Source organism: Lolium perenne, chromosome 2 (assembly GCF_019359855.2).
Source record: "Lolium perenne isolate Kyuss_39 chromosome 2, Kyuss_2.0, whole genome shotgun sequence".
Classification (NCBI taxonomy): Eukaryota; Viridiplantae; Streptophyta; class Magnoliopsida; order Poales; family Poaceae; genus Lolium; species Lolium perenne.
This window is the reverse complement of record NC_067245.2, coordinates 63231370-63303458: the sequence shown is the minus strand read 5'-3', so window position 1 is coordinate 63303458 and position 72089 is coordinate 63231370. Positions and strand designations below refer to the sequence as shown.

General features: G+C 44.4%; 2 protein-coding genes and 1 long non-coding RNA gene across 7 annotated transcripts; 1 reads left to right on the top strand and 2 right to left on the bottom strand.

Annotated features, from left to right (window-relative positions):
* Positions 1–13198: 13198 nt before the first annotated feature.
* On the bottom strand, positions 13199–25096 carry LOC127332791 (uncharacterized). Of its 5 annotated transcripts, none has more exons than XR_007870713.2 (6): positions 24957–25096; positions 17032–24866; positions 16583–16944; positions 16421–16483; positions 14671–15818; positions 13199–14410 (listed from the first exon to the last, which is right to left on the bottom strand). It is a non-coding gene; the product is annotated as an uncharacterized lncRNA (long non-coding RNA). The 5 variants fall into 5 exon arrangements; XR_007870715.2 differs by having other exon boundaries at positions 13199–13834; XR_007870711.2 differs by having other exon boundaries at positions 13199–15818.
* A 9011-nt stretch (positions 25097–34107) lies between these two features.
* Positions 34108–39859, top strand: LOC127332790 (probable mitochondrial saccharopine dehydrogenase-like oxidoreductase At5g39410). The gene is made up of 2 exons (XM_051359130.2): positions 34108–34861; positions 38857–39859. Exons 1-2 carry the CDS (start codon positions 34187–34189, stop codon positions 39544–39546), a joined length of 1365 nt encoding a protein of 454 aa, XP_051215090.1. The 5' UTR covers positions 34108–34186; the 3' UTR covers positions 39547–39859.
* Positions 39860–57503: 17644 nt separating this feature from the next.
* On the bottom strand, positions 57504–61576 carry LOC127332789 (probable LRR receptor-like serine/threonine-protein kinase At1g74360). The gene is made up of 2 exons (XM_051359129.2): positions 61084–61576; positions 57504–60977 (listed from the first exon to the last, which is right to left on the bottom strand). The coding sequence occupies exons 1-2, from the start codon at positions 61127–61129 to the stop codon at positions 57679–57681; spliced, it is 3345 nt and encodes a 1114-aa protein (XP_051215089.1). The 5' UTR covers positions 61130–61576; the 3' UTR covers positions 57504–57678.
* Positions 61577–72089: the final 10513 nt, after the last annotated feature.

Genomic DNA, 72089 nt, shown 5'->3' with positions numbered 1-72089 from the left:
TACAGAGAAAACAGCCCAGATTCGTGACAGATAGAAATCTGTTTCTGCGCAGAAATCCAAATCTAGTATCAACCTTCGATTAGAGGCTTCACTTGGCACAACAAAACACAAAACTAAGATAAGGAGAGGTTGCTACAGTAGTAAACAACTTCCAAGACACAAATATAAAACAAAGTACTGTAGCAAAATAACACATGGGTTATCTCCCAAGAAGTTGCTTTCTTTATAGCCATTAAGATGGGCTCAGCAGTTTTGATGATGCACTCGCAAGAAATAGTATTGGAAGCAAAAGAGAGCATCAAAAGGCAAATCCATAACACATTTAAGTCTAACATGCTTCCTATGCAGAGGAATCTTGTAAATAAACAAGTTCATGAAAAGCAAAGTAACAAGCATAGGAAGATAGAACAAGTGTAACTTCAAAATTTTAAGCACATAGAGAGGTGTTTTAGCACCATGAAAATTTCTACAACCATATTTTCCTCTCTCATAATAATTTTCAGTAGCTTCATGAACAAACTCAACAATATAACTATCACATGCAGCATACTTTTCACGATTTCCAAACACATAATTTTTATCAAGTTCAAGAATAGTGGAATTAAAACTTTCAAACTTACTTTTATTAATAATATAACAAGGTAGTTGATCAATCTCTAGAGATATGGGAAACATAGAATAAGTCAAGGACTCTCCAATCCCATTTTCATTAGTAGTACAATTAATAGTATCAAGTAACATAGGACCATCATCTAGAGCTTTATCATAAACATTTGCTAAGCAAAATTCTTTAGTACCATGCATTTCGACATCAGGCACAAACAAAGCATTATCATAAGATTTATCAAAGTAGCATGGATTATCATAAATAACAGTAGCATAATTATTCTCACAAGTTTTACTCATAGGTACTATTTCAAGAGAATCCACAGGAACATAACATTCAACCTCTTTCGGTAAGCATGGAGGACAATCAAATAGTGTAAGAGATGAAGAGGTACTCTCATTAGAAGGTTGGCATGGGTAGCTAATCCATTCTTCCTCCTTTTGTTCGTCGCTCTCCTCTTCTTTTTCATCCAATGAGCTTTCAGGTTCATCAATTTCCTCCTCTTTTTCATCCAATGAGCTTTTAGGTTCATCAGTTTCTTCTTCCACAGGTTCCTGCAAATTGTGAGTGCATTCTTGTGCATTAATGTGTCTCTCTTTATAATCAAGGATATAAGGATTCCTATTGTAGCATTCTATGCAAGAATTAAGGATAGTAGAGACATAATCTTTAAGGTCCTTACAAATAGCACAAGTTTCATAATTCTCAACCATGAAGGATTCTATCTCGGAGGCTCCCATAAATAAGACAAATTGTTCTACCTCTTCGAACCCATAATGAATATAGCAATTCCGATTATAGCTCTTAATAAAATATTCCTCACTAAAGCCACATTGAAATTTAAGATGTTTAGTATCCTGTTGAGAGCAACAGTTTATATCATGGCGTCTAAGCAAGATTCTAGCAATTGTATTCAATTTTTCTATCATAGCACTCATTATTTTACCAGTTCTTGATTCTCTATAACAATTATAACATTCCATAAGCTCCAAGTAGGTTGTTGGTTCTCCCATGACAGCAGTTTTTAATTTTTTGGTTTTTCAAATTTTTATGGATTTTTGGGTATATGAGGAAAATAAAACAAAACTGAAATAAACTAGACAAAAGTAAACTAAGCAAAGTAATACTAGACAGAAATAAACTAAGCACAAGTAAACTAGGAAAAAGTAAACTAAGCAAAACAAAATAAAATAAAACAGAGAGAGAGGTAGAGTGTACTCCCCAGGTGAACTTATGAGTAGAGCTATGCCTCCCCGGCAACGGCGCCAGAAAACAGTCTTGATAACCCACAAGTATAGGGGATCGCGATAGTCTTCGAGGGAAGTAAAACCCAAATTTATTGATTCGACACAAGGGGAGGTAAAGAATACTTATAAGCCTTAACAACTGAGTTGTCAATTCAGCTGCACCTGGAAAAGCACTAGCAACAGGGGTGATGTGAAAGTAGCAGTAATATGAGAGCAATAGTAACAGTAACACAGCAGCAGTAATAGCAATATGAGAGCGATGGCACCAGAAGATAGTTGATACTACTTCCAATGACATGTAGAACGAGTATATGATGATGAGAGATGGACCGGGGTTCCCAGCGATCTACACTAGTGGTAACTCTCCAATAAGTGACAAGTGTTGGGTGAACAAATTACAGTTGGGCAATTGATAGGAATCAAAGCATTAAGAAAGAACATCAAGATTATTAATTATGTAGGCATGTTTTCCGTATATAGTCGTACGTGCTCGCAATGAGAAACTTGCACAACATCTTTTGTCCTACCAGCCGGTGGCAGCCGGGCCTCAAGGGAAACTACTGGATATTAAGGTACTCCTTTTAATAGAGTACAGGAGCAAAGCATTAACACTTGGTGAAAACATGTGATCCTCACATCACTACCATCCCCTCCGGTTGTCCCGATTCTTGTCACTTCGGGGCCTTTGGTTCCGGACAGTGACATGTGCATACAACTTGTAGATACAATCTAAGCAATACATATAGAGCTCAAATCTAAGATCATGCCACTCGGGCCCTAGTGACAAGCATTAAGAATAACAAGATTGCAGCAACAATAACTTCACAAACTTTATAGATAGACTAATCATAATGTATCATCCATCGGATCCCAACAAACACAACACCGATTACATCAGATGGATCTCAATCATGTAAGGCAGCTCATGAGACCATTGTATTGAAGTACATGGGGGAGAGTATACCGACATAGCTACTGCTAGAACCCGTAGTCCATGGGGGAACTACTCACGGAGCATGATGGAGGCGGTGGCGTCGATGGAGATGGCTTCCGGGGGCACTTCCCCGTTCTAGCAGGGTGCCGGAACAGAGTTCTGTCCCCCGAATTGGAGTTTCGCGACGGTGGCGGCGCCCACAGAGTCTTTTACGGAGTTTCGTCAATTGGTACGGTGTTTTTAGGTCGAAAGGGATTTTATAGGCGAAGAGGCGGCGCAGGGGGCACACAGGGTGCCACACCCTAGGCCGGCGCGGCCGGAGGTCACGCCCGCGCCGCCATGTGGTGTGGTGGCCCCCTGGCCCCTCTCAGGCTCTTCTTCGGTGTTCTGGAGCCTTGAGAAAAATAGGAGGTTTGGTGTTGATTTCGTCCAATTCCGAGAGTATTGCCGAACAGCCTTTACGGAACCAAAAACAGCGAAAACAGGAGCGCTTTGTGGCATCTTGTTAATAGGTTAGTTCCGGAAAATGCATGAAATCATCATAAAGTGCAAGCAAAACATGTAAGTATTGTCATAAAACAAGCATGGAACGACAGAAATTATGGATACGTCGGGGACGTATCAGTTAGTACATGAGGTGTTTGAAGAGAAAATTAAAAAACCTATGGAACTTTATATGCACGCTAATGGCAATGTTATTAGTATGAATGCTTTGAACACCATTGTTGCTAATGCTATGGAACATTCTAAGCTTGGGGAAGCTGGTTTTGAGGAGCATGATATTTTTAGTCCCCCAAGCATTGAGGAGAAAATTAATTATGATTACAATATGCCTCCTATATATGATGATTATGGTGATGAGAATAATGATAGCTATCTTATTGAATTTGCTCCCACTACAATTAATAGTAATGACTATGCTTATGTGGAGAGTAATAATTTTATGCATGTAGCTCATGATAGGAATGTTTCATGTGATAGTTATATTGTTGAGTTTGTTCATGATGCTACTGAAAGTAATTATGAGAGAGGGAAACATGGTTATATGCATCTTAATAATATTAAGTTTCCCCTCTTTATGTTGAGAATCTTTAAGTTGCGCTTGTGTTGCCTTTCTATGCTTGTTGCATTACGCTTACATGACTTGTTTATTTACAAGATTCCTTTTCATAGGAAGTGGGTTAGACTTAAAAGTGTTTCTTATTTGCTTTTGATGCTTTCTTTTGCTTCAACTCTTATTTCTTGCGCGAGCATCATTAAAATTACTGAGCTCATCTTAATGGCTATAAAAAAAGCACTTCCTGGGAGATAACCCATGTTTTTATTTTGCTACTATTTTGTTGTGTCTTGGAAGTTGTTACTACTGTAGCAACCTCTCCTTATCTTTATTTTATTGCATTGTTGTGCCAAGTAAAGTCTTTGATAGTAATGTTGATACTAGATTTGGATTACTGCGCAGAAACAGATTTTTTGCTGTCACGAAATTTAGCAGCCCCGTCTGTAGGTAACTCAGAAAATTCTGCCAATTTACGTGCGTGATCCTCAGATATGTACGCAACTTTCATTCAATTTGAGCTTTTTCATCTGAGCAAGTTAAGTGCCCCAGAAAAATTCGTCTTTACAGACTATTCTGTTTTGACAGATTCTGTCTTTTATTTCGCATTGCCTGTTTTGCTATGTTTGATGGATTTCTTTGTTCCATTAACTTTCAGTAGCTTTGTGCAATGTCCAGAAGTGTTAAGAATGATTATGTCACCTCTGAATATATGAATTTTCAATTACGCACTAACCCTCTAATGAGTTTGTTTCGAGTTTGGTGTGGAGGAAGTTTTCAAGGGTCAATAGAGGAGGATGATACAATATGATCAAGAAGAGTGAAAAGTATAAGCTTGGGGATGCCTCCGTGGTTCATCCCTGCATACTTCAAGAAGACTCAAGCATCTAAGCTTGGGGATGTCCAAGGCATCCCCTTCTTCATCGACAACTTATCAGGTCACCTCTAGTGAAACTATATTTTTATTCAGTCACATCTTATGTGCTTTACTTGGAGCGTCTGTTTGCTTTTGCTTTTGTTTTTGTTTGAATAAAATCGGATCCTAGCATTCTTTGTATGGGAGAGATACACGCTCCGCTGTTGCATATGAACACATGTGTTCTTAGCTTTACTTTTAATGTTCATGGCGAAGGTGGAAACTGCTTCGTTCATTGTTATATGGTTGGAAACAGAAAATGCTTCATGTGGTAATTGGTATAATGTCTTGAATAATTTGATACTTGGCAATTGTTGTGCTCATATAGATCATGTTTAAGCTCTTGCATCATGTACTTTGCACCTATTAATGAAGAACTACATAGAGCTTGTTAAAATTTGGTTTGCATGATTGGTCTCTCTGAGTCTAGATATTTTCTGGTTAAGGTGTTTGAACAACAAGGAAGATAGTGTAGAGTCTTATAATGCTTGCAATATGTTCTTATGTAAGTTTTGTTGTACCGGTTTATACTTGAGTTTGCTTCAAACAACCTTGCTAGCCTAAGCCTTGTATTGAGAGGGATTACTTCTCGTGCATCCAAATCTTTGAGCCAAAAACTATGCCATTTGTGTCCACCATACCTACCTACTACATGGTATTTCTCTGCCATTCCAAAGTACATTACTTGAGTGCTACCTTTAAAATTTCATTCCTTGTCTTTGCAATATATAGCTCATGGGAAAATAGCCTTAAAAACTATTGTGGTAAAGAATATGTAGCTTATGTATCTTATTTCTTACAAGTTGCTTGTTGAGCGGTAACCATGTTTCTGGGGACGCCATCAACTTTTACACCTTTGTTGGATATCATGTGAGTTGCTATGCATGTTCGTCTTGTCTGAAGTAAGGACGATTTTCATGATCAAATGGTTTGAGTATGCATATTGTTAGAGAAGAACATTGGGCCGCTAACTAAAGCCATGAATCATGGTGGAAGTTTCAGTTTGGACACAAATCCTCAATCTCTTATGAGAATATTATCTGTTGTTGAATGCTTACGCATTAAAGAGGAGTCCATTATCTGTTTTCTATGTTGTCCCGGTATGGATGTCCTTGTTGAGATCTATCAAAAACGAGAAATCAAATGCGATCTATCTCCTTGGACCTTTGTATAGGCGGTATAGAGGTACCCCTTTGTGACACTTGGTTGAAACATATGTTATGCAATGATAATCCGTGTTAATCCAAGCTAATTAGGAGAAGGTGCGAGCACTATTGGTATTCTATGCATGAGGCTTGCAACTTATAGGATGTCTTATACATAACACATATGATTTATTACTACCGTTGACAAAATTGTTTCTATGTTTTCAAAATGAAAAGCTCTAGCACAAAAATAGTAATCCATGCTTCCCTCTGCGAAGGGCCATTCTTTTACTTTATGTTGAGTCAGTTTACCTACTTCTTTCTATCTTAGAAGCAAACACTTGTGTCAACTGTGTGCATTGATTCTTACATGTTTACCTATTGCACTTGTTATATTGCTTTATGTTGACAATTATCCATGAGATATACATGTTGAAGTTGAAAGCAACCACTGAAACTTATATCTTCCTTTGTGTTGCTTCAAAACTTTCTACTAAGAATTTATTGATTTATGAGTTAACTCTTATGCAAGTCTTATTGATGCTTGTCTTGAAAGTACTATTCATGAAAAAGTCTTTGCTATATGATTCAGTTGTTTAATCATTGTCTTTACCATTGCTTCGAATCACTGCATTCATCTCATATGCTTTACAATAGTATTGATCAAGATTATGATAGCATGTCACTTCAGCAATTATCCTTGTTATCGTTTACCTACTCGAGGACGAGTAGGAACTAAGCTTGGGGATGCTTGATACGTCTCAAACGTATCTATAATTTCTTATGTTCCATGCTACTTTTATGATGATACTCACATGTTTTATACACATTTTATGTCATTATTATGCATTTTCCGGCACTAACCTATTGACGAGATGCCGAAGAGCCAGTTGCTATTTTCTGCTGTTTTTGGTTTCAGAAATCCTGCAAAGGAAATATTCTCGGAATTGGACGAAATCAACGCCCAGGGTCTTATTTTTCCACGAAGCTTCCGGAAGACCGAAGAGGATACGAAGTGGGGCCACGAGGTGGCCAGACCATAAGGCGGCGCGGCCAGGGAGGGGCCCGCGCCACCCTATGTTGTGGGCCCCTCGTCAGCCCTCCGACTCTGCCCTTCCACATACTTATAGCCTTCGTCGCGAAAACCCCTGTACCGAGAGCCACGATACGAAAAACCTTCCAGAGACGCCGCCGCCGCCAATCCCATCACGGGGGATTCAGGAGATCGCCTCCGGTACCCTGCCGGAGAGGGGAATCATCTCCCGGAGGACTCTTCATCACCATGATCGCCTCCGGATTTATGTGTGAGTAGTTCACCCCTGGACTATGGGTCCATAGCAGTAGCTAGATTGTTGTCTTCTCCTCACTGTGCTATCATGTTAGATCTTGTGAGCTGCCTATCATGATCAAGATCATCTATTTGTAATGCTACATGTTGTGTTTGTTGGGATCCGATGAATATGGAATACTATGTCAAGTTGATTATCAATCTATCATATATGTGTTGTTTATGTTCTTGCATGCTCTCCGTTGCTAGTAGAGGCTCTGGCCAAGTTGATACTTGTAACTCCAAGAGGGAGTATTTATGCTCGATAGTGGGTTCATGCCTCCATTGAATCTGGGACAGTGACAGAAAGTTCTAAGGTTGTGGATGTGCTGTTGCCACTAGGGATAAAACATCAATTCTTTGTCTAAGGATATTTGTGTTGATTACATTACGCACCATACTTAATGCAATTGTCTGTTGTTTGCAACTTAATACTGGAAGGGGTGCGGATGCTAACCTGAAGGTGGACTTTTTAGGCATAGATGCATGCTGGATAGCGGTCTATGTATTTTATCGTAATGCCCTGATTAAATCTCATAGTAGTCATCGTGATATGTATGTGCATTGTTATGCCCTCTCTATTTGTCAATTGCCCAACTGTAATTTGTTCACCCAACATGCTATTTATCTTATGGGAGAGACACCACTAGTGAACTGTGGACCCCGGTCCATTCTTTTACATCTGAAATACAATCCACTGCAAACTCTGTTCTTTACTGTTCTTCGCAAACAAACATCATTTTCCACACCATACGTTTAATTCTTTGTTTACAGCAAGCCGGTGAGATTGACAACCTCACTGTTACGTTGGGGCAAAGTAGTTTGATTGTGTTGTGCAGGTTCCACGTTGGCGCCGGAATCTCTGGTGTTGCGCCGCACTACACTCCGTCACCAACAACCTTCACGTGTTCCTTGACTCCTACTGGTTCGATAACCTTGGTTTCATACTGAGGGAAAACTCGCTGCTGTACGCATCACACCTTCCTCTTGGGGTTCCCAACGGACGTGTGTTAACTACACGCAAGCAGGGCGCCGCTGCTGCGCCCTCTGGTCAGCGGTGGCGACGCCGGTTCCTTCTTGACGGTCGAAGGAGACGCCCACTCCTGCTTGACGGTGGCCGGCGTCGACCCGCCGGACCTGGACGCCGACCGCGAGCCAGACGAGGAGGAGGATGGCGCCATCCTCCTCGGCATCCAGGAACTACCGTGCCGGCGCGACACGGTAGCCGCCACCGGCGGCGGCATCCCCAGGACGGGGGAGTTCCCGTCCTCGATGTGCGCAAGCACATTCTCAAGGGTGCGGCCAGGCGCGCTCCACCATCGGCGGCGGTCGGCGGCGTTATTCCTTGCCGGAGGAGGAGGAGGGCCGTCGTACGCCCGGAGTTCGCGTTCATACCTGCGCCGAAAGAACGCGATCCACGATTCGTGGTTGTCGGGGAAGAAACGCGGATCCACGCGCTTCTCGTCACTGAGAGTGACGAGTACCTCGTTGATCACCGTTTCGAGTAAGGCCCCACCCGTTGGCGGCGGCGGGATCAGCACGCCGCCTGCGCTCAGCCTCCATCCCCCCGGTGCGCGGAAGTCCGGCGGCGCTGGGTAGCCCGCCGCGTGGAGGAGCCGTCCCTCCCATTGGTGGAGAGAGCGGCGGCCGAAGCCGTTGTTGGCCTCACCGTCGTTCGCCATTGCTACCTCTTTCGAGTTCGGGGAAGATTTGGTGGAATGCGGGAGAGGTGAATGCGGGGCATACGCGGTAGTTCGGCGATAAATAGAGGTAGGCGCGCGTGATACCGAGGCGACGGCATTAACCTCGCCGCGTGGAAGCTACGCGTCCGGCGAATACTGACCGGCGGCAGGCTTTTACAGCGCGCGGAAGACGATGCGATGAGGACGACGATCGGTGTCTCTCGCCGACAAGTTGGGGCCACCAGACGCGCGGGAAGTTTCCTCGACGTTTCGCGTGCTTTTGTTTCGTCCGGAGTCCCCGACCGCTCCCCGGGGGGCCGGGGATGGCATGGGATCGCCGGATGAATTTAGGCCAAATCCGAACGAAATCGAGGAACCGGGGGCGCGACTGGGCCGAATAACGCCGTCCGGATTGAAAAAAACATCGCTCGGGGGCCTAGTCGGGGAGACGAGTGGAGATGCTCTAAGTCTTTACCTAGAGATGTCGCGCTACAATTTTGTTTAGTTAAAAGAGAGAAGATCGTCTTCACTTAGCATATCTATATTTGTTTAGACAACATCAATCTGCACTAGGTGTACATGTCTTCTATAGGCATTTTCTTAGTTGGTTGAGGCACCTTGCATTGTGCGAGGACTCGAGAAAAATAAGGTAAGCCTTAGGGTGTGTTTGGTAGCCCGGGTGAGCTCAGATATTCCCAATCCAACCTAGCTGAAGTGCCTATTTGTTGTTTGTTAGTCCGGTTCGGTCCAACTCAGCACTGCTGAGCTCATACCAAAATAGCCTCTCAGCCAGGCCGAGATGAGAAGCTCAAATCGAGCTTCACAGGTCGACCAGGCTGAGCTCGCCCCGCAAAAGACTGTAGCTGGCCGCTGCCCCACGCCCCGCACCCCCCAGACCCCCACCCGCTCTCCTCATTTCCCCCCAATCCTCCTCTCGCTTCCCTGGCCGCTACGTTTCTCCTCCCGGGGCGCCACCGCCTGCAACCTCTGCCTCCACGCCTGGACGCGCCGGCGACCTCCACGGGGACGAGGCACTGCCTGGGCGCGCCATGGAAACGACGCGCAGCCTGCGAGTGCGACCAGCCACGGAGTCCTCCGCCGCGCTGGAGATCTCCCTCAGCCCGACGCGCTGGAGATCTCCCTCAGCCCGACGCGCCAGAACTCCGACTCGGCCCGTGCCATGGCCGCCTGCGAGCTCGACCAACCTCCCCCGCGCTGGAGATCCCCTCCGGCCCGATTCGCCCGAGCTCTCTTTCGGCCCGAGCCATGGCCAGCTGGACGCGCCCGAACTCTAGCAGCCCGCGCCTGACGGTTGTCGTTGCAGCTGCGCGTGGAGGAGCGCCAGGAGGACGAGGCAGCGAGCTGCTGCCGGACTTCACGCGGGCGGCGACGAGCTGCTGCTGGCCGGAGCTCCGTCGCCTCGCCGGAGCTGAGCTACCTCGCCGGAGCTGAGGGAGCTGGTCTAGGGACCCGATTGCTTTTTCTTTTATTTTTAGAGGAACCTGATTGCTTTTTAGTTTGTACTAGCCAAGATCGGTGCGGCGGCACGCCGCGCCAGTATAGTGGCTGACTGATGGAAATTTTGGTGCAAAAACTTGATACATTGCTTTAATTATAATATATAAACCCGATTACCTAAATCAAATGGGCTAGTAAATACCCGTGGGTCTCTACAATGCTGAAATATGTGGTTTTATGGTGTTGGCCCATGTAAAATTGAGTGGGCCACAATTTATTCATATTTAGATATTGTGTCATTGTGTTTCTATTCATCGAACGAATATTAACTATTTTTTTAGATAAAAGAAATATATTAATATCAAAAGATATCAATTACACCCAGCCTTTGCAACAACGCCCCACCCTAGTGGCAGTACGGATGCACACAGCCAAAAAAGAGTAAAGAAAATTAAGAAATAAAAGTCCCGCTACAGCCTTCCAGACCTAGCAACATCAATACAACCACCACCGTGATAACACAGACACTCCAAAAGCGACGCCTCCAAGAAGGGAATAGTGCACCCGTGCCGCCGTCGCCCGACCAAAGGTCTTAGATTTTCATCCTGAAAATAGTACCCACTCTCAAAACAATGCCTCCAACAAGATCATTGCCAGGCACAACCAGTTAAGGCCAGACCTTGGGTTTTTACCCTGAGATGTAAGACTTTGAACTTCACCCGTGCTGCCGCCCCCACATGCATACCACTGCTGTGGAGCCCGGAACGCCAAGCAAATCCCTCAGCATCACAGAGACTCGAACCTCCTTTAGCTAGTCCACCAATCCGGCCTTCATGATATTCCTTCTTCTGACTTCACCATGGACCAAGTAGTCACCTGATGTCAACACAGAATAGAGTTTCGCGCCGCTCTCTCCGGAACCAAACGGTCGGAATAAAAACGTGGGTGCGCGCGACCGAATACCACCCGATCCAGCAAACTCCAGGCAAAAGATGCATTGTTTCATTCGCCGGTGGAGCTTTCCGGAACTCATCTCTCCAGCCATATCAAGGCAAACGGACCTCCGATAGATCTTCATCTTCGCTTGCGAGAAACCCGAGGGCCGCCACCAAAAACAAAGCAAGACCAGCAGCCCCACGCCGCCAGTCCCTCCTGCCGGATCACCAGGGAAGAGGACGGTGGCGCGGATCATGTGTACCACCTCCGAACCATCACCGGGGGCGGAGGCCGCCAACGCTCCACCGAATCCTCGAAGGCTACCAACAGAGAGCATCAGGCCCCGGCCAAGTAGCCATGCCGCCCGGCTTCCTCCACCGACGCTTCATCACCTCCCATGGAACGCCGTCGCAGAAACCCTCTCCTCCCCCTCGTCGTTTGACGGAAGAGGCGCCGCCACCACCGTCGGGGTCGGGGTTGTGCCCGGGGCCGAGGCCAGCAGCAGCGGCGGCTAAGGGGCGGCGGTCCGTGGGCGGCTGCTCGTGGCGGGGCAGGCGGGTCCTCCGCCACCGCCCAGGAGGGGGGCGGGAGAGGAGGAGGGCGGCGGCTAGGTCATGAGAGGAGGAGGGGCAGCTAGTACTTTCTGCTAGTATATATTAACACCTGAGATATAAAATACATCATTTAACTATAAATACATCATTTAAATAGCAGCTTTTATTTCCTTGTATGTAATTCCTTACTAAAACAAGTTTAGACAAAGAGATAACATGAAATGTAAATCACACTAAATAATGGACACGATACAAAGTAGAGAGGATGGAGTGTATTAGGGGGCCATGAGTGTCTCTACCCTGATCTACTGTTTTTTATTACTCCTTTCGTCGTCCGACGAAAAATAATAATGCATTCCTTGTTTTTCTTTGCGGAGTGTGGGCCTGCAAAGGCTGCTTGGTTTTTTTTTGGTGGAGGAGTTTTGTGCCATTGCCGGACTATGTGACTATATTTGCAGAGAAGGCTGCCGAGAATGATTGCATGGAATTAATCTGTGCAATTGTTTTAACGGGCAATTGTCTTTGCATTGCAAAGTAGTGGTATTCTTCTGACGTAATTAGTTAGTGGCTTTGAACAGCGTGTGACGTGCAGAGGTTGAGTTATAAGTATGCATTGAGGAGAATATTCATCAGGAAGGATTCTAGCGATATGGACAAATAGTGCCAGAAGACTGGCAGTAAGATCTATAGATGACGCTGCAGAATATAATTTTCATACAGCGGATTTTGCCATGCTTGTGCAGGGTCTTGACGGTGGCGGCGTTGCATCGCTGTGTCTGCTTATTTTTGGTAGAATTTAAAGATCCTTGGACCAAATTGATATAGAGCACCAAATAGTGGTTAATAGTCACTTAATCAGTTATGGGCCCTTGGTTACACAACACCGAATAGTTTATCCATCATGGAGATAAAGCTATTCTATTATGGACATGCACCACAGCATATACTTCTTAGTTTTTCTTAACCTGCATGCTCTTTAGAAATTCTCCATGGCAGATCTGACAACAGACAATCCAATCCATGAGGCAACTGTCAGAGGAGCGGTAAATTAGATGCCCATTGTCAATCAAAATGAAGCTTGCCGCTCACAGTGTGTAATTATTGACACACAGGAACGATCATGTGGCATAAAAACTTTATTTGAATTATTACTACCATTATGCTGAAGAATTGAACATATCAGAAGATATGAAAAATCTATACACTATCAGTAACTTTATCCTTTCCATGTGTTTTCATCAAAAGGATATCAGTCAATCGAATCCATGAGACAACTGTCAAAGGAGCAGTAAATTAGGTGTCCATTGTCAATCAAAATGAAGCTTGCCACTCGCAGTGTGTAATTGATAATTGTGTAACCATACTGAAAACTCTATATTGGTCTTTGTTTTTTTGAAGTGGACATTTAGATAGAAACCAAAACTAAACTCACTTGATAACATTCTTACACCAAGAACTGTGAATACATTAACTTTCTAGCGAATTTGTTACTCCTTCTGTAAGTGGCCATATTACAACTTGAAACTCTTAAACAATGATGGTAGCAACGACCCATACAACCTTTTAAAGGCGCTTTGAAATTCCTCAACTCCATTCATGCATATTGGTAGTACCGTGAATACCTAGTTAAGAAACTTGCAAGAGTCACTTGTATAAATGAGTATAAAGTACATAGTGGTTGATAAGCATTAGCAAGTTATCCTCAATAATAAACGGTATCATTTACAAACTCCACTACTTAAGAAAATCAAAATGACAAATACGAAAATAAGATAAATTGGAAACCAGAAGGACGGCAAATATATCAAAATGTACCCAACAGAACAAAAATACATGAATGTGCCTCCAGGAAAATTTCTTGAAGCTTGGTACGCGCCCATCATTTAGTTCAGGTGAACTGAGCACATTAGTAGTGTTCATGTATAATTCTTGGTTCTACCATAGGCCATCAAAAGATCACTGCATACATACCACCTATTTGATTTACCATGTGTTATATCCTCACCATATTTAAAGAAGTTCATCTGAAATCTGAAAATTTTACTGAAAAAATAGACATTTTCTACCATCACATGTCATTAAAATCAACCTCTACTTCATGTATTGAGCAGTTAAATGACAAATTATATTATTACAGTGAATAATCCTAAGAAAGCAAGTGGCATACCAGGAATACCAAAAGGGCAGGATAAGAATATATATGAGAAATTAGGGAGAGTACGATGTTAGATCAAAAACCTATATACATAGTTTATGGGACATATGTCATTATCACTTTATGTTGCACCCGACAGGTATGGTGCCCATAAAACATGAGACTGTACAGCTGAAAGAGATGAACCAATATTGCAGTATGCTCAAAGAAAAGAAAAAAGGCATTCACAAGAGTTGAACCAATATTGCAGTATGATCACATGAAAAGAGGCACTCACCAGGATATTAGTCAGCAATTCAGGATTAATTCCATTATTATGTTAAATGAACAAACTCAATCCACTAAATCTGACCATCTAAATGTTTTTCTTGATGTGATTTCCATTTAAGGACAACCTAAATCCAGGAACGAATACAATATGTTGAGGCATGTCAAAAGTATAATAAGAAAGATAGTCAATGACCATCCTGGAAGCGTCGAGACTTTGATGACAAGTTGACAACAGTATGTAGAAGAACTTGTAAAGAAATTTGGAAGAAAAATAAACCTATCAGTACATTTGGAAAAATATCTGCAGAGCTGTTGAAAAAGGTTTAAATTCCTGGACTGGAGAAGTTTGTTGAGTGACCATAAATGAATGAGATAACTTATGCACCTTAGTTTAAGATGTAATCAGCATCTATTTCATTATCTCTCTGGAAACAATGTAGAGACGCCCTCCACCAACCGCTCCATTCTTCAGTGTTGCGACCTGCAGGCTACACACATCTGCCTGAGACCAAGAGCCGGAGCAAGAGACTATGAAAGGAGAATAGAACTGCAGGTAGCAACAAATTTTTCAAAACACCAATCTATTTTGCCAGCATTTTTTCCGATGGATCAAATACTGTGAATATACTACATAAAATGCTCACTATATTAGTATTTTGGTACTCAGCATACATGAATATCGGCGTGAGAGCAAACAGAACGTACCATCTATCTATGATAAAGTGCAATACAAAGCATAGAAAAGTCCAGAGATCAGGCATCAGTAAATGAATATGCATGGATAGAGCTTTCAAAGCTGTCAAAAGAACTTGTCGTAGGAGAGAACAATATATGGCAGCACAGTAGGCTAGAAGAAACTAAGTACCCATCTTTTTCATATGTTCCAGGAGAAAAAGTGATTGAACTCGTCTTCAATCTCTAGTTTGCTTAGTGCTAAAAGCTGACTAACAATACCAAAAAATACCACATGCCTCTTGCAATGCTGAAGATTGACCATACACCTGCAGCTTGTGGTAAAGCTTCTCCCCCTTGTGTAATACAATACAGTGCACGGATATAACAACTTGGGGTAATGATTATGCATTAATATAAAACCACCGGCATCAAAACTGTAGTAATTTATATAACAACATGTTATGTGTGTGCTCTTGAGAGCCCACACACCTATATTGTGTCAAAACCAGATAGAGGTTAAAGTTAGCGGCCGGTAAATCCAACCGGTGAGTATTTGGGGTGCGTGGCTGAAATCTTTATACCTGTTGACTACGGTCATAGCAACAAACAAAGAAGGTATTGTACATGAAAGCATCATTAGTTGTTTTGAGGGGAAGAAAGCAGGTATAAAAGAAATTGGACTGAATGCACTGTATAATGGGTTCCTGATAGAAATTGAACAGTCTGATACTATATAGGTCTTGCCGTCTTGGGCATGTCGACAACAAAAAAATTAATCGTCAAGATTGATCCTTCTTTCCGTTGATCCCTGAATTGGTCGATGCAGTTTTGTGGCACACAATCCTCCGTTATGTCTCCCTGCAATGTTATTGAAGGCAGGGATTGTATTAGAGGAAGGATATGGACAGTTCTACCGACACAAGATGGTATAGCAAGCAAAGGGAAGGAAATGTAGGGACATTTATAGAATGCAGCGTGCAGACCCCTTAACAAATTCTCTTTACATGAGGTTGTATAGAATATTTTGTTCAGAGAACAAACAAAGAGACTGATATATAACTTTTTTAGAGAGAAAAAAAACAAGAGAGTGATATATAACTGTTGATTTGAGTCTATTTAAAAAGAGCAATACGTATGGGAGGGCACATGGCATTGAGCTCGTCTTTGGGGCAGTGCATGCATTGTTATGTACACCAGTGGGCATGCCACTTAGAATACGAAGGGGAAGAACAAAATAGAATATACATCTGGCCTAGGAGTTTTCATTGCTGCGAACGAAACTTGTCTGAATCTATATTCATTATTTAATACAGTTAGCTGGACTAAATAACATTAGGAGAATCCCTGACTGGGGGAACCATCTCATTTATGCACTGTTGTATAGAAATTAACTAACGTAAAAAAATGTACTCAAAATCAAGCCTGAAGCAGATCGTGAAGAGGACGAACACGGGAAGTACCTCACGGCCGATGACAGCAAAATCAAGCTCGTACAAATCTCCTCTTGTGTGCAGATTCCGCAGCTGCAATACGTGCGCTTGCCAAAAGCAAATCAGTAACCAGAATAAGGACACATAAGAACAGAACTGAGAAAGAAGACCGATGGCAAGATGAAATCAAACCTCGAACAGATCGTGAAGAGGATGGACCAGCCTCACTCGCCATCATAGAGGTAGCTGGAAGGCCAGGAATCTAGTGTTGGGAATCATTGGAAGAAGGCTTCCCACCGGCATGAACGCGCACACCCGGAGAAGTGTCCAGCACAAAACAAGAAGCAGTGGTCCGCGCTGAACCAGCCGTGCCAGGAGGAACAGTAGCAGAAAACCAAGGCAAACCAGTAGCAGCCGAGGCTGGTCGCCGGGGAGATCAGCGACCCGACGTTCACGCCTCCCGCGCCCGCGCCAGGAGACCACCCCTATACTCGCGCGGATCTTATCGAGGGTCACAATCTTGGTCGTCTTCGTCTCCTGCCATGTTGACTTTCCTGACAACGGCCGGTGGCGACGGAATCAGATTCTAGATCGACGAATTGCTGCTGAGAGGAAGAAATAAGTAGGGTACAGGTAACAACCCGTAGGTTCCCTCGCCGATTTGATCGACATTCTTGAAGCAGTCGACGCCGCGGGAGGGAGGACAGCGATGTAGGCGTGGGGGCGTCGCGGGCAGCGGCGGCGCGTGCAATCACCACCACGGGAACGTCCACCAGCTGCACCTCCACCACCACGAAGCCGAGACGGAGGAGGAGAAGCCATGGCCGACGCAGGGAGCGCTCCCAGTGGTCGCGCTGCCGTTCGCCGTCGGTCTCCGCGGCCGGTGGCTGGTGGCACCACCAGGACATGGATAGGCCTTCCGCATCATTCACCAGCACGCATGCGCCACCATCGTCATAGGACGCCGCGCCACGCCCCTCCACCCCACGGGCCACGCCGCCCTCGTGGATGCCGGAGACGACCAAGAAGAGAGGCGATCTGATTGGGGATTTCGGGAGTTATCGAGAGAGGACACGTGGGGAGAATAGCTAAACGGTGCTATAGGCAGCTATAGGCACCCAAATAGAAGACCACGATAGTGCAACATCGGAATCGAAGAACGTGAAAAAGGATCACCGGAAATTTCCTAGAGGCACCAAAACTACACACAGAAGAAACCCTTCGGAAATCAATTAACCCAAACAACACACGTGTCAACAGGACGTTCACTCAGAGCATGCCTCAAAATTATGAGAAAAATGAAGTAGGTTGCCCTATAATATATAGTATTATATAGGGATCCGGTTGTGTCTCATTTTTGTAGGCAAGGGTCAGTTGTGCAAATTTTATAATTCTCACTACATACAACCCACCAAACAACAGACCCACTCAGCATGTCTCAGCTCGCCAGGGCTACCAAACACACTGAAAAAATCTGAGTCCAACTAAGCTAGGGTCAGCTTGTATGAGTGTAGATAGCTATTCTCTGTTGACCTAGGCTACCAAACACACCCTTAGTGTTGCTTCAAGAGCATTGAGCCTTCACGCCTCTTCAACGAAAATTAGCTTTATTTGAAAAGTGAACTTTAGGATAGATCTTAGTCTTCATGTGTCTCATTACTTTTATACCTTAGCTCTTTACTTATGCATTTAAATTGTGATATATGTGTTTGAAGTTATTTATCTTGCTATCATATAGTTGTTTATCTTGTTTAGCATAAGTTGTTGGTGCACATAGCTGTGTCTAGCTTATTTAGGTTTTGTGTTTGATAAATTAGACGCTATTTTTATTTCCACATTTGTTCAGGAAAACTCGTAATTGGTTTAAACTGCCTATGCCCCTTTAAGCAACATCTAGGTCCTTTCGGTGCGAAAATAAGATCGGCGATGAATTAGTTATACCATTTGATTCATGTTTATTTCTTCTTCGAGAGTTAGTACCAAGTAGGAAATGATGTGGATTGTAACACTTTTGCCGCTTGATGTGAAAGAAATCTTAGAATCCAACACATAACATCAGATTGCTTATATTTCCTAGAATGGCACCCTGGTAAGCAGATTATGCTCTTGGTTACGAGTTTTTATATGATAGCTTTCGGTAACCCATGCTTCATCAATATGTGGGTGCTTTAAGCACCAGACCAGACAACGTTTGGACAACATGGGTTATGATTTGGAAGGCGAACATTCCACTAAAGGTACCTATTTTATGAAAATGGAAGGGACCTTTTTTTTTTGAATGAATCGCTAGTTCAGGGAACTCTCTCTCATTTTGATATTTTCCTGGAATGATTATGTAGCTCTCTAGATAGTCATTCACGCGCAAGTAGATACCACACACTCTAATTTTAAGTGTTAACTGATAACATAAATTATCGTCATAAAAATCATAAAATAAACATATATCACAAATGAAGCATCGTATCACCTACCATTCAATTCAAATCCAGTAGACACATCAACATCCAAGTTAGCTCATGCATTCTAAAGGCTTCTACAAAGATTTTTAGGGGAAACATGGACAAATATAGGTAGAAAGTGTAGATATATCATAGTCTAACAATTCAAAGTTAAACTTAAAAACAAAGCAACATTGTATTACTACATGGTATGGGATATTGAAATACTAAAACAAGATCACGATCCTACCCGCTTCTATCTACATAATAGTTTTTAAAAAAAGTACGCACAAATTTATTTCATACACTTAAAATTAAATAATAACACATCACATGTTGATTTTTAACCGTCATTTCAGGACACGAGCAAAAAAATGATAATTTAAATACGATTAGCATGCGGGTTTTCCACTCCATAAAGACTAGGTTGTGATGCAATAACATAGACACCATATCATGATATAATTATATATATGTACCTCAATAAAGTGTACATGCTTAACCTCAAATATGAAATTAAATTTTGTGCAATGCATAGAAAAGTTTGTGTTGATATTTGTGATTAATTGTTATGTATAATAGTATCATATGTATTCGTTATATTTTTAGTATTATGAATTTGTAAAGTGGCTTGTGTGCCATGAGTAGGTGTAGTAAACATGAGGCTCACTTGAAATACTAAGGCCATAGGTGTACAATGAACGAAAAAATCGTAAGAGAAAAGTCCATTTGTCCACAACAAGGAAGATGCGAAGGATTTACCTCTTTTTTATACGAATGTAGGACACTATCCCCGTGCAACATATTCCGGTTATCATCAACATCATAGTCCAGAAGAAGGGATATCATAATTGTGTGTCGATCATCGACATTGTGTCTCATTGTTGCATTCTATTGGTGGCCCCAATAGTTGTGGCGACGAGGAATAACACGAATAGTTAATGACGGTAGTACTCTGCTCTCGGTACTTTTCGCTTGGTCTTCATGGCTTTGTAGATTGTGAACCAAAATATTTGTATCATGTATCAACATGATGTACCATGCATTGGTGTTGGATGAACATGAAGATGCCCCCCCCCCCCCCATTTGCTTGCATCAACATTCTTTCCATATTAAGTTATTAACATGAAGATGAGAAGTTGCACAAGATGTCTACATGACCCTTCATTGGTCGCCTCAATCAAGCAAGTTTTGCAAACAAACAAAAATCAAAGCATCAACCAAATTTATTGACCTTTCAATTTTGAGATTTATTGATCCTTATACGAGAATACCCACATCAACCAATTATATAAAAAATGTAAGAAAAACAATACATAGTAAAAAAACCATAAGAAACACAATACATGGAATGGTCCATGTAGTCTTATTAAGATAACAATATCACATAAGAATGAAATGTACATGTAATTAACTAATGGCTCATGCTAGTCGCATCATAGTGTAGTAATAGTACCAATATTAATAATAGCACTAGAAGTAGTAGAGATAGTGATGATGATGATAATAATGTATAACTAAGTATTTATTTTTACCAATTATAACTACTATATTAATCCTCAACAGCTTCGCTTTTTCTCAGAGTTTTGGACTTTTTTTGGGATTAACCTGTAGCTGACACGTATATAGTTTTCTGGTTGATTTCCAATGTGATTTTCCTGTGTGCATATCTGGTGTTTTCTTGCATTTTTTGTTGTTCCTTTCCTTTGGTGTGTGCTGCATTTTCTTTGGCCCGGGACATAGCATTATTGTTTTATGGTGGGGCCTAGACGTGTGGTGGTGGGCTCTGGCACCGCTTTATTTTGTCTCCCCGCCTGCCTTCCCTTAATAGCACTCCAAGTCCCCAATCGGCTCACGTTTTGTAGATTTTTTATTCTCCTCTGTCCACCTCAACACGATGGCTTCAAGATGGACGAGATCCTCCACGACGCAGCCGCCGAGCACACGTCTGGCGGCGATGGCGAGGAGAGAGCTCCTCCACGGCACAGCCGCCGACCTCGCGTATGGCGACGATGGCGAGGAGATGCTCCGCCTCGACGTTCACCTCCTGTCCGCGCCGATCCCGCCACCCATATCCTCTCTTTCGCCTCCATTGACCACCACAATCCCGTGCCTCCGAATCCCACTTCATCACTGGATTTCTAGGACAAGGACGAGTTGGAGGGGATTCCCATCCCAGAGCTCCAAAATCTGATGCGTCCTCCACCACGTCAGATCCCTCTATCGCGGACGCAGCCCAGGCGGCGCCGGCCCTGCCAAGGAGCCCGGCCGAGCTCCTTCGTGCGTTTTCCATCAAGATCGTTTGCATCAGCTTTGATTCAAGTCGAGCACACTTTGGATTGGCGGATGCCGACGATGATGACCAAAATCGACCAGCAGGTTAGTGCTCTCCAGCAATATTATTTTCCCCTTCTATTCATCTGCTCCTTAGTCTATGTGGGTATGCAGGTTTGTGAGCTCTAATTGTTTTATGGTTCCATACATTTTTTAGTTTTATTACATGATTTGCCAATAACCATTGTGCTCTCTGGTTATGCGCAGATGGATGCGGAGTAATACTGATGCCTGGACACGATCTAGAGAATGGCGACCAAGTTCAGCGGCCTGATACAGCCATCGGGCAGCAGCGGCGGCTGCTCTGGTCGTGCACCGCACCTTGAGGCCACGGATCACCGGCGAGATCATGGTGTCAGCGACAAATTGCCTACTCACCATACCACCATGGGGAACCCTTTGTGGTTTCTGCCGTGAAGATGGAGCTGGAAGTGGCTATCAAGTCACCCATCTTCAAGGTAATAATTAGTCGATTTGATTTGCCCACAAAGAGTTGTTTGTTGATTATCATTATCATGTGTTTCCATTCATATTGTCATATAGGGATGAAGTCACGAAGGTATTGAGTGATCTGCTTGTGTGTTTTGCGATTTTGGAAGATCTGGCTGCAATCCAAGTATTGCACCATAGTTCAATCTTTATGCCCATTCTTTTTCTCTGTGTTCACCGTTGATTAAAAATTTTATGATGTAGACTCATACCATTTTTCCTACTCACTCTGGTTCGCTGGGATGTAGTTATGATTCTGGCAAACTTTTGTCTATAATTTTCCTATTTTGCATTTATTTATGTCTTGGTATGTACTTAAGCCAGGTGTCATGTTGTTCTTGCTTCTTTTGTTTCTTTCTACATAAAATTTTATTAGAATTGTCTAAATATTGGATCTGTTGATGCAAGAACAATGGAGAGAAATTGTTTAGGATCGATGAACTTGAACGGGACAGTGTGCTATTGCAACTGGAGGAGGATTGCCTCAACGTTCACAGGAATAAAGTGGAACAGACTAGAAAGAAAAAAGGCAAACCTACTTCAAGCCATATCTTTGAGTGAAGGTCATATAATAAAACATTTCTACTATGTTATAGCGTGAATCCTTTGCTAGGGTCTGCAAATCTGTTTTTGCTATTTCTGATAGAATGTCATTTCAAATGCATGTTTTGCAATGAGAAGATGATGAACCTGAATGTATTAGAGAGATGTACTATAAAAAGGAAGAAGAAAATAAATGATAATTAGTAAACCAGAGAGTTGGGGCTTACTAATTACTCCCTCCGTCCGGATATAATTGACGCGAAGGCTAGCTAGCTAGAGGAGAATGTATGCATGCGGGCGCGTCAATTAAAGAAGTCCAGAGGTAGTAGTTTGGTAAGAACTCAAGATATTTCTCATCCTCTGCATCTTTCTAATCCAAAACACTATGTCCATGATTACATACACACATGCACATTCTTTTCGATAAAAAACATTGAAAACTAAAAGACAGTTCTTTGTCATGATCTGCAGCTTCACAGTATTCTTGATGGGATTAATTTTAGGTCTTAGACCCGAAGTATTACTTATGAGTTCCTTCTGTTACAAGGTATGCTAGCTCTTAATTTATATTTCAGACTTCCCTAATTTTCTTTTCATGAGAAATTTTGAGGCATTGTTGTCCATATTTGTGATACCTAGATAGTTGCCTAAATATTTATGTACCTTGTTATATAATCTTCATGATGAAACCTTTAATAGTTTCGTAGTTTTCGCTTCCATTGGTTTCAGCGTATTTTCTATGTGGGTACCGACATAATTTATAGAAATTTCCTTTCCTTTTTCTTTTAAATTATAAAGTGCAATTGATTGCGCAAGATGGAGCCTTATAGAAGAACGGCAAGATATGGTCTCATAGAAGAACAGAGCACTCACAGTATTTCATACTAGCATTTAGATTTACACAAATATGATAAGGTTTTCGTGGGTTCAATTTTGTAAGACTATAGTTGATGCTAGAATAAGATGTGGAAGATGGAGAAAGTTCAGACCACACATGAAATTCCTGAAAATAAGATGGAAGAAGTGAGCGTTCACTGCAATTTATTTGGTACTATCTGTTGTGTCTATGTTCTAATATTTTTCACGATATACCTCGCAAAGACTATTTCTGTGTTTTTCTTTGTTGCTATGCATCTACATCGTGTTATCTCGCTCATGGTAAATAAATGTCGTGTAGTTTGATATTTATCTCGGAAAGCTATATGCGAGCGGCAAATATTCCACTTTTTCTTTGTCTATTGCAATAGTTTAAAGTTGATCTATGCTCGAATTGAAATCGACGGAAGGTATGTTCATCATACATCTTAAGATTATTTTTAATACATATGAAAAATAGATGATTGGTTGATCTTTCTACATATTTTTCACCTTTTGTTTCCCGCATTTTACGTGTTTAACATCCCTGATTTATTTAGTTTACCCATCAGACAAATACACTTTATCTATAGTATGCTATAAAAGTAACAATGAAGGAAAAACTGTATTGTTCTTTTATTGTATAATTTGGTTTGCTAGATAGTGATTTGTCACCAATTGGGTGGCCACTAATTTAGAGTTTAGAATCTCATGTCTGCACTATTTGCTAACCTTACTGAGCAGCATCATGAACATATTTTTACTGAAAAACCGGACATCGTACAACTATGTTTCCAGTTCATAATTTAACACATAATTTTGGTTAGTGTGAGTAGCCTAGATGTATTGTTCTGAGTATGGCATAGGTAGACAGTTCTCTATCTCAGAAAATATGCTTGAAGATCACCCCTGTTTTTTTGTCTAATTTTTATACAGAGTTTTAGTTGCTTCACACAGAAACAAATATCAAGAACGCTTCTGATTATGGGAGCTGCACACAGAAACACGCATCAAGAGCACTTTATTTTACTGCTAATCCGAACATGTACAACTTTGCTTTTAGGTCTTACATTACCATGTAGTTATCATTTGTTTGATCATTGTAAATGTACTGGTTCTGAATATGGCGTAAATAAGTAGACCTCAAAGTAAGATTTGAAGGTCACACTGTTCTTTTTTGTCTATGGAATGACAACGGCTGGTGCATGTGTAACAGATTGGCACTAATATATGTCAATAATATTTTTTCTAAGCCAAACGAAGAAAAGGGATTAACGGGAAAAGGAGAAGAGGTCACCTGTAGTGATGTTTTTTTCTGCTGAAAACTTTGGCTCTTTGTCTCGGGGAAGACCTCATAGCATGGCAATGGCATACGGCAACACTCACTCTCAAATGGCATATTGCTGATAATGAGTTAGGACGCCAAGCTGGTAGTCAAATACTCGAAGTAGGTGGAGAAAATCTGCTCCTTTTTTGTACATGCCGCGTGCTTACCCAACGCTGCTTAAACTCTGATTCACAGTGCTTGCATCGGCGCTTCAGACTCCTCCAAATCGTCGATCAGCGGTGGCGGCCTCCAAAATTTGGGAGGAGGAGCAGGAGAAACTTTGTGAGGAGGAGCAGGAGCTAGACGTCAGGCCAAAAAGAGAAAGGGAATCCCATTGTTCTGCTTGCTCCGGCTGTGGTCTGATGAGACAACGAGTACACCAGCGCCCATTCCGACCCGGTGTCATCAGCGACAGCGTGGTGCACCGCCGTCTGCCAGAGCATGAAGCTCCTGCATCCACTGAAGTTAATCCTCTAATCAGCCTTGAGAGCTGGAAAGAATAAAGACCAAATTTGGTGACAGGCTTGCCAAGAAACAGAGTAACTAATGTATATTATGATTATTCAAGAATGAAACATACCGTCCTGATTTGACATGATGGTGTAGAGGAAGAAGTTGGCAGCGTATATGCCAAGCAGTGGCATGCGCCCCGGTAGCAGCGGAACGTGGCGCGGACGATCCCATCGACCAAGAACTTTGCGGGCTTGCGCTCCCGAGGAGGGTGACCGCCAACAGCACTCGCGCCGGGCCGCCAATCCCTGCCGCCGGCTTGTGCGGGACTCTACTTCCTCAGCTCGCCCAGCTCGAGGTTCCACAGCTCTGACCCAAAGGGGACGGAGGAGCGGTGAGATCTGTCGACAGGAGAGCTGAAGGGCCAGAGGGACAGGAGCACAACCAGAGGACTCGCCAGACGGCTCAGCTTCCATCGGCTGCTTCAATTCTTGCTTAGCTCGAGTTCATACAGAGCAATTGGGGAAGAATACGGAAGCGGAAAGAGGACACGGAGATGTGTATAATACAGAGGAGAAGGATACGGACGGAATTGTATTTTTACTGATTTTTTTTTCTTTTGGAGAAAATGCCAAAGCTGGGGCGCGGGAGGGACTGTCCTAGGATGGTTCCAGGCGTGAGGGTCAGAAACGCGTCCTCATTTACAATTTTTTGATGCACTAAGGAATTTGCTCTTGAACTTGCAAAAGTAAAATAGAAACGTCTCCTCCTTTACCAAATTGATTTTCAGCAATAGCTAATTAAAAAGAAATATTTCTGCATAAAAACATATATGCTAAACGGAACATAATAGGGGATGCTCTGAGTTAAATTAGTGTGTAAGGGTATTTAGACATGTTTCTTTTTCTGATCTCATAAAATTTAATCAGTGATACACAACAATTGAAACAGAACACAACACAATTCGACGAAAATGCCCCAACAGTAAAAAGAGAGAGAGAAATATAAGGGGAATAATACAAGGAGCAGGCGCACGATCGTGCTGCCTAGCACAATCATCTACCGTCAAAAAACAAACAGTGCTCCATGGCATCAGTTTCTCGCTGGGAGTACCTGCACACCGGAACCGGCTCCTCTAACGTTGAGGAGCAAAGTCAGGGAAAAGAAGGTGGCAAAGTCAGGGAACTGTAGCAGAATTACCATATTATGTGTTATAAATAATTACTGTAGATGATTACTGTTGACATAAAAAGTTTGAATTAAATTTTATTGCACCATAATTTTGTCTGTATGTAGTTACTCTAAATGCATAACAAAAATTTGTATTGTTTAAAATAATTTAAGTCCTTTTGGCCTTGATCACACAAATTGAAAGAAGAGAAGTCAGGATACTGTTGCTTACCTGACTTCACTCATGCACGTTAGAGGATCCCGTCCCCTGCACACCTCGGTCTGGGACTGCAAAGACAACGGTTCTGGAGCATACGGTGACAGTAGAGGCCTCAACATGTACCAACAGAATGAAGCTTTGGTTTATTTGGGCTAACATATCTCTTTAGATTCATCGGATACCATGCACATGATTTTAGTGTATGTTGTATAAGATTTCATTACCAACCATCTTAAAAGCTCATTGTTTAGATGAAAAAAAATTCAAGTATAACCTTAAAAATATTACAACCATCATATTACACACTTGGTGCGGCGTGCCGCCGTGCCCATCCATTGCTAGTTATATATACTAGATGATATCCTGCATGTTTCTGCGGAAATATATAAGCCCTCGATCTGTCGGCCTAGTTCCGATGGGTCTGGCGGCCCGTGAAGTCCGCTAGTGTGGGGGCTTCCGGGCTGGCTCTGAATAAAGGGAGTTTGGTCCTTGGATCCCTCTCGCTGGTCGCTGCCATGGCGAGGATCTCCTTGATGCATGTCTTCTTTGATCTGGTTGATGTGTCGAGTTTCGAAATGCTCCGCCGGTGAAACCCAATGGACGACATGCCGGGAGATTGCCGGATCGGATGGGTTTTGGTCATGCGCAACCATGTTTTTTTACCGCTTGGTTTCAGAGGGAGCGTTGCGAAGCATTGCAGTCTATTTCCATCGTGGGACATGTCTTTAGGTCCATGGTGAAGTCAGTCATGGAGAAGGACATGGAAGCAGAGATCGGGACACTAGTAATGGCGATTCGTGTCTTGATGGCGAGAAGGTTTGGCTTGGTGGTCAGTGACTTGGACCAATGGCATCGAAAAGTGAGGGTGACATCGCGAGTGAAGATTCAAAGTCTAGACTTGCAGGGTGAAAACCCAAGGTCTGGCCTTAATTGGTTGTGCCTGTCAAAGGTCTTGTGTGAGCGCGGACTTTCTTCTGGGTGAAAACCTATGATCTTTGATCAGCGCGATAGCAGAGCTTGTGCACCGTTTCCTTCTTGGAGGCGTCACCTTTTGGAGAAGTTGGATCTCTGATTGTCTTGGTGGTGTTTGATCTGCTGTTACAAGGAATTGATCACTATAGCGGGATTTTGTTTTCTGTAATTCATCTTTTCTTTTCTTTTTCGTTTTGTGCATCCGTATTGCCGTAAGGTTACTGCGTTATTGCAGAGGTCGGGTGTAATTGTATCTTCGCGCCATTAATATATTTCCTTTATCCAAAAAAATTATGAGTAATTACCAGAATGAAAGAGTCATCGGGTATTAAGCAACATAATATCAGTGTTCAAGGAGATCTTCTTCATTTCCTTTGTGAATCGATGAATCAAATATAATGAATTTGAGAGTATGAAGTACAAATGCAATTCAATTATACTCCTGATTATAAAAATTATATTAGAGAAACTTTTTTCTACTCAACATAACATATATATACACACAATTTTGTGCTGAATACTACACAATTCATTTTAGCTACACGCGCTTTGTCTTGTTAGCTTCCTTTTCAGCAAGAAAATAATTATTTGACCCAACAAAAGGAAATCAATGATATGTACCAGCCCACAAAATTTAGTAATATTTCATTTGGTGGTATCTAAAACCAATGCTTGCCTGGAAAACAAAAACATACATTTAGGCAAGAATCTATATATCTACCCAGATTAAGATACATTGTAAGATAAAATGGTGAGAGGGGGCTTCACCGTTTTATTGTGCTGATGGCGAACACTCAAATAGCAGCAGCGTGGCAAAAAAAATTCATTTGTCCCAACCAAAAATAAGTACTACACATGGTGTAGGTGGCAACGAAATAATATCCACTTGCAAATAAACGAATGTCATGACCGAATAACCTGAGAATAGAGCAGCTGAGCATGTAAATATATGGAGAGATTGGAGATTAATGATTACCCCAGTAGGTTAGCGTGAGAACGAAGTTGGGAATTTGCTGAGCAGGCCGGCCATGAGAATAGAGCAGACCTGCGTTGAAGACCTCCTGAAGTTAAACCAAAGAGACATGTGTAACTCGTAATATAGAAAAATTGACTGTCTTTAAACATACACAGGGAAGCAACATCAAAAGTAACCAACATGCCAAGTACAGGATAGTGAAGTAAAGAACATACTCCAGCAGTGGAGGAAGATTAGGAATAAACGGTGAAGATACGGTCTTGAATCAGGTCGCGGTACAATAGGCAGTACAAATACCTCGAAATATCTCGAAATATTGCACTGTGGATTTCCGATTTTCATGGGAAATCTGATGAATCTCGAGGGAGGGGCTCACAACTGTCAAAAACGAATTTCAGATTTTTTTTCTTTGCGAATTTCAGATCAGTCTGGTCAGTTATATCCTCAATTCCCAAGACCGATTCCCGTTCCTTGTACACCAGTGCCCACTCCTGCCTGCTGCATCTTCTCGGCGCAGCCGCAGTTCTCCTCCACGCGGTGTTGGGATCCACTAGTGCTAGTCGGTCTCTCCACACGTCCAGGGAGGTGCTCACCCCCGTCCGAGCTCGGTAGTGCAACTTCCCTGCTTGCCGCGTCGCTCCAGCCACGGCCTCCATCCTGGATGTCGTTGGTCGTGCCACCGCCTGTGGACCAGCTCACTTGCTTGCCCGACATGGATCCTATGACGTGGGCTATTCTGCCATGCACTGACTTTGCGGGGAGATAAAACACAATGTTTATTAAAATGATCCGCTCGATGTTAGTCGAGCGGGTTGGGGGAGCTGACGATAGCCCACCTCCCCACCTTCAGAGGTCACCAACTTTTGAATACATTCTGGTGTGGCTGTTAATTCACATGGGCGGACAGCCTCCCTAAGCTAACATATGAGAAGCTAGGTCACGTGCTTATGGATACGAAATGAGAATCCAAATATTGCTTGGTCATCATACATGTAGTAGAATGTATTGAGGCTTTATCGATCCACACTCTATTATTTATTCACATGTATGTCAAGGTCGCATGGAAAACACTAATTCAAATTTTCGCTTGGATGGATACATTATCATGGTTTTTATGATATGTTGTAAGAGATGTGAATAAGACAAGTGAGTGAAGAACACCAAAGATAGAATAATAATTTCACACTACGCAGAAAAACCTTGGAAGGTTTGTTTCAAAAAAAAAAAAAAACCTTGGAAGGTTGGCACGCCATACTACTGGTAATATTAAAAACGAAAACATTGGACCGCATCAAGTTTGAAGCTAGATCTTGGTCCTTCGCGGGGGCTGAATTCTTGGGTCATCTTATGCCGGGAGATTAGTTTCCTTTTGATTGGTTCCCCCTCCATGGGGTTGTTGCCTACGGGCTGTAAACCTGAAACATTGCTGGTTCTTCTCTCTTCTTTATCAATGAATTAAGGCAAATCTTTTGCCTTTCTTTCAAAAAAAAATGAAAACATTAGCTTTCAAATATCATTAATGAGCTCGAAGCAATGATGGAAGACGTCCTTTGACAGTGCAAGAGATTGAACTAAAAACCCACGAAAATGCACAGATTGCATGTCTACTGCATCAAAACGCATGGAATGATCAAGGGCCATGACCCATGAGCAACTAAAATCATATATCAAAATATATTACAAATGTTAGACATGGGCTCTAGAGAAGAGATGGTTCTCCCTTGATGAGTCTAGAACAAATGATATCACCAAAGATCCAGATGAGGAAAATGCCTTTCTTATTGCATTTTTCTCCGAGGACGATGTGGAAAATGCCATCTTCCAAATGGAACATAATAGTCCTCGGTTCAGATGTTTTTGCTGCTGAGTTTTGTCTAAACTTATGAGATGTCATTAAAGCGTACCTTCTAAATTGTTTGGCTTAAACTATACTGGCTTATCTCATGATGGAAACTATACTGGTTTTCCTAAATATTGGTGAGATAATTTGTTACTCCGTACAACTCAAAATTATTGCCTAAAAACAGATGTATCAAAATGTTGATACATCCTTTTTTAGGGTTGATATATCCTTTTTAGGCGATTATTTTGAGTCGGAGGGAGTACATACGATTAATGATGTAGAATGGAACCAACAACACATGATTATCTACCTTCTTAAATTTAGTTTTGAAAATTTCACTAAGACTGCAACCATTAGGATAAATTTGAAGGCCGGCCACATGGTTCGACCTATGCAGACAACGTTCATGCAAGGTAGAAACATCCTAGATGAGTTGGTGGTCCTACATGAAATGGTCCACGAAATGCACCAAAAAATTTAAATGGGTGATATCTAAAACTGATTTTCAAGGTGCATGACAAGGTTAAATGGTCGTTTCTTCAACAAACTCTGAGAATGAAAGGGTTCTCGAAAGAATAGCTTGCTTAGATCCACATTTTTTTATTGGAGGTACTGTGGGCATTAAAGTCAATGACGATGTTGGCTAGCATTTCCAAATGAATAAAGGGTTACCACAATTTGACCGATTATCGCTAATACTATATGATATAATGGCTAATATGTCAGCTATCATGTTTGAGTGCACAAAAAATGATGGCCAAATTGAGGTGATAATTCCACGTCTTTTGGACGGGGGATTATTGATGCAGAAAATATGATTCTACCTTGAAAACTCTAAGAACCATAAATTAATTTTGTCAACATTCGAGAAACTTTTGGGGCTAAAAGTAAATTTTCATAAGAGTGAATTGTTCAGTTTTGGACAAGCCCAAGCCATGGATGCTCTGTATGCTGAACTTATTGATTGTGAGCAATGCAAAATTCTAGTTAGTTGTTTGGGTATTTCAATTTATTATCGGGGGCTGACAAATGCCAAATGGAAACATGTCGAGTATATCTTACAAAAAAGGCTAAGCATTTGTAAAGAAAACTACTATCTCTTGATGTAAGAATAGTTCTAATTAATTTGGTACTAAGTAACATGGTTGTACGAGTCCTGCTATATTGGATTATGTCAGATCAAGATTATTTTGGCATAGGGATAGTGAAAAGAGGAAATATCGGCTTGCTAGATGGGATGTGGTATGCTGACCTAAGATCAACGAGGCTAGGTATTCACGTTTCAATAAAAAAAACACGTCCCTTCTCAGAAAATGGCTTTTCAAGCTTGTCAACAAAGATGGGATTTGGCGAATTCTTCTAAAAAGAAAATACATATGCTCAAATGATTTTTCCTAGGTTCATTGGATACCAGGAGACTCACACTTTTTTGGCTGGTCTAATGCAATGAAGAAACACTTCTTCCACTTTGGATCATTGATTATTAAGTATGTCCTGGAACAAGTGGTTAGAAAACACCACACTATGGGAACAATATCTTGCTCTATATAACATAGTTTGTCACAAGACCGATAAAATTGCCACATTGTTGGAGACACTTTGACAAAATGTGGCATTCATACGGGATTTAATTGGCACTATGATTGTGTGGAATGCTCTAATAGGGCAGTTGACAATGGCTATCACACAGGCCCAATAAATTTCGCTGGAATACACATGAGAACATTAATTTCTTAGTTGATTCTTGCTATGTATAGAGCAGTTGTTCATACATAGGTGTGAGTCGTTAATAACAAGAAAATTTTGATAATAAAGGCACTACTAAAAACTTGTATGGTACCTTCGTAAAGGAGTAATCCTTACCAAGTACAACATTATTACCGCAACTGGCATGAAAGCACAAAGTGTGTTTTTCTCAGTGTGATGAGAAAATTAATCCACATGGTTTTACAAACGTTTTTGGTACGTGGAATTGATGACAAGTTTAGAAATCTCATTAGGGTGAGAGCGATTGTCATAATATGGTTGCTTTGGCTACGTTGGAACGATATGTTTTTTTAATGGTAACAATTCTTCTCTTATGCAGGTCATCTACATGTGTACTTATTTGCTTTATTTGTGGTCAGGTGAAACCGAGACATGTTTATGTAGGTATCTGCGTGATTGAAGGATATTTATATCTCACATGGATGGCAGGGTGATATACAGATTGGTCCTCCAACACCATAGAGGTTCTATGAGCTTGATAACATTCTTGTATTGGGCCTTTTATTTACTTTTCTTTCTAAATTGTTGTGGATACAGAGATCATGTGTAAGCTCTTGAATTGCATGCGTGTGATACTATGTTTGAGTAATGAAACTCCCTTTATAAAAAAAACATCATGAATTCCCCATGTGCAATATTTTTTATGCATTGCCAACATCGTGGAGATAGTTTTTTTCCATGGGATGTAAAAGGTCATCGCACATATTAATACATGGACTCAACATATTTTGTGTGTATGCTAAAACCATTTCTCCGTAGCATAGAAGCTAATGCTTGCAACAAGCAAAACAACAAGCAAAAAGGAAGTTGCAGCATGAACACAACGTTGAAAACATACGTAAAATCACCGCACCATGTCCCTTTTATGTATCTAGACAGCAAACCAAAATGAGTTTGTAACATGTCAAACAAAGACACACAACGTAAAAAAAATAACATAACTCATCTTTCACCAACATTTATGGCCTCACAACCTAGTGGCCTTGGATTCATCGACGATGACGCCGAATCCATATCACTGTAAGAGTCGGATTGGGTTACATGGACCTCGTCCTCCTATTAACACCCCAAGCTCGATGACGCAAGTTGAGCTCCACCCTTATGAAGCAACCCATGGCAACACACGAGTGACTTATCTTTGGCATGGAGCAAGTGCAACGATAATTGTTTTTGCAAACTCGTTCTAGCTTCGCACGGTTGTTCCAAAAGAATAAATATCAGAACTGAACTCATCATCTCTCCATGTTGGATGCATCTATTTCACAATAATTATCACAGCTCGTGGTCCACACCAATTTCCACAATAAACATGTTACTCAATGTTTGTTTTCAGTTCTGATACCTATCCACGGTAATCCTTTTTTCGATCCAACGTCGAACAAAGTATCCATATCACACATGATAAAAAAAGAAGCAGTGTTTTCTTAAAGAACGCGTATTAATTCGAAGTTGTTTGCAGAAACATGCATCCGATCCAAACGTAAAGGAATTCCTCTTTTGTTTCATGTTAAATTCCAGCGTTTCAAAGCGTACAACTGAAGTTGCAAGTAGGACCCCGCCAAAATTCCACCTACAATCCACTTTTGTTTTCGCAAACTCGTTCTACTATTGCACGATCGTTCCGTAAGAGTAGTTATCAGAACTGAACTCATCATCTCTCTACATTGAATACATCGATTTCACAATAATTATCACAGCTCGTGCGTTCCACACCAATTTCCACAATTAACATGTTACCCGATGTTTGTTTTTAGTCTTGACACCTACACACGGTAATCCTCTTTCTCTATCAAACATCGAACAATGTTTCCATAAAAAAAAGCAATGTTTTCTTAAAGAACGAGTTGTTTGCCGAAACATGCATCCGGTCCGACCTCTTTTGTTTCATTCTAAATTCCAGCGTTTCAAAGTGTACAACTGAAGATGCAAGTAGAGGATCCCGCCAAAATTCCACCTACAATCCATTTTTGTGATTTCTAGTTTAAAATGTAGTCAAATTAAAAATCAGAAGACTCTTTGTTTTTGGCGTCGCAGAACCAACGCACGGTCCTGTTCTGGTCCAACAACAATGCACCTGCTAGCTGGATTGTGCTTCAGTGACTTTGTCAGCCCACAAAGTCACACAATCCCTGCTAGCTAACCGATCAGTCACATCTGAATCAGACCTCTCATGCAACTTAAACATGCTAGCAATGCACGCCAGCTGCCAACAGACTCCTACCTGATTGATAGCTACTAAGCACATGAAAAATTATGCGATCACACGTGAAAAAAAATTGAAAATGTGAGCGCGCCCAAACCAAGTGAAAAGCGGTCGCAAACGAGCAGGAGAACACAGACACAGGCGCGCACACACACTACGCACCAGCCCACCGCACCGCACCGCACCGCAACCCAAACCCTCCCCAGACCATGGCGACGCCGGCGACGGAGCCGGAGCCGGAGGTGTTCGACGTCGTCATCTTCGGGGCCTCGGGCTTCACCGGCAAGTACGTCATCCGCGAGGCGCTCAAGTTCCTGCCCCCCAACGCCTCCCCGCTCCGCACCCTCGCGCTCGCCGGCCGCAGCCGGGACCGCGTCGCCGCCGCGCTCCGCTGGGCCGCCGCGCCCGGCCCCGCGCCCGACGTCCCCATCCTCGTCGCCGACGCCTCCGACCCGGCCTCCCTCGCCGCGCTCGCGTCCCGGGCCCGCGTCCTCCTCTCCTGCGCGGGGCCCTTCCGCCTCTACGGCCACCAGGTGGCCGCGGCCTGCGCGGAGGCCGGGGCCGACTGCCTCGACATCTCCGGCGAGCCCGAGTTCATGGAGCGCGTCGAGGCGGATCTCCACGAGGTCGCCGCCAGGAACGGGTCGCTCATCGTCTCCGCCTGCGGGTTCGACTCCATCCCCGCCGAGCTCGGCTTCTTCTTCAACTCCAGGCAGTGGGATCCGCCCTCCGCGCCCGTCAGCATCGTCGCGCACCTCAGCCTCGAGTCCCACAAGAAGATCGTCGGGAACTTCGCCACCTTCGAGTCCGCCGTCCTCGGCTTCGCCAGCGCCAGCAAGCTGCAGGCGCTGCGCCGCTCCCGCCCTAGGCTAGCCAAGCCCAGAGTGAGTTACTACTACCTCCATTCCATAATTATTCTTCTTCTGATTTACATGTATTTAGTAGATGGACACATTTTGTACTACATACATACGGCCGAATCTGCGACAATAATTAGGGAACGGAGGGATTCTTCTTACATTGCAGTTTCGAAACTGATTTACTACTTGTTTTATCATAGCGGCCAACTCCTTGAATGGTAGTGCAGTTGAAGAACCGATTTACTTGCTTGTTTTATCATAGCAACCTGCTTGTACGGTACAAGTGATTTGTCAGGGAATCTACAGTTAATTACCCCTCATAGCAACTTTTGCATTCGGTTAATCATGTTCCTGTTCCTGACTGTCATGGTACACGATTCTACTCCTTCCCTGTCACAAAAGATGTCTCAACTTTGTCTAGATTTGGATGTATCTACACACTAAATTCTGACTAGATACATCCAAATCTGAGGCATCCTTTGCGGGATGGAGGGAGTACTGCTAATTGCTGGCTTTGTTGGGTCAGATTCCTAATTACCTAGCATTAAGCTAGTATGGAGTTTCCTTTTGCTGCCACATTTAGTGCTTTCCTACTAAAGTTCTGTTGAAATTTGAGTAGACATAAAGTCTGAGGAGTGCGAGAGTGTTAGTGTTGTTAGTTCTAATAAACTTGGTGTTACAGCAAACTTCTAATTTTACTTAAAACCCTGATATCTGTCTCTCAGAATATTTGGATTTCCTTTCTGAGTGCTAATTTTGCGCCAAGTAGAACGATGTGTGTATTATGTGTGTACTGGCACCATTTCTCTTGCTTGAGCAATAAGGTCTTGTTTTTTGTTATGTAAGTAAGGACGCAGAAGGTTATAGACTAGATACAGACTTGAGAATATCGAATAAATGGATCTTGTTGCTCGTCTGTTCTCATTGAGAATATACGGTATATCTGGGGTACATATGGTTTATTGCTACTTGTCAACAAACTTGGTAATATTTACTTTGCTTTCATGCAAAAACATTATATATTGCCTACTACTGACCAATACCTTTGTTTCAAGGCATCACAATTTTACAGTTAATTATTTTGTACGGTCATGCTGTGCCAACTGCCTACTCCAACCAGTTAACCACCATAAAATTAGTTGACAGATAGTACCATGGAATACTAAATAATCCAGCTCAGAAAAACCTTGGTGCGAACATGTAAATGATTTCTACCATGCCTTATGTTGTGTGAATGTATGTGCTACTTAATGAAGACTGGGTATTTCATATTACTAACTCACATTGCCCTATTGCCATAATTTTTTGGTAGATAATAAATACTGCATGTTTGCATTTAATACCCTTAATAACGATTAACACTTTGATTTGAAGTTGCTACTTGGTATCGTTGGGGCCTATTATCCATTTGTAGAAGTTTATAGTTTGCTATATCGAATACACCTGTTTGAGGAGTTGCCTGTTATTTTCCATTCTTTTGTATGGTCATGTATGTTGTGTGCCAACTGCCTACCTCCTACCCGTCAACCACTGTAAAATCAGTCATATATCATGAACTAACTGCTAACTACTACATAATCCTTCAGCTCAGTGAAACCTTGGTGCTGTCACATGTAAATGATGGCTACCAAGTCTTTTGTGGTGTAAGTATATGTGCTATTTCATGAAGAGTGGGTATTTCTAAGTGTATCACATTAGCCTTTTCCCATATTTTATTGGTAGATAAATGCTCCATGTTTGCCTTTAATCCCCTTAACAATGAATCACAATTTCATTTGGTGTTTGCTACTTGCTACTGCTTCCATTTGCAGAAGTTCATAGTTTATGATATTCGCATGAGGAGTTGTTTGTTGACCTCCATAGCGTGTTTTGATCTTCCATTTCTTTCCATGTTCAACTCCTAGGAAGTGAGAAATATAGTAGGACTGGAAAACCCACATCTGTTTACTGAAAGATGAAGACATTATAAGGCAGGGAAGGGCTCCTTGAATAATTTGAGCCACAGAGGTTATGATAAATCTGTTTTTACCTAATGACAATATTGTTTGGTCTGTATTACCAGCTGTCATTATTTTAGTTGCATTCAGTCAATGTTGAAAACATATTTGGCATTATAGTTTATGATAAAGCATCTTGAGCCTGAACCATTGGCTCCAACCTTTAACTGTATCATCTGCAGTCATATTCCTGGTCAGCAGGCAGTAAATATCATAAAAAAACTATTGCCATTCTGAAAACCAGTTAATTATTATGTATACTTATTTATTCTGTAGTCATGTATGTTGTGCCAACTGCCTACTCCAACCAATTAAGTAGTTAACCACCATTAAATCAGTTGACATATATCATGGGCCAACTGCTAGCTACTAAATAATCCTTCAGCTCAGAAAAACCTTTGTGCTGTCACATGTAAATGATTTTCTACCATGTCTTATGTTGTATAAATGTATGTGCTACTTCATGAAGACTGGGTGTTTCATATTGAGTCATATTTTTTGGTAGATAAATTGTAAATACTGCATGTTTGCATTTAATATCCTTAATAATGATTCACGCTTTGATTTGAAGTTGCTACTTGCTACTACCATGTCCTTGGGGCCTAATATTCATATGTAATAAGTTCATAGTTCGTAATATGGAATACACCTGTTTGAGGAGTTGCCTGTTATCTTCCATTCTTTTGTATGGTCATGTATGCCGTGCCAACTGCCTACTCCTATCTGGTAACCACTATAAAATCAGTTGACATATATTGTGAACCAACTGCTAACACATATCCTTCAGCTCAGTAAAACCTTGGTGCTGTCACATGTAAATGATGGCTACCAAGCCTTTTGTAGTGTGGATATTTCTAAGTGTGCTACTTCATGAACAGTGTGTGTCTCTAAATGTTTCATATTATATTCTGCCATATATTAGTAGATAAATACTCCATGTTTGCCTTTAATCCCATTAACAAAGATTCACGATTTCATTTGGTGTTTGCTACTTGCTACTGCCACGTCCTGGGGGCCTATTACTCATTGGCAGAAGTTCATAGTTTATAGTATTCACATGAGGAGTTGTTCGTGGACCTCCATAGCATGTTTTGATCTTCCATTTCTTTCCATGGTCAACTCTTAGGAAATGAGAAGTATAGTAGGAATGGAAATCCCACTGCCCTTTGCTGAAAGTTGAAGACATTATATGGCAGGGAAGGGCTCCTTGATAATTTGAGCCATAGAGGTTATGATAGATCTGTCCGTACCTAATGACAGTATTGTTTGGTTTGTATTGCCAGTTGTCATTATTTTAGTTGAATTCAGTCAATGTCGAAAACATATTCGATATTCAAGTTTATGATAAAGCATCTTGAGCATGGACCGTTGGCTTCAACCTTTTAGCTGTATCATCTGCTGTCATGTTCCTGATCAACATGCAGTAAATATCATAAAAAAACTATTTTCCACTCTGGAAACCCCAAAATCTTAAAGGGAGCAGAAGCTATTGGTGAATAAACATCACGAGGCTGTTAGGAGATCATGGTTTTAAAGGCGCCAAGGCGTCCTAAGGCGAAGGGGGGGCGCTCTGACGCTTAGGCGACGCCTAGGCGGACGCTTTGGACGCCTAGGCGCCTAAGGCGGGTGTTTTTCTAAGGCGGAGGGGGAGCGCTTGGACGCCTAGGCGTCCCTAAGGCGACGCCTAGGCGACGCCTTTAAAACCATGTAGGAGATACAAATGTCAAGGTCATTGTGTATTTTCATCTTACTAACTCTAACCCCACAATTGTGAATTCTGGGTGAAGATAAAGCAGATCTTGCATTTATTTAACTGAGATCACAACCTAGGTCTCTGGTGTTTTTACCTGTTCTGATGTTTGTGATTGATCATGCAGGTACATGGGTATATTTTTATGTTTTGTAATAATTTGTAGTACAAAGATCCCAGTGAAAAAGTGTCCACCGCACTTGCCATAATCTTGAACTCTGAATCCAATGTTTGCAGTGATGTTTGATACTGAAGTTTCTCCTTTTATGCAGATCCCAGGGCCTCCACCTCCCACAGGACCACTGATTAAGCATGACAAGGCACTAGGACTGTGGGTGATGAAGTTGCCTTCTGCTGACACAGTGGTTGTGAAGAGAACCCTATCAAAGGTGACCCAGCATCCCGAGGGCCTTCCCGGCGTGGAAGAAACCCCAGATTTCGCCGAGCGCAGGCAGGAGTTCTGGTCCTCCGTCAAACCAGCACACTTCGGCGTGAAGATCGGCACACGTTCCATCCTGGGCGTTATCCCGATGATCTGTACCGGGCTGTTCATTGGCATTCTTGGGGGTTTCTCCTTTGGCAGGTCTCTCCTGCTAAAGTTCCCTGCGCTCTTCTCCATGGGATGGTTCAGAAAGAGCGGGCCGACGGAGGCAGAGGTCAGCAGCGCCTCCTTCAAGATGTGGTTCGTTGGGCACGGCTACGGTGACTCAACCCGCGCGGCGGGACGTGGAGGCAAGCCGGACAAGGAGATCGTGACCAGGGTTTCGGGGCCGGAGATCGGGTACATCACCACCCCGATCGTACTCATCCAGTCCGCCCTCGTCCTGCTGAGCCAGCGAGGCAACCTGCCGAAAGGCGGGGTGTATACTCCAGGCGCCGTCTTCGGCCCCACGGATCTCCAGAAGCGCCTCGAGGAGAATGGCCTGTCGTTTGATGTCATCTCGAGGAGGACCCTCCCTTGAGATTAACGGGCAGCTCGCGAGCTCCTGCTTCCTCAACCTGCTCTCTGGTGTTCCCAGACAATGACCCTGTTCCGCTCCATCGTTATACGGATGGATGTCTAGCAAGCTGGCAGCGATCGATAGCCTTATACTATTTCTGAAGAAACGTAGTCTCTCCTGTGAAGTAAACAGTATTACTATAGCACGTGAATAATGAATAGGATGTGGTCGTGTAATGTGAATCACTGAGTGTCTGGATATAAGGCAAGGAATGTTGTCTACGTGAGTTCCAACTTCAATGATGATATGTAACTTGCATACATCTTTGCTTGAATCCTGGAAAGGCACCCTCACCCATTTAAACACCAAATGTACCTGCTTTCATTTGTTTAGGTCGGGCTACAGACAGAAATGCTACGGTGCCCGGCCCTTGGTCTATTTGGGTCGGAGGTAATGACCCATTTTCATAATATTTCATAAATTAAAATACAATTTACATAGAGTAGAAAAGGGGAAAAGTAAAATAAACTAAACCATAGATAGGGTTTGTGCCGGACTGTCGACCAGATTGATGAAGACTAGTGGCTCCCGCAGCCATGACCAGTTCCGGTAGGAGGGGCGCTAGCGTCGGAGCAGGAACATGTGCATGCCGCACTGGCCATGGCGACCTTGGCGCCCAAGTTTAGATTCTGAAGATGTTCAACTTACGGCTTTTTACTAGTGTGAGTTTTCCAATCTTTCAGGTCAGCACAACTTGCACTAGCGTAACAACTTACGTTCAAGTTTACCGTCTTTTACAGATTTATGAAAATATTCTCAGTTACTTATAACCAAACACGGGAAAACACATAACTAAAACTATGTTCAGTGATTAACTCATAAATCACTTCGGAACATGTTCTTCTAGCCAAGAACTTTGAGTAACATTATGTTGGTCCATCTCGGTAAACCTTTTAACGTTTTGATTTTGAACTTCATTCATACAATATTTACTATCATTATCAATAATCATAAGTACCACTTATAGAATTCATAATATGTCATCTACATATAAGAATATCGTTAAGATCCCACTCAAATATGTTAGCCACATATATAAGATCAGGAAAAACGCGCTCAACTCCCACTCAAAATATGTTAGTCACATATGAGTCCAGGAAAATCACTTAGCTCCCACTCAACTTGTGTCATCTCCATTATGATGATTTGGAATCCCTTTGGTCTCACTCAACATGTGACTCTACACATAAGATTAGGAAGACTATTCAGCTATCACTTAAATGTGTCATCTACACATAAGAAGATCAGGAGGGCTATATTAGCTCCCACTCAATTTCTTGCATGTCTTCTTGATATTTTGGTAATCCCAAAAATCCTTTTATAATCCATCAAATCGAAGATTTTAGTTGTGATACACTAGCATCCATGTGATTTGGCAAATCCTGCTCGTTGTATCAATTACAACTCTTCTATAATACAAGTATTGAAGGAGATGTAGTTTTTGACAAACTTATATCAATTCACGAATTGAAGTAATTGCTAGTTACAACCCATATGACTCAAGCATCGCTACACTTTTGTAGTCAACATTTTGAATTTTTGAAAACATCCTTTGTGCTTTATGTTTTTCTTAAAATTTCATTTCTTCTAAGGAAGATTAAGTAACATCTTTACTTAATAAGATCAAGTATAAAAATAGTTTAAAATCTTAAATGGAACTTAATATAGGATTTCATGACTCGGAGTCATTTCTCGCATTTAGGTCCACTGTCGCTTGTCGCTTCTTTGTAGTTCGTAGGTATGTCTTATTCCAGGAAAAGTGAATCATGAATATTATTTTGCGAAGAGGCAGAATGTATTCTTGAATCCTACTCACTTTTGTAAAACTTATACTAAGACACCATGATCATTATCAATTTGTCTTTCCTCTATTCGCATAGTTTTGGTTCCGGAACATGTTCCGTTGCGCCACTTTGACACTTGGAGGTAAGGTCAATTACCTTTGGTTTTGTTTTACTTTCTTCCATGAACACCCTTAACGAGAACCTCTTTCTCAAGAAGGTACCATGTTTAGCAATACAAACTTTGCTCCTTCTTTATTGTGCCACTTTGACACTTGGAGACTCGTTTTTCTTGTTAACTAAACCCTTCTTTATTCTGAAATTTCTTGATCCCATCAAATAGTTTCAGACTTACGTTTCATTTAGCAAATACATATATTCACTTAAATCAACAATGAGGTCTACGAAACAATGATATCCACTACTTGATGATATCCAATACATCATTATGTATGATACTGAAAACAATTTTAGTGCACATTCTGTTTTACCAGAATGCAAAGTTTTATTCATAAGGCATAACTTACATATGTCAAGAGATTATGCATCAAATGACTTTGGTGTTTCATCGAATATGAACATACACCATGCCAATATGAAACGGTAGTTTCATTTGAAAATGATGTCATTATCAAGTTTGAATATTTTCTGACATTTTAGAGTTTTATAAATATTCAATACATCATCATCAGGACTATGATAAGAATAACTCATTCATAACAAAAGGTGAACATAAAGGACTTTATTCATAAGTAGGACATCTGATTGTCTCTAACACATACGAATAATTGTCTTGCGAGACGCAAGTCATGCTAATAAGGTTCACATTCATGACACTTACAAATATATATTCAAATCCATTTAACTAATCCAAAAGATAGATGTGGATGGAGAGTGTTCCTTGGCCACCAACTATCTTGCTTGTCATCAACACACATTGTCACCTCATTTTATCCAAACAACTCTCGAGCAGTAGGTTCTATTTTCCAACAAAACGGACCAAGTATCAAATATTTTGTAAACCGCAACAAGTGTTTTAAGGAAAACATCTATAACTTGTATATCATATATACCATCTCCGCCAATGACTTCCCTTGCAATTGGTTCTACTTTCAAAGTTCTAAACTCTGCCAGGAATTCATGAGAGGTGAACGATTTCTGTCCCGTGACATATTCCAAGACACGATATTTGTAGCAGAGAAAGAGAACGCATCATCCCAGCTATTGCAATTTGCAAATAGGTTCGTCCTCCAGTAGTCAAAAACATACACTAGGCGCTCCATGAATCCCATTTATGTTCGTCAACTGTGAGTTTCTAAGCAGGTATTCTCTTCGAACCTAGTTGAAAGAAACACATCGATCCACTCATACTTTACTATTCTGACTAGCGATACAAACAATGCCTTAAGTTCATCAACCACATCAAATGTGTTGGTGTTCCAAAATCACATTCGCAGCTCAGAATCCAAGGAGTAAAACATGGCACACATACAAGTCACGGCGAGTATGATAATCACCATTATCATTCTCATTCGCGAAGTTCTTGAGTTCATCTCCTAGCAGTTCTCGTATTACATAGAGCATGTCATTACTAATGAGGATGTACCTCAGGCGTTGGTGCAAATCTATGAAGTTAGACCCATTATTCTATGTTTCTTATTACGCACAATAAACCATAATTGACTTAAGCATTGGGGTATGGCATGATCTACAAAGATATTTGCAAAGACATTTAAGACTAAGTTCATAATATTACGAGTTCAAAATTTAATCAAATTATTAATGGGATCCACTAAAAACAATCACCCCGCAAAATGTCTTAGTGATTACATGAACCCTATTAACTATACCTTCTCCTATAGTCACGACCATCGGCATAGTTGCAAAGGTAGACAGCGAAATGTCGATCACATCATCCATGTGACTCATGCTGGATCTTTAAATCTCTCGTGTTCCGAGGCCATGTTAGAACATGCTAGGCTCGCCAAATTAACCTTAGTGTATTTGCAGTGCAATGTGGCTTACACCCACCATCTGCGAACGCAGGTATGTCAGACACCCGATCGTCATGGCCTACCTCATACCGTTGAACTTTGTTTGTGGTGCACACTCAAGGAAGAACACTTTTATTGGTATTAATGTTAGGGATCATCTTATTTAAAGCTACCATTGAGAAAACATAACACTAGCAACTAAACAAGATGTATTACGGTATCTATATCAAATGTATTAGGTGACATGATATAGGTGATTCATTTAGGCAACTAGATGCCCATCTTGTGCTCTAGCATGGCGCCCACTTCATGACGCCTCCATTTGATCGAACATCATGGTGATGGGCTATCACTACAACTTAGCAACAACAAGCATAAAACTACTTTACACCATGACCATATCATGCTACAAGCCTTCTTGCAACATAAAGTTAGATGCATATATCTTAATTATCTTTTGCAAATTTTACGTGGTTGTTAGGGCTTTCGCGAAAAGAACCATTCTCACCTACGAAAATGCAACCACAACACCGACTAGATAATTGTCTCTATTACACCCGTTTTGGGGCCCTCCATTGCAAATGCCATATTGTTAAAGAAAGAGAGACATATACCCCTTAACCGCGTATATGGTACAAGTCATATGTGAAGTGTGGAAACAGTTTCGCGTGCGTAGACGCGTGAGGTCGATCGACGGGCCGCTTCATCAAGTAATGTTGCAGTATGAACAAGTACATGTGAGAGCGTAACAATTATAGAATCGATGCGCGCATGCCACACATGCATTCTAACCGTAAAAGCATACTACGTAAAAGCATACGCATAAATTGGCTCTGATAATACTATCGGATTCCGTATCATAAAACAAAAATTCGGACTAACGCATGCCGATATGCCCAAGACCTATCTACTGGTAATGCTGTAACGAGAAAGGTTTCGGCGACGTACCCTCGTATACCGAAAGAGGTTAACGTTCCGCTAGAAGGTGGTTGATGTAGTCGTACTCGTTGCTGACCTCGGGGTCATGTTGAAGGCCTCTTGTACAACGTCAAATGCAACATCTCGTAGTTTCACACACATACGGTGCTTAATGATGCTCCCGGGTGCTGAAGTAGATCTTCTAGATCCTGGTCCCGATAATGCTTCTGCGTACCGGGTGGAGTACTCCCTTCGCGCGCAGCTCTTCGAGGAACCACGTATGAGAGACATAACTAGGGATATGGAGAGGGGAAGAGAGGAGGAGGCTCCCAAGGGGATCTCCTTTTTCTCAACCCTAATTGTGTTTACTCCTCCCTCCACATGTCTCCACTATATATAGGGGAAAGGGGAGGGGTGGAGTTTCATGCCTTAGCAATATGGGACTAAAATGGGGGAAGGGGAGGTGGTGGCCAGCTGCGCCCCCTCTCTCCCAAACCCTAGCCCCTAGCTATAAGCCCATGGGGTGCGGCCAGCCACTTAATGTGCTCGTCTCGGGGGGGGGGGGGGGGAGGGGCGCATTAAGGTGGGCCGCACCTTTTAATACACAAATAAATACATATTTAATATTAATGTACTTAATTAATACGATATAATATATATTATTTAATTTCCGATGATCCGAGACACCTCCCGAACCAACCCAAACATCCTTAGGATTCTCCCGGAACCCATTCTGGTTCTCTCTTATCTATTCTCAGGTGTTTCCAATGAATCCAAAACAATACTCAGTGCATTAAGTTTCGGGGAACCCTTAAGTATGTTTCCCTACGGTTCAAGAATATGCAGACATGACCGAGACACTTCTCTCGTCAATGGTCATCAGGGTGTTCTGGAGAACAATAATGACCCCCATGCATTCTATGAAGATGTGATCATCATACGAACTCCTACGCCATGTCCTATTCCCTTTATTACTTCGATACTGGCACTTGTCCGAGATGTGATCATCGGTAACGTCATACCTAGTTCTATCTCGTTACCGGGAAGGCCATTCAACTCGTTCCCGTGTGACTCCATCCTCATGACCTAGTCATGTGTTGCAACTTGGATATATGTAATCTCATGGAGTGTGCCGAGAGTATCTTCCATCACACGGATGAACAAATATCTTTATTGATACATACGCCTCAACCCGTCCCATTGGAATACCAATTATATCTTTATGATCACCCTATTACGAAGTGATGGTTGATGCAATCAACGCAGCCTCCGATGATGGTGATTAGATATGAGCTCACAGTCTAAGGATTAGATCACTACACTTCATAACTTTCGTGACGTGAACTTTGTGACTTGATCATGTTGCAATATTTATAGTGGGAATGTCCATCATATTATTCACCCAATGATATGAATCTACTGTCAATGACGTGCGTGCCCATGATCGTAAAACCTCAATCATCAATTGACCTCAATGAACTAGTCGTGCACATGTGTGCTTACTAGGGATCCTGGTTTGTTTACAATACGGCACGTGAATGCTGTTATAGCTTGGCACGGAACTATTATAAACTACTGATATATAATAATAAACACTTTCATATTTTCCTCTAGGGAACCATATCCAACACTAGGATGAAATTTTACACTGCCACTTTCTTGATCTAGGATCAGTACTGTTGAAATGCACGTTGATTCACCTTGGTAGGTACTATCAAAATTTTGCACTGCCATTATCTTGATCTTCTACTGGTTGTTCATATCGTGTAGTGTAAGTTGTTGCAATGATCTGCGTTGTGTGGTCATTGTAGGAATCACTGTGTGACGAATTTAGCCAGACCTTGGTGAGAGTTGGTGATTCGCAGATCTTCTCGCAAGTGCCTGATTTGCAGATCCCCTCGCAAGTGCGTGGTTGGCAGCCGATCGGTGAGTACCAGGTGTCAGTGTCGGATGTGCCGGCCGACGAGCGCTCTATGGCTTCTCTCGTGGCCAAGGTCGTGGCGGAGGTGGCAGAAAGGATGGCCTCCACCAAGAAGAAGAAATCCAAGAACCGCAATGATGCAGAGAAGGCCATGAAGGTTGCGCACAAGGGGACCATGAAATGGCTCCCCTTCATGTCCAAGTCCATGCTGGAGAAGATGGGCGAGCTGATCAAGACTGGCATCCGCACTAACAAGGACTTCAAGGAAGTTCATCTCACTATTTTGGCTAAGGCCCTCCTGAAGAACTACGGTGCCGATGTTAGCTCCACGCGGGTGTACAACCAACTAAGAAAAAGTGGAGGGTGAAGTGGCTCACTATTAGCAGCCTCTGCGATCTAAGCGGAGCTCAATGGTGCAAGGACACGTCGCGGTTAGCACACTGCCCTCCACCATTGTCGCCTTCATCATTAGTCGCTCATTTGCACATCTAACACACAATCGTCCTACCGTAGGATCTGTTAGAGTATATCACGTCTAGGCTATATTAGGTAGTTTAAGATTGTACTCCAATTCTATCTCTACTAGGCTTCTTAGTCCCCAAGTCTTCTACTACTATATAAACAGCCCAAGAGGCTCAATGTAATCACCAATTACCACATATCAATACAATCATATTCCGCAGTTCTTCATGGTATCAGAGCGGTTCTTTCTGCGACCTAGGGTTTAGCCACCCACCGCTTCCGCTGCCCCCGGGGAGATCGATCTCCATGATCTCCGCCGGGGGCATCAGATCTCGTAGCTAGTTTTTCTTCCAATTATTATAGACTGGTTCTTAGTTTAGCAAATTCCGTTCTCTTTTTAGATCTGTTTTTTTTCTTTAGCCACCAAATAATCCAATCAAGTCTTCTCGCCGGTGCTCCAGTAGATCGATCTACTCAGGCTACACTACGAACTGCTTCAACCCGTTCGCCCGGCCGTGCACACGCTCGATCAACAACAGCCAGCTGCACACGCAGCGCCTACTCCAATGGGCACCAGCGATGCATGGCCCATGTCGCATCACGCAGCGTGCGCGGGCAATGGGGCAAGAAGGATCACCTCTTGTCCACGCCAAGCTGCATCGATCGGGCTGCACGTCTGCACGGCAAGTCGTCACGGTGCCAAGCCGATCTACGTCGCCTCGCCGTCATCATCACTAACAACCATCTACGCCAACAACTCCGCCACATGTACTGCATCATCGCCGTCATCACCAATCAAGGGCTTCGTCAACGCCAACGGGTTCTGCGTCGCCGCGCTCCTGCATGTAGATGAATAAAACGGGTTCGATCCCCGACATCTACTACCGCTACAGTTCAATCGCCATCGACAACCACCTCGTCATCTTCGTCCACAATGATCATACCGCCAGAAGTTACAGTCTAATTTTTGTTTGCACCGCATGTGCTCAATTTTCTTCTTGCAACCACTTCGTCTACTCCGGCGCATACGGCGCGCAACCGACCGTACACGGAGGCCTTCTCTGCTACTCCATCCAACTCTGGCGCGCATGGCTCATGGTGGTCCCTGTCTTCGCACGCCCGGTACCGGCAACACCGGCGCGTGCCTTCGTCCCCGGCGCGCTCCCGAGCCCGGCAAGTTCGACGCGGCGTGTCGCCTACCTCAACTACCACAAATCCAGCTACGTCTACCTCGAGTTGACTACCGCTGCAATCGCCTTTTATTTTATCACTATGGCGACTTCCCCCGGGCTCAAGACGAAACCGATCACAACAACATCAACATCAACAACTTCATCAACGGCGATTAAATCACACACGGCTCCATCGACCGCGACTACAACGCCCTGGCTACCGGCTACAACGACATCGGCTTCAAGGGATATCATCCACCGGCCCCCTCTCCAGTCGGCGCTTTCGGCTTATGCTCCAGTCGGACCGTCCGCGACGCTCTTGCTGTATTCGCGTCACTACCAATCCGACTGCGGGGGGGTGTTAGAGTATATCACGTCTAGGCTATATTAGGTAGTTTAAGATTGTACTCCAATTCTATCTCTACTAGGCTTCTTAGTCCCCAAGTCTTCTACTACTATATAAACAGCCCAAGAGGCTCAATGTAATCACCAATTACCACATATCAATACAATCATATTCCGCAGTCCTTCAGGATCACCCCAAGGACGTCGAGGTCCTGAACACACCCATTCTGAACTATGATGAGATGCATGCTATCTTCTCATTTGGCCTCACCGTCGGCAAGTACGCCCTGGGTTCAACTGAGACCCTCGGCCTACCGCCTGTTGACACTTCAGCTGAAGACGCTGGCACCTAGGATTCTAATGGGGTGGTCGGCGATGGCACCCTGAGAAGCCCGTTGACGCACCTGAAAAGGTGTGTGTTGGTAAGAGGAAGACGAGCTTGTAGCCTTCACCAATATGGCCGTCGCGCTGTGAGGGACACATCGCAGGGAGGCTATCGGATGTAGCATGCAATGCATGGTAATCTCACTATATCTAAAGTTCTAAGCCATGGTAAAAGTATGGTAGCCTCGTGCATGCAACCAAACAACAATAGCTAGCACAGTCAAAACGGGATGTGTGCAAGACACCAAACCAGCCAGGTTTTGTTGCTCGACTGGTGCACATAAATCCTTCACAAGCTACCCAACAACTCGTCAGTTATGAGCCCGTTTGTAATAGCTAAGAGCATCTCCAGTTGCGTCCCCCAAACCATTTTCAAAATGGCGCCGAATTGAGCGTTTGGGGAACGTGTTTCGTTCGTGCTACGTTTGGGACATCGCTCCTCACTTGCGTCCCTCTAACGCCACCCCTAAATATTAAAATACTCTTTTTTATTTTTTTGCATTTTTATTTCAATAAAGAGAAGAAATATTCCACAAACTAATACATAATTTGAAACGTGGTTTACATAAAGATATAGTTTGAAATATGGTTTTTCACAAACTAATACATAGTTTGAATCATGATTGACATAAATATAAAATATTGCAAAAAAACTAAACCTAACTTGGTCGTGCATCGAAGGTTTCGTGTGTTCGCTGCTAAGAAAAAACACTCGAGGGCACACCCAGTCACCCAAACTGGAAAATACAGCTAATGAGGGTGCCCCTGTTGGTTCTTTCGAGGAAGAACATCCAGAAACCTTCGTGCATTTTTCGCTGCGAAGAAACAACACTCTTCAGCCGTCGTCCTCCTCGGCGTTGTCGCAGTGGTAGTTCCGACGGCAACACGTTCATGTTCATGTCGCCGAAGTAGGAGAACACGAGCACGAAGCCGGCTTCGAGGCGGTGGTAGCGCGCAAACTTCTCCCAGCCGATGTGGAGGTACATCATGCCGCGCGCGTCGTAGATCACGTCGACGATCCACACGCAACAGCGGCAGCCATCCTCCCGCAGATGCATCGAGCCTGAGCGCTCGTCATCGGCGATGAAGTCGTGAAGTCGTCCGACAGCCTCTGGATACCGTGTGGGTCGCCCTTGGGGACGACGATGAACTCGAACAGCACGGCCCCCTCCTCGTCCTGCCTGTCCGACGATGAGGATGACGACGACGTCGCAGGCAACCGCGAGCGTGCAGCTCTGCCGCGGCCACGGCCACGACCACGACCACGGCCGCGAGCTCGGCCTCCGCCTCTACCAGCGATGTCGTCGACTCTTGAGATGGTGGCGGCTAGGGTTGGGGGAGAGGCGCTAGGGTTTATGTGTGAGAGGGACGGTGAGAGGCAGCGCTTTCTTATAGGCCGGAGGGAGGCGGGGGAGCGGTGACGCTCATTAACGCCGGCACGCGGACTAGGCGCGACGAGACGCTTTGCCGCGCCTCTACGGGAACTGCATCGTCGCTGCGCGCCAATAACTTCCGTCGCGAGGTAGGCGACGGTTAGGTTAAAATTCAATGTGCCGCTGACGGGTCGGCCCGCCACTCCCCGCCTCGCTTTTCGGTGTGTCCGACGTCCCCGGTGCGTCCCCTTTGGGGCGGGGACGGGCTCGGGCCGCCGTACACCATATTGGGGAGCGCCGGACAAAAGACGACTTTGGAGAACGCGGTTGAGAACGTTTTGTATCCGGCGCGCCCCAAATCGCTTCAAGGGACGGTTTGGGGAACGTGATTGAAGATGCTGTAAGACCTATGAAACCCAAAGTCGACCCAAGCTACCAGACACGATTTTCTTCTCTCTCTGTATGCCAGAAACGACTCGGCGAGGAATCAAACAGGTCAGCCATGTTTTTGTGACAAAAAACGACTCGTCTCCATGATACATGCATGTGCAGATCGTATCATCTCGTTGGGGTCTCCGAGGTAGCAGTAGAAAGTGGGCGACACAAGTGAAAACAGAAGATGTCCGCGGCACGATCGAGCCAAACACGCGCGAACGCCGCCTTCCCACCCATCCTGGTTCCATCAGGCACACGGAGCGGCCGACCGAGCAGGAGCAGCCTTGGTAGACCGGGAAATCCAAAGAAGGTTTGGGGTGATTGCGTTGCGTGCGCGACGCGAACGGCTGAGTCGAGTGAGCGGCGACTCGTTGTCGTTGTCGTTGGCACACCAGCCGTGCACGCCAATTGAATCGAGTAGTGTCGCCTACGGCCACACCATGCATGATGGATGGGCGGTCGCCTGGATCATCATGCTTCGTCGTTCATCGCGAGCTTTCTGTTGGGAGCGTCGTCTCTTTTCCCACATGGATCGGGTCGGGTACGCATGTGTGCGCGCTTTACCAACGGCCTCTGCTGCTTTGTGAAGGAGACGAGTTGTAAAAGACTGGACGGTGTGTTTCCAGGATTATCATGTGTGTCTGTCACGACAGCAATCGCAATCTTTGACCACTTGTCTGCCTTCAGCTTTGACGCATCCCTTGACAAGCATGGGTCACGGTCCAGGACAGAGACTGGATCGACGGATTCGTAGACCAGGAAGCGTGCGTACGCATACAAGGACGTTGCTTTGCCACAACTGTTTTGTTGTGGTACAATGTGGACGAGGCTTCCGGAAACCCAAGTAAGCCCTTTTCTCCCATTTCAAAACTTTCAAAGTTTCAAAGAATTCTGAAAACAGTACATTGACATACACAATGTTGTATTTGGCTCTCTGTAAAGAAAGACAAAAATTCACGAACTGACAAAATCGTGAGATCGGTGTATTAGCAATTTTTTCCACGATGTTATCCATCAAAACAGTAGATAAAACATGACTAGAAAGATCGAGAACAAACTAGTTGTCGCCGTTCAGAGCCATGCTGCTGAAGAAGTCGTTGATGTCAGGAAGAAGTCTCCACTAGGAAAGTAGGCGCCAGCGTCCGTGTCAACATATGTGATGAAGAAGCCAATAGTTGCGCTAGATCGCTCTCTAAAAATCTTGCCGCCTCTCTCCCATATAGGATCACAAGACACATGATTCCAGAAGCTTGTTGTCCCGTCGAGTGATGCACACTGGCACACATAATGAGGAAATTTTGAGCGGCAGGGCACACTAGTACACGCACGGCTGAAATGGCATGGTACAAGGCAGAAGGAATGATGTGAGCTTTAGCCTCTTTATTTTCTTACAACAAGGTGTTTCTACACATAATTATCATAAATGTGAGAAAGCTATCATATATTTTTGGTCTTGTAATCTGCGGTTATATGGTTAGGGAACATACCGGCATAATCTGTGGCTGTAAAAAAGAACAGGGAATGCCGATACGACATCGCACGCATCACCTTGCCTTGTTCTCGTGCGGTGTTACCAAAATAAGATCACTACTCCCTCTGTTCCTAGATATAAGCCAAATAATTTTCCGACAAAAATTCCAGAATATAGGGTTTCCAGAATATAGGGCGTATTGCTTTGCACCACTTGATTGCACACGTTTTTCTAGGGATTAGTTTACCTTTCCTTATGTTTTGCAAAATCCTCTACTTTCTCACGTCGATTTTATAGGGCTAATCCCATCCAAATCTGGTGTAATTTTCTCTCCATGTGCGTTCTTTAATTTCCGTGCCAAAAACTATATGGCTTATATCAAGAAACAGAGGGAGTATTATACAAATATAGAATGAAAAGATATTATTTTAGATGGTAATACACATCGGCCTAATGCATATATAGATCTAACACAACCATACAAGACGATACAAATTCACTATTATACAAGTTCACTTAACAAATAAGCTATAGATGTGAAGTAATTAAAAAAGACCACATTGTACAAATCTAAACTGCAAGACTATCCTAATAGCAAACTAAATAACAAATCATCCATGCATATATAGATCTAACAAGTTAACTAAATAACAAGTTGACTAAATCAACCTATTCATTCGAAGGATTTAAGAAAAACGAATGATTGATTTAACAACCTGCTTTGCAAGGGAGCAACGGAAACACCGGTACCTACTTGGTCAGGAGGTCGTGCATCTCCACTCGCGTCGATGAAGAAGACGTGACGACGTAGATGCAGCGCGTAGCTTGGAGCCTTGGATGTACATCGCACCGGCGATGCAACCCCTCGTCGGCGTTAGCTCCGACCAGATGCGCCTTTTGGTATAGCTAGCAAATACAAAAGAGGAAGTACGGGGCAGCTGTTGTGCGGAGTGTTGTGTGGTTTGAAGATGGATGATCCCCTTTCTCTGGCAATCGCCATTTGTGAATGTCGCACACGGTTTTCTCCCAAATTCTCGTTTGCGATATTTTCGCACACACTTTGACTATTGAAAAGCGTGTGCGATGTGATAATCTTGGCAAACGGTAAATAACAGGAAAACCTCGTGAGAAAAATACGCACACAATTGGGATGTTCTTCTAAATATATATAGGTTTACAAACTATAAGACACCAAAAGGATATTTCATATATTTAGATCCTAAATCTACTTGTCGTCGTGGATGACAATGATTTCGGCAGCGGCGGCTATCTCCGCGCGCTCTCTGTCTTCCTCATGTTTGTATGCGAAGGACGCTAGGAGCACCTCCTGCTCCTCGAGAAACTCCTCCTCAGCCTGCCGCTCTATCTTCTCCCACCATTGTAGCTATGGCGACTCGTCTTCATCGCTCACATTCATCGCGTCTTCGTCGTCCTCCAGATTTATTTCGCCTTCTTCGTCATCGGAGGAGGACCAGTAGGGGTGCTCCTCCTCCGCCACCGGAGGCGCCTGCTCCACCAACGGAGCCTCTTGCTCCGCCTTCAGAGCCTCCTGCTCTACACGGCGGCGCTTCGCCTACGGGTATTGCGCGATGCAGGAAAGCTGAGCGTTCTTCTTTGTGCGAACCATGATGCATTGAACTGCTTGTCTACCATAATGCTAGTGTGCCGACACTATAGTGGCGGGGGGCTTTATGTAGGCCGGCCGAGGAAGCCGACTCGTCAGCAACGCGTGGCACGTGGGAGGAAGGCGAAGAGGCTACGCGTCGATGGAGTGGCGGCAAAATAGCCCCGTAACTTCGGGAGAAGGGGTGCCCCTCACAAAAGTGGGTCGCACTGACCAGCCCAGGCGACTGTTTACCAAAAACACAGGGAGGAGGCAACCTCGAAAAATATCTACACATGACTTTGTCAAAACCAACCGTTTGTGATAGGGGAAGAAAAGAGACGGGCCGGAATAGAGGCTCATCGCAAAGTAGTCGCACACCGTTCTCCTTTCACGACCCGTTTGCGAAAAGTAGTGTACGTTGATGGTTTTTGTTTTGTGTGCTAACTTTTTGTTATGCTGCACAGATATTTTCCGTGTTCGTTTTGTCCGCCCATGGGACTACCTGGAGCCCTCGTACACAGTTCATGTTTTGGGGCGTAAACGTTGGTCCTCACCACACACTGAAATCTCATTCATGCGCCATGGGGGCATGAGCAATGGTGGCATACACAACTAGCTTCTCCATGTAAAAAAGTTGTCAGAAGCAACATGGTCAATTTTATCGCTCCAATGAAAGCTACAACTTTGGTCAGAAAAAAGAGAGAAGGGACCCCACAAATATGACATTATGTATCTCTTTCTCTCTCCAAAAAGCATGATTTTTAGGCTTAAGATCCCACTTCTTGAAGAGGAGGCTGCCTCCTCATCCGAACCTACTTTGGACCACCCGAACCTAGTTAAAGGTGTGAGGCAGTAGCTTTAGGGCAGTGCATTGGGCATGCCCTAAAAGGCCTAACCTATACTAGTGGCAGTGCTCTAGAACCTAGCGGTAGGGCCATAGAATTTGTGATGTTCTGTATTGTGTTTGACTCTAGAAAGGAGCGACCTCTCTTATAGACATGGAAGAGGAGGCAAACAAGCAACGACGAGAAGCGGAATGAGGAGTTAGAAGGTGAACCGAATTGGTAGTGAACGAAGCCGAACAACCTTCGTATTCATTTTTCACTACCGTGAATTTTTTTCAGCTTATATGGAGCTCTTCATTTTTTATTCATGCGTCACAAAAAAAGTCTTGACTCATTCCCTACAACCCACGGAGCGCGTGCCATGATGAGGTGAGGCGGGTGGCGGAGGAGGAGCGCTCGTGTAGGAGTCCTCTTCTTATGCTCATACAACAAGTGAAGCAACTCCCCTTATAATGAGATCCAACTCTCTCTAAACTAGCAATGTGTGACTAAACATTTGTCCTACCTCTTGCCATGCATGAATCAGTCAATTGTGCCTTTGGCATTTTCAGAAATTATGGATTAACTTAAGTGGGCTGGGCCTATATTAGGAAAAAAAAATCAACAATCCCCCACCAGATCCTAGAGTCACATAAAGTGTTCCTTAATTTGGTTCCAGAACATTCTTTTATATACCGGAACTATAGTGGAAACGGCTAAGTTGAACTTTCAACTAGAACTCCATGTTACGTTAGATTGCTACTTAAACAGTGGACTAGACCTTGAACTGCAATTCTTCTGCAAATCTAGCTTCACACAAAGTCTTGACCGATACTAGGTTGTCGTCAGGCTTCCCCATGGGTGAAGGTTATGTGTCATACTCCATGAACTTCCATGAGTTTATTAGAGAACACCCTACTGTTATAGACCACGACTTTAACAGCCGGATTCATATAGGTGTGTTCTTCAAAATATGTTTTGTAGGGCAACATCTCTGCTTAAATAAGACGATCAAATCACATTAAGATAATATCAGCCTACCATACATATTAGAAAAGTATTTCATCTTCACAGAGGGGTATTATACAAAAGTAAGGATACTTTTCTCCCAGTTAACCAACAACTTGTCTCCTAATACTAATTCACGGGATCTTTGATCACATAGACCGTGTTACCGCTATGGTCAACTTATATGGTGGGTCTCATACCCGTATCCTTTGATGTATTATCTATCACATAACGTGATAGACCCTTTTGAAGGGATCTGCCAAATTTCTAGTGTATCAATATAATGCAATGCAATAACTCTGGAGTTTCTCATTTTTCGGATAGATTTCATCTTCTCTTAACATGCTGTGAGTACTTCATATCATCCTTAGAACTGTTTACATTTATGATCACAGTTTGATTATGATAGTTCACATGAATAATGGGTATTGATTTTTCAAACATAGGTAAGTTCATGAAGAGCTCACGAAGCAACTCTGATTCAACAGCGATCAGGATCACCACAAACGTGGCACATTCCTTTCTTCTTATCAGTTTTCTTCATGAAGTTGGTAGAATATGAATCTTTGTTATTCCCATCAAAATTTTCTTGTCATCATACTTGTTCTTGGACTTGTAGGATTGAAAGTTTTTCTTTTGTACCAAGTTTGCACTAGACCTCTCTCAACGCATCGAACACATGTATCTTTTGCTCTCGCCTTTTCTTCCATATAAAGTGACACAATTGGATCCATATAAAGTGCTTCAGAGACGTAGCAAAATTCCTCAATGAAGGAGGAAGTTTGGCAATGATGCCCCCGGCAATAAAATTATCGGGTAAGACGCATGTAAACTACTCAAGTTCCTTAGCAATGGACTATATCTCATGAACCTACTCATTGCTGGAGCGCTCATCAATCATCTTGTAATCATAAAATTGCTCCATGACATGCAGTTCACTACCGCATCCAAGACCCCAACGTTGGACTCTATTTCGTCCCATGTATCCTTGCCCGTAGAGATTTTAAAATGAGATAGTGAGAAAAAGGAAATATCGATTGACTACATGGTCCATTGTTTTTCGCCCTAAAAACCAATGAAAACTTGGTATTCATGACCTCCATGTCAAGAACAAAGCACTTCTAGGTAAATGATTTTTTTAATCTTCTTGACGAAGATGGGGTGTGGCAAGCTCTTCTAAAAAGGAAATACATAGGCTCACGAGCACTGTATCAGGTATATTGGAAACCCGAGAACTCGCATTTTTGGGCTGGACTAAAGGCGACGAAAAAATACTTTTTTTCATATGGTTCATTTACAATTAAAGATGTCTCGAAAATAAGGTTCTGGGAGGATAAGTGGCTGAATAATGCTACACTATGAGAACAATATCCAACTCTTTACGATATTGTGTGTTACAATGGCGATACAATTGCTAAGGTTTTTGAATATTCACCACCAAATGTGATGTTCGGAAGACATCTTGTTGGTCCTAGGCTTGCATCATGGACTGATTTGCTACAATGTTAGGCTATGGTCCAATTGGCACAAGGGACTAACAAATTTTGATAAAATCTAAATAAGAGTGTTAATTCTCTATGAACTTCATGTATATAGCATTAATCCAGTTAGAAATGCCACTTGATAATACCAATTCTTTTGGAAAATGGATATTCCGTTAAAGACTAAGGTTCTTGCATGATATCTCCATAGAGGTGTAATCCTTAGTAAAGACAACCTTGTGAATCATAATTGGAATGGAAGTACAAATTGTGTATTATATCATCATGATGAGACTATCAAACACTTATTTTTCTATTGCAAATTTATTATATCTATATGATCAGTTATCTAAATAGGTTCTACCTTATGCCCGCTAGGTATCGTTGCGATTATATACAACAATTGGCTAAATGGTGTGGATTATATGTTTAAAATAGTTATTAGGGTGAGAGAGCTATTTGGTCTGCTAGGGCTATCTAGAAATAACAGGCTTGTCAATGATTTTTCTCCCTCCAATCCAGATTATCTATGAGTGCATAATTTTGCTCCCTTCATGGTCATACCCACACTACATGGTTGGAGGACACGCCGACAAATACTTTTTATCCAACGTGAATGGTAGGATAAATATTGAATTGATGCTCCATCACTTTAGGCGTATATACAATTCTATTTTTTTCCTTTTTATTTTATTTTTGATACGTTTGAATCCAAGCGGCCGTGTACATTAGGAGGTTAAGTGTACTGCTTAAATCTTCTTCATTTTATGGTAAAAACATCTCTCTTCTAGCTATACATGTGCCTTCTAAGAAGAAACTATGTACATTTTGAATTCACGTCAGGAATGAACGCCAAGCTGAACTAAACAATCAAAATTTTGTACACAAAGAATCAATGTCTATCGTAACCTGGAACAACTATGTCCTGGAACATGTTAAACAACTCGTCGTCGTTGTGCCGTTGGCGGCGGCGATGTCGAGCAGCGCGGCGAGCACTTCCGGCATGTCGGGCCGCTCGTGCGGCGCGTCGGCCGTGCACCGCATGCCGAGCGCGAGCAGTTCCCAGAACACCGCGCCGCTCGTCGATTGATCCTCCCTTTCTTGATGCCTTGTATTCCGGCCTTCCTTCGCCGTGCGCCGAGCCCAGTCGACGAGGCACTCCTCCTCGCCGACGTCGACGGCGCGCCGGCCTGTGGCGAGCTCCATCAGGAGCACGCCGTAGCTGTACACGTCGCCTTTCGTCGTGGCGCGCCACGTCTGCCCGTACTCCGGCGCCACGTACCCGACCGTGCCGGCCACCACCGTGCTCACGTGGGTGTCGCCGGGACGGACCACCCTGGCCAGTCCGAAGTCCGTCACCCTGGCGCGGCCGTCGCGGCCCAGGAGCACGTTGCTGGCCTTCACGTCGCGGTGCACGACGGCGGGCACGCACTCGTGGTGCAAGAACGTGAGCGCGCGCGCCACGCCGATGGCCACGTCCAGCCGTGCCGGCCACCCGAACGCGGCGGTGTCGCAGATCAGCTCGTCCAGGCTGCCGCCTTCCAGGTGCTCGTAGACCAGTATCTTGGCGGCGCCGGAGAGGCACCACCCGTACAGCGTGACGAGGTTCGGGTGCGGCCACGTGAACCCCATCCGGTCGGCGAGCACCTCCATCTCGGCGCGGAACTCGCGCTCGCCGTCGTCGTCCCCGCAGCAGTCGCGCGGCCTGGAGAGCTTCTTGACCGCCACAGCGCGGCCGTCGGGGAGCACCCCGCGGTACACCACGCCGTAGCCGCCACGCCCGATCACCCGGTCGTCGGAGAAGTTGCCCGTGGCGGCCACGATGTCGCGGTAGGTGAACGCCGTCTTGTCCAGCCGGAACACCTTCACTCCCTCCGTCGAAGAGGAGCACCCAGTCGCCGTCGATGACGAGCCGGACGGGGGCGACGACGTCCACATTTGGAACGAGTGCTTGCCGCCCTTCGGGTGCTCGCGGGAGAACGATTCCTGGTCCGGCTCTTGCTCCACCGGAAACCGGGTGCGCAGGCTGGCGATGATGAAGACGACGGTGCCGGCGATGAAGGAGAGGACGAGGGAGAAAAAGAACCACATCACAATGGTTCTCCGCAGCATGCTGCGTCTCCTAACCGGGGGAACATCGGCAGCTTCTGGTCGCGGTTGCTGCTTACCGGCAGCTCCACCCTGATTAAATGATATGAGCGGGTTGCCGCGGAAGGACTCCTCGTCGAAGGTGCCGAATTGGCCGGTGGTGGAGACATTGCCGGAGAGAAGCGGGTTGTATGACACATTGAATATAACCAGGTCGGTGAGCTTGAACAGGCTCGCCGGGAGCTCGCCGGAGAGGTTGTTGAATGACAGGTCCATCCTCTCCAGACACAGAATGTCGCCGATCTCAGGCGGGATCGGCCCCGAGATGTTGTTCCTCGAGACGTTCAGCATAACCAGCGGGAGCCGGCTGAGCTCCGGCGGCAGCCGCCCTGTTAGATGGTTGCCGTCGAGGTGGAGCAAGCTGATGTTCCGCATTGCACCGATGCTCGATGGTATCTCTCCGGAAAGCAAGTTCCTTGATAGCTGCACGTACCCGGAGACCGTGTTGGACCTCACCGGCGACGACGAGTTGGTGCAAATTGGGACGATTCCGTAGCCCTTGAGGATGCGGTCCCATATGCTGCGGCAGTTCTCCCGAGTCATGACAGAGTAAACGAAGCTGAACGGAGGATAGCTCGCCGGAATCCACCGCTTCATGGCCTGGCATTCGCCGGAGCCGGCGAGCACGCTCGGATCGTTCCGGTTCTTGGCGAATGTTGGTCCAGGGTTCTTCCCAATCTCTGCCATCTCCGGCGGGATCTTGCCAGTTAACCGATTATCGGCCAGGTTCAACCAGAGCAAGCTGCTGCAGTTGCCGATTGCAGGTGGTATCTCACCGGAGAGCTGATTGCCGGCGAGCATCAGCCAGAGGAGCGACGTGAGGTTCCCTATGCTCGACGGGATTACGCCCGTGAGCGTGTTGTTAGACAGGTCCAGCGCCTGGAGCTCCGGGAGCCGGCCGTACTCGGGCGGTATCTCGCCGGAAAAGTTGTTCTCGCCCAGCATCAGGTACTTGAGGCTCTTCATGTCGGCCACCTCTAGAGGGAGATTGCCTGTGAACTCATTGAAGCTGAGGTCGAGCCTGGCGAGCTCCGGCAGCTGCAGCACGCCGGAGGACACGATGCCGCCGGTGTACCTGTTGTGGTGCAGTACGAGATACTTCAAGCTCACAAAGTTGCCAAAGGTCTCCTGCACATCCCCTCCAAACATGTTGCTGCTGATGTCCAAGAACTGGAGCTTCGTGCAGTTGGTCAGCTCCGGCGGTATCTGCCGCTCGAACCCGTTCTTCCCAAGAATCAGCGTCTCGAGGACGGCGAGCTTTCCGATTCCGGCGGGTATCATCCCGGTGAATTTATTCCCCCACAGCGACATGTAAGTCAAATTGTTGCAATTGGCGATGGAATCCGGGAAGTTTCCGGCCAGCTTGTTAGCGGAAAGGTCCAAGGATTGGAGTCTGCAGCTGTCCTGAAACGTGCTCGTCGTGACGATTCCAGTGAGGTTGTTCTCGGCGGCGCTGAATTGCTTGAATTTTGCGACGCCCGGCCATAACTGGCCGGTGAAATTGTTGGAGCTGAGGTCGACGTACTCCAGCCTGGGGCAGCCGTCGAACAGGCCGGTGATGTTGCCGGTGAGGTTGTTGGTTGACAAGTCGAGCGAGGTGAGGTCGGCGCATATCGCCGGGAAGTTGCCGGCGACGGCGCCCTCGAGCCGGTTCCCCGACACGTCGAGCTCCCGCAGCCTGGTCAGCCCGGAGAGGTCCAGCGGCCCGGCGATGAGGTTGTGGGAGAGGTTGAGGTGCAGGAGGCCGCGGCATTGGTTGAGGTCGGCGGCGGGGAGCGTGCCGGTGATGGAGTTGTCGGAGAGGTCGAGCGACGCGAGCGCCGTGAGCCGCGAGAAGTTGCCGAACGCCGCGCCGGAGATGCTCGAGCGCGACAGGTTCAGCGACGCGACGCGGCCGTTCGCGTCGCAAGTGACGCCGTGCCACCTGCAGGGCGACGGGTCCGACTCCGGCCACGCATCGTAGTCGCCGCGGTTGACCCTGTTGTTCGTGACCAGGAACCGCTTGAGCTCCACCAGCACCTCCTTGTCGCCGCCGCCGCCGCTCTGTGCGCCGATCAGCACCACCTCACCTTCAAGATTAAGTAATCGATACCGTCAGACTAACTCCAATCGTAATTCAGATATAGCAAACCAAGAACAGAGCAACCCAAGAAGAGAACAGAGCAAGATTCCTACCTGCGAGGAAGAGTAGGCAGAGGAATTGGAGGAGCAGGGGAGACATGGCCTGCGTTCCTGAAACATGGAAGAATCCTAGACGAAAGGTGCGGGAAGCCTCCTCCTCATGTGCGTGCGAGCTCAAGCTCCTCAATTCTCTGCTTCTCTGCTACTATGTCTTAGCTAAGCTCTATCCTCTGCTTGTCTCGCTCCTCAATTCGGTCGAAGAAGATGGGAGGAAAGACAAAAAGGGTGGGCTTTACATACACACAAAAAATCCTAGGCTATTTAGGGCGTAATCCACATGTGAGTGGAGACTGGAGAGAAGAAGAGACTAGTACGCATGGCCGTCGTTGTCCCCCCGTCCGTGCCTTTGAATTCTTGCTGCTCACAGTCACAGGAATAGTAGTCTCAGCAAGTGCTGTTTGATTTGAGGATTCCAACTTTGTTAGTAATCAACAGTTGCTAGCGCTGACTGCACGAGGAGGCAAAACCGCAAAGGGAGACGAGGCTGACCGACCGACTCACTTTGAGTTGTGGCCTCTGAATTTGCTTCCTCCCTAGCTTTCCATTTGAGGCCTTGATTTTTCACCATTTTATATTTGGGGCTTTGGAGCAAACATTCGTCAGCAATGTCGGGAATAAATTTCTATGGTAAACTATCCTTTATTACTCGAAAGTTTGTACTCGTGGATGATACAATAATACTTAGAGCTCAGTTCAAAAAAATAATATTTAGAGCTTACATCCAGCCGCTCCATAGGTAGATAGGATGCACACACTCACATAAATCCAGCAAAAAAATGAGAACCAACCTGAGGTTGGGTGGTTAGGAGGGTGGTTGTACCCCCAGCCCACCAGAGTTCAAATCCCAGGTTTGACATCTGTGTGTCTCATAAAGGCGGAACATTCATTCAGTGGGAGGCGACGTTCCCGTCGACAGCGAGGCGCCTGTGGTGACTTCGTCAATTTCAAGATCCAATCCGCCGGCTCAGTCTTCCGAAGGTGCTCATAGGGGTAGGGGTGTGCGTGTGTGCGTTCATAGGGGTGAGTGTATGCGCGTGTATATGAGCGTCTGCGTTTGTACTGTGTTTCTCAAAAAAAAAAAAAAAATCCAGCAAAAATGAAAATAAGTACTATCTCTAGTGTCTTTATACATCTAAATTTTGACAAATCGAAGACACATATTTATAGACGGAGGGAGTACGTGATATAAAGCCTAAAGCCTAAGAAGCTATCATACTTTTTTTTTGCTGGGAGGGGGAAGCACCGCGGTTCTGCGATGACGGCGGGCCCCCGTCCCGAAGGTGGTGGGTGATGGATTGGCCGTGACTAGGGCTTGGTGATCTGCTGATCCGTTGTGCTAAGGGAAAGACGGAGGCGTGTGGTGCTAGGAGATCCTGATGTATACACATTGGTACCATCGGTCGGCGACGCCCATGGGGGAGGCTTGTAACGCAAGGTCGGGCAGGAGCAGTTGATGCTACAGATCTGGCCCTGGATTCCCTCGGTCTGCTCTTGGTGGTATTGTGCTCTGGCCGGTCATGAGCTTCTCGGGCTGCTCTTGGAGAAGTTGGTGCTTGTTTCTCTCGTCGTCATGGTGGTAGAAGTCGGTGCACCGACCCTAAGCAAATGATATTTGTGCGTGGAGGCGGTGGCAACGAAAACCATGATGGGTGATAGCTTCACGAGGTGGGGTAGTTGTTTGGCTTGGCTTGGGTGACAATCTTATGTCGCAAGGGCGGCGAGATTGTCAGCTAAATCGATGCGTCTCAGCGGAGGCGGTTTGACCGCTAGGCCTTGGCGGCGGCCCCGGATGTGGTGTGACAACCTGGTCTACGAGCGGTTAGCCTTTTGCAGCTTGGGTTGTGAGTGGCTGAACACTCGCGCGGGGCGTGGCTCCTGTGCTAGTGATGGCATGTCTGGATGGTGGTTGTGGAAGGTGTTCTAGGTGGTCCGCTTGGCGTGATGGAGCAGATGGATGTCGGGGCGACAACCCCGAAACTTTGACACCGTTGAGGGTGTTGACATCGTGTCATGTGGACGACGAGGTTGCCCTCGATGCTGGCACTTCACATCACTTTGGTGCAGCTACTCGGAGGGTTGGCGTCTTCATCTAGGCTCAAGAGTCCCGTGTGTGCTCCTTCCATAGTAGTCACCACGTCTTCTCTCTAGCGGTGGTGAATGGTTGTCTCGTCTGACGGAGTGGTGTCTCTACTTTGTGGTCAGGGTCTTGTGTGGGCATGACATGTGGCTTTTGTTTTTGTTTAGAAAAGGTTGTGGCCTCTGAATTTTCTTCCTCCTTAGCTTTCCATATAAGGCCTTGATTTTTCACCATTTTATACCAGGGTTTTAAATACATTTTGGAGGCAACATTCATCACTCTTTTTTTGAGAAATCAACGGGGGGCGATCGCCCACCTGAACTCATATTTCATCAAAAAACGTCAAGGGTACAGAGTGCGACTCCAGGGGTTGCAACCAGCATCCTGGGTCTGGGGCGGCCCAAGAAGGGAGAACCAGTTACACTGGGAGGGGGTGGGGGGACATAGATGGCTAAGAGATACACTGACACCAAGCCAACAGGGGGTCCATGTTTACCCTAGCGGGGGCACGAACGGTCCACATGCGGAGGTGGTCGACTACCATAGCAAGCACACGGGAAGTAGACACGAGGTTTGCGTCAAAGATCATCATGTTGCGAGATTTCCAGATGGACCACAAGAGGGCAAGAATGACAGTGTTACACACCCTTTGGTGCATGAGTGGTAGGTCTTCGGAGAGGGCATCGAGATGAGTCGGCACGTCGGCACCAGCATGGGGGCGTCCCCGAGGGAGAGACGATACTCCATAAAGGCCGGAGGCGGGGGCAACCAACGAACAAGTGTTTGATGCTTTATGTTTGGCCCGCGCAAAATGGGCAGTTCGGAGAGGGCACACAACAAGGTGGTACAACAGCGTATGCGTCCTGGTTTTTAAGAGGCGTAGAATCCAGAAGAACACCCGGACTTTGTGTGGTGCGAAGCAGTCCCAGTTGACGTCGGTCGTGACCGGGGACGATACATCCTGAGAAGGGCAGAGCTCGATAGAGGCCTAGAGGTTGTATAAACAGTCCATCCCCCCCGTCTAGCTCTCGCTCGACTACAGTAACTGGTCTTCTTCCTCCAAATAACAGGGCCGATCCAAGACCTCTCCGCCGGAATAGCCGGCCGGAGTAGGTTGAGGTGACGCGCCGGAGTAGATTGGTTAGGGTTTCTTTTAGGTTTCTTGTAGTTTCCGGCTCTATGTCGTGTTCTGGGCGTATGCCCCGTAGTGGTGGTGGCGGCCCAAATCGACGCCAGATCCAGGGCCTTGTAGGGCTGCTCCTACTGATGCTTGAGCTCCTATGGGTGGAGATCAGCGGAAGAAGAAGCAGAGCCACCCTTTTCAATAAATCGGCGGTGGATCTCTGCTGGCGATGTGGAGTCCAAGATGAGATCCTTCTCCTGGCCGACCGCGGCGGCGAGGAGGAGAAGGAAGAAATCTTGGCGTTTCTTGCTGCGGCCCTTCTCTCGGCCGGCCTTGGAGGCGAGGGAGAGCGGGGCAGCGGAAGAACTCTCTCTGCTCCGACAAGATCCAGGTTCGTTCAGCTGTGATGTTGGATGGGGTCGATCTGCAACTTGCTTCTATCTCTGTTTCACCATGGAGGTGCTGGGAGGGGAGGAGAAGTTGTTGCGGGTACCATCTGGAGCAGGCTGCTGCCTGAAGGGTGCTATTTCCTCGAGCTCAATCACACAAGAGCCATCTGGGCTCCTGTGATCTTCTGCCGACAGGGCGGCGCGATTTCAACCTCCAACACGGAGGTCTTCTTCGAGTCAGCGGCTGGAGCTCGGTGCCTCCTCTTCATCAAGTGGTTCGTCCCCGACGATCAGAAGGTGACCAGCGGCTTCGACTCTTCGTCGGAAATGGAGCTATCGAGCATACTGCTCCGGTTCCTCGGCGGCGACGCCTTGAGGACGCCGGCGTCTGGTGGCGGCGGCACACAGGGACCTGATTGCTTTTCCACATTTTGTCCCAGGGTGTTTTCTGTAATTCGAAAGGACCCTTCTTCAAATTATTGGTTTCTCGGGGCAAGAGATGTTAGAGGTCCTTTTTGTAATTTTTACCTGCCATGTTTGGATGAATGAAATTCTGGGGCCTTCTAGGCCCTGTCCTTGTTCAAAAAGAAAAGAAAAGATAGAGGCCTAGAGGGCCATTCGTCACCCTTGTCGGGAATAAATATTGGAGCAGGAAGAGATTGAAGAGCAGGTGAACCAAAATTTGAACATTCGTGACATCTAAAGCTACCATGGCTGCGTGACGCCAGCATGGGCCTCCTTGTTCCGACCGTGCGTAGTAGAACCCCGCCGAAATTCCACCGGAAGTTCGTATTCGTACTTTCGTTCGTTGGATGTTCTGTTCTAAGCTTATTTAGATACTTCGCTGACGTGATGGTGTTTTCTTCCGTTTGTATTTTTTGGGTTTTTTCTGTTGGCCAGCGGCCGCCGTTGTTGACAAGGACAATAAAGAATAAAAAAACAACGCTTTCGGTCGGTTTACCGCCGGAGTTATGGAGAGCGGCTTGCGCACGGGCGACCCGGGGGAGGGAGCATGCGCATGGTAGGCGCGCTCGCATGCTTGTCGTGAACCTTCAAAACGTAATAATGCCAGCTGCGCGCGTCCAGCGGTCAGGAGGGAAAGGAAAACAAGGTTAGGATATGTATAATGGTAATATCTTAGCACTGCTACGTAGGATAAACGCTGAGACGGAGAAAATAAAAAAATAAAAAAAAGGTTTTGTTTTCTTTTAGCTAAGAGATCATCTTTTAGCATAATCTCTTTCACCATAAATTTAGAATGTCTCGTGACAAAAGATAAGGCTAACAAATAGCTCATTGTACATCATGTTTTATTATTATATCTAGATTACGTGGCAGGATTAAGATAACACTATCTTATAAACCATTGTACATGTCCTTAGTGGGACGCGCTGTGCTCCGACAAAGTTGAGAAGTTGAATGGCAGAGAATAAGAATGTATTGTCGGTCATGGCCAGGTGCTAAACACGGATACTCCGTATATCTTTGTATACGTAGACATAATTATTTCTTACCACGGGTAAGAACATCTTCTCCGGGGCGCCTCTCTAAATAGGCATCGGCAGGTCAGTCCGTGTGTTCTATTGAGGCGCAGCTCACTCTATTTGGGTAGTGGTTTCCACATCGGTAATCCCTCTACTTTGCTTTTGGCTTGAGACGGATGCTAACTCAAATGGTGATTCGTACTCTCGGCTCGCCATCGACGACGACAAAATAAGTTGGTTATTATTCCCTGATATACTGGTGTTGGTACTCTTGCCGATGTTGTATGACTGCTTTAATGGTTGCGTGCGTGCACGGAGCCTTGGCATTGCGGCTCAAAAAATTATGGGAGAACTTTCGTCGGTATCTACACGTCTATGGTTCGTTATCTATTTTTGGCTGCCTTCAGAAGAGTACAGGATTGTGTTCTGGAAGAAGAAAGAAATTAAAGACCTCGAAGATTTGTTACTATCTTTTAGACTTTATTTTGCAATCGTTGGAGTCAGTTCATGTATCTCTACCATGTATTATTTATTACTATGAATATATGTGGTATTGATTGTTAAAAAAAACTCAAATGGCGATTTTTATTAAAATTTAGTTAATTTTTCCAAGTTGAATGCAAAATGCTAAAATTTATCTAAATATAGAGCTTTGGCCCACACCCGCCTCTCCTCCATTGCACCCCGCATCTGATGGGGCAGCATCGACGCATGTGTCGCAGGAGCTTCCTGCGACAGTTGGCCGACCCACGCTTCTTCGCGGAAGTCGCCTCGTCCTGGTGCTGGGCGTTTAGCTCGAGCATCCTCTGCCACTCGATCGCAACGAGGAGGCGACCTGCCTCTTTCATGGTCTCCCGCTTGCGCGAGATCTGGGCGACACAATCGAAGATGGCGGCGTTGGTCAGCTCGGATCCGCCGGCCATGTCGGCGTGCTGCCGTTGCGCCCCGACATACAGCAGATGGAGGTGAGCTGAAGTGGCGTTGCGGCGAGTGCGCCGGACACAACTGGTCTGGGAGGTGTGGAGGAAAGGGCGGCGGAGGCGAGCGCGGCGGAGGTCTAGAGACGAGTGTGGCGTATGGTGTTATAAATAGGAGGATATGCATCTCCGCTTGGGGACTCGGCGCATCTATTAAGACGGCGAACGCCTCCGACGGTATCCAAGACGTCTCATTAAAGCTGGAGTGGCGGACGACATAATGAAATTGCTTTGTGGCCGCCAGACAGGACCCTCGGACAAAATCCGACATGGCACACATATCTTTATATTCATGTGTAATATCCATATCTAGCCGTTAAGTTACGGGTGAAACATGGAATGGCCATGTATTCCTAGGTATACTCATAGTTTATCCATTTATATGCATACTTTATCCATTTTTCCATTTAAGTTGTCAACAATTGTCAATTTATTGTGTGACTGTCTACTCTTGTTGACTTATGAGTTATAACTTATGAGTATAAGATTGTGATTTCTAAATTCTGATAATTGTCATATACTATTATTGAGTTGAGATAAATTATTTTTTTAATTTCAAATGTTCTATTGATGAATGTAAAATTGTGACTAACCTATGCACTATTTGATCTACTTGTTGTGTAGCCAATGGGTATGGGAATCCGTCCGGTATGAGTATGGGTAAAATTGCATACCCATGGGTACGATTATGGTATCGTTTTACACCCACTAACTATTAACTATAAAGATATAAATGTGGTATTTCTCTACCCTACATATACCATGCCCATTGCCATTATTAAATGTGCATCATCTCGCGCGATGATGACTGTCGTGAACCAAAAGGGCGTGTGGGTCGCATATTTTGCAAACTGACACTATCTCCGTCTATGTGAATAAACACACATATTTAAGACGAACCTTGACCGAAAAATTTAAGCACCTCAATTGGATAATAGATAATTGGGTATTGGAAAACACCTTTTAATAATACCCATCCTATATCAAATATGTCTGATATACATTGACTAATTGTTTGTCAAAGAAAAATCTTGAAAAGCGTGTGATTCTTGTTCATCGGAATGGATGGAATATAATTATGTGATGTACAATGGCCAAAAATCTTGAAATACGCGTGCGCTTTGTTCATAAAAACGGAGGAAAGAAAAATCGCAAATCTACTATGCATCATAGGGGCCAGATGCTCGAGTTGCCAAAAACACACTTCAAAATGTTGGTCGGGAATATATGCTTGGCATTCTGACTTTAAGAGCAGGATGAAACGATCTCATCTCATGCTTTCTCAAATAGGAATTCTTTCTTCACTTTTCTTGCTTTCCGAAAAAGGTATTTGCACCAGCTGTAAAGTGAGCTGAGAATATGGAAGAGACCTGTCAACCAACGGTCAGGCACGGTACAGATATTTGACCGAACTTTTACCATTTGGTCAGGACCCACGGTGAGGTAAACGTAAATCCTGCACGACCGGCAGTCACTACGGAACCAGTCAAGGCGGCCGTCGGCACAGCCTTGTGCCGACGGCAGCCGTCGGCACAATAACGCCTCGGCACAAGCAAAGTTACCATCGGCACAGGCTGACCGTCGGCACAGCATCCTGTACCGACGGCAAAGCCGTCGGCATAGAAATAACGCTGTTTGGTAATTCTGGCTCGAAATTTTTTTTAAAAAAATTTCAATTTTTTTAATATCTCACATGCACCATTTTAACTATAACTACACTTAATATTAGGTCAAATTTCACTCGTGGTCAGACTTCCCGGTCAGTCACCCATCTTCACAGCCTTGTGCCGATGGCAGCCGTCGGCACAATAACGCCTCGGCACAAGCAAAGTTACCGTCGGCACAGGCTGGCCGTCGGCACAGCATCCTGTGCCGACGGCAAAGCCGTCGGCATAGAAATAACGCTGTTTGGTAATTCTGGCTCGAAATTTTTCAAAAAAAAAATTCAATTTTTTTAATATCTCACATGCACCATTTTAACTATAACTACACTTAATATTAGGTCAAATTTCACTCGTGGTCAGACTTCCCGGTCAGTCACCCACCTTCACACTACTCCACTCCTAGCACGCTTAACTTCTCGGTTCCATTTAGACTAGATTACATGAAAGAAATAACACCTTGTTGACAATAATACCATATCAATACTATTAACCCTTATTACTTGATGTTGCATATCATTAATTTTTGAATTCCAAACAATTGCCAACATAAACTACAATAATAAGTATATTAATCTTGAATTCAAATGGACAATAAAATGATTTATTTTTTCTTTTTTATTTAATATGGAATAATTAATATCTTTAAATATGTAAATCAAAATTTGACAAATAATATGTCTAAATCAATTAGAAAAATGAGAGGAATCCAAATATGACATCTATATCATATTTTGAATCTAAAAATAATTTTTCCAAAAATTCATGAGCATTAGATCATGTACCAGTAGTTCAAATCTGGCTGGCCTCCTACCGATTCGACAGAAATTTGTCTTTTTCATGAGGGAAGGACGGAAAAGTTCCAGATACACCGGTTGCGAAATTTTCCATCTTAGTTTGTCTAGTATTTTTTAAAAATGTATAGGTACCAATGTGAATCTTTAATTTGGTGCTTGCTTCATAAAACACCCTGTTTTCGGCACCTCAAAAATGGAAAATGGTTTTTTCGTGCGATGAAATGGAAAACTTCCTCCTGCAATATCGTAAGACATACCAATATGCACATGTGTGCACAATATGGGCACATTATCACAAACTATGCCACGATTCTATCCATAATATTGATCGTTTGACCTAAATGTCATGAAACCTCGAATATGATAGCTCATTTTGCGAAGGATTTTTTGTGATGTTCACAATTTTCCAACTTTAATATTTTTGCTTGTAACTATGACATATAATATGGCACCACGCGAAGGTTTCACATTGTTTGGATCGTTTTCGAATTTTTTATGCCCGTTTCAAACTATATTCAAAACAGCGGGTAAGAAGATCCTTTGCCTGGGGCAGAGGCTCGCCAAACTTGCACTAGATCTCTAATGAAATAGTATGTTGTGAACCTAACATCGTAAGACATCCCTGTAGGATAACGTTGCATAGAAAACAAAAAATTTCCTACCGCGAACACGCAGTCCAATCCAAGATGCAATCTAGAAGACGGTAGCAACGAGGGGATTATCGAGTCTCACCCTTGAAGAGATTCCAAGCCTACAATATGAGGCTCTTGTTGCTGCGGTAGACGTTCACTTGCCGCTTGCAAAAGCGCGTAGAAGATCTTGATCACGGCGCCACGAACGGGCAGCACCTCCGTACTCGGTCACACGTTCGGTTGTTGATGAAGACGACGTCCACCTCCCGTTCCAGCGGGCAGCGGAAGTAGTAGCTCCTCTTGAATCCGACAGCACGACGGCGTGGTGTCGGTGGCGGTGGAGAACTCCAGCGGAGCTTCGCTAAGCGTGCGGGAGCTATGGAGGAGAGGGGGGCGGCTAGGGTTTGGGAGAGGGGGGCGCCGGCCTCAAGGGGTGCGGCCACCTTGGTGGTTGTTGGGGTGGCCGGCCCCCTCCCCTTGGCCCTCATTATATAGGTGGAACACCCAAGAGTTGGTCTACAAGTCTTCGAATAAGACCCCAAACCAAAACCTTCCATAACACATGAAACCTACCCAAGCTAGGACTCCCACTAGAGATGAGAATCTCACCTTCCTTGGGAGGGGGTGGCCGGCCCCCTTTGGGGAGTCCACTTGGGACTCCTCCCCCTTAGGGTTGGCCGGCCATGGGAGGTGGAGTCCCACCGGGACTCCGCCTTCCTTGGTGGTTTCTTCCGGACTTTTCTAGAACCTTCTAGAACCTTCCATAGAACCTTCCGGATCATTTTAAATCACATAAAATAACAACCTATATATGAATCTTATCATCCGGACCATTCCGGAACTCCTCGTGATGTCCGGGATCTCATCCGGGACTCCGAACAAATATTTGAACTCCATTCCATATTCAAGTTCTACCATTTCAACATCCAACTTTAAGTGTGTCACCCTACGGTTCGCGAACTATGAGGACATGGTTGAGTACTCACTCCGACCAATAACCAATACCGGGATCTGGAGATCCATAATGGCTCCCACATATTCAACGATGACTTTAGTGATCGAATGAACCATTCACATACGATACCAATTCCCTTTGTCACGCGATATTTTACTTGTCCGAGGTTTGATCATCGGTATCACTCTATACCTTGTTCAACCTCGTCTCCTGACAAGTACTCTTTACTCGTACCGTGGTATGTGGTCTCTTATGAACTTATTCATATGCTTGCAAGACATTAGACGACATTTCACCGAGAGGGCCCAGAGTATATCTATCCGTCATCGGGATGGACAAATCCCACTGTTGATCCATATGCCTTAACTCATACTTTCCGGATACTTAATCCCACCTTTATAACCACCCATTTACGCAGTGGCGTTTGGTGTAATCAAAGTACCTTTCCGGTATAAGTGATTTACATGATCTCATGGTCATAAGGACTAGGTAACTATGTATCGAAAGCTTATAGCAAATAACTTAATGACGAGATCTTATGCTACGCTTAAATGGGTGTGTCCATTACATCATTCATACAATGATATAACCTTGTTATTAATAACATCCAATATTCATGATTATGAAACTAATCATCCATTAATCAACAAGCTAGTTAAGAGGCATACTAGGGACTCTTTGTTGTTTACATATCACACATGTACTAATGTTTCGGTTAATATAATTATAGCATGACATATAAACATTTATCATAAACATAAAGATATAAATAATAACCACTTTATTATTGCCTCTAGGGCATATCTCGTTCAGTCTCCCACTTGCACTAGAGTCAATAATCTAGATTACATTGTAATATACCTAACACCCATGGCATTCTGGTGTTGGTCATGCTTTGCCCTAGG

Bases quoted from the DNA above. Each gene is read 5' to 3' on its own strand.
- LOC127332790 (XM_051359130.2), top strand. From the start codon at position 34,187: ATGGCGACGCCGGCGACGGAGCCGGAGCCGGAGGTGTTCGACGTCGTC. The intron at 34,862-38,856 runs GTGAGTTACTAC...CCTTTTATGCAG, and splicing joins CTAGGCTAGCCAAGCCCAGA to ATCCCAGGGCCTCCACCTCC.
- LOC127332789 (XM_051359129.2), bottom strand. From the start codon at position 61,129: ATGTCTCCCCTGCTCCTCCAATTCCTCTGCCTACTCTTCCTCGCAG. The intron at 60,978-61,083 runs GTAGGAATCTTG...TTAATCTTGAAG, and splicing joins CTGCCTACTCTTCCTCGCAG to GTGAGGTGGTGCTGATCGGC.